Consider the following 60948-nt stretch of genomic DNA (forward strand, 5'->3'; position numbering starts at 1 on the left):
CATTTCCTTATAAATTTATGAGACATGTTAATGTTTCAAGAACATATATTAACTTAATAATAATACAAAATTTAATAATATAAATGCATTGAATAATGTAAATAATATAAAATTAGAAATATAAATATAAATAAATAAATTATATCTCATAATAGGAACCTTGTCCTCAACTAAAGTTCATCATTTATGAGCTAGATTTGTAATGAATTAAGTCCATTCAACTAATAACGGGAGATGCCATTTTATATATAAAATAATAATAATAATAATAATATAAAATAATGTTATAACACCTTTGTTGTTAGGACAACTACAAATTGGCATCTTTGATATGTAAAAAATTACTTTTTCAAATTTTCTTCTTTTAAGGAATTTTACATGTAAATATAAATTTGAGTCAAACTACCTTAAATTTGATAGTCAAATTAGGTATAAAAAATTATCTAATTTAAACTTGAGCTTGAGTTGTGGGAGGACGGACTCAACTCAAGCTTGAATATATTTTTAAAATTTTAAAAATTATGTTTTAAATTTATTTTTAACATTTATATTCTCTAATAAAAGAAAACATTGGAACAAGTTAAATTGTGTCAAAAAAAAAAAGTGAAATTATTTATAATGGATAATCATTTTTATATGTAATTAAAATTCTCTAGTTTTTTACTATCGTTTCTACTCCCTAAGGCATAAAAAATAAGGTTTTACATACCTTGGTCATAGTAATCATTCTAGAACTACTTTTAGCATGCGTAATTCACATTAATTCATCTAAATTGCCATTTCTGAATTTTTAACCTCATAACCAAACAATTACATACAAGTCGTCATGACAATAGTACATATAATTCATGTTCCATATTATTTAAGCATGAGAAACATTTACTAAAAATACAAAATGCAACTTTTGATTTGAGAAAATATTAAATAATGACATAATTTTGCATAGATGAGACATTTATTCATCTCTCAGGTTCTCTATGCTGGAACATTGGTTGGGGAAATACCAACCATTCACTTAGAGAGTATCTTATTGTTTCACAATCGAAAACACCTCATAATCTTCTCTTTCAAACTATATATGTAACAAGTATTATCCATGAATGATAGATGATAAAAATATGTGCCCCACTTCTTTTGCATTGCTCAATCTTGAAGACATTTTGTCGCTAAGGAAAATAGATTCATGTTCATCTTTCAATCAATTCACCTTAACCCATTACATCTTAAACAAATTTATTGTTAACACTTCAAGATGGTAAGTTGTCATAGGAAAATCAACAATCAGTAATTGGTTCTTTGAAGCCACAAACCTCACATACCAAATGTCGTTCAATTGATGTGAGCCTTTCATATTAAGGAGAATCACCTCCCAAGTTTTGATACTTTGAATATCAATTTGACACTCGTTATACAAAAAATTTTGTCACAAAAGTCCATAATAGATCGAGTTTCATATTGTATTTATCTTATTATTACACTTGTGTGTAATTATTTATTTATTTTTTTATTCTAAAAATAACTTAGTTGAAATTTATTAGTAAGAAGTATACCTTCATAAGTAAGATAATTAAGTAAAAAAAATCTTTTTAATACATACTACTTTTAATATAACATCTTTGAATGTAAAAGAAAAGTTTAATTCTCATATTCCTACAGGGTCAATTAATTTGAAACACGCCCAAACTTATGAAAAAAGTATTATATAGCCCAAAACCTAAAATTTTAGAAACTAAAACTCATTTTTATTTTTTATTTTCATATTATAATTATTATTACTACTATTATATATGTAATTAGTCATAGTAGTGTGGATTCCTATCATATAAGGAATATTTAATTTTAAATAAGGAAGTTAATTAATAACTTCCCTAGTTAAAATTAGACATTCCTTACACGGCTAGGAGTCCACACTACTATAGCGATTTACTTTTAACTTATATAATAATAATGATTATAATAATTATTATTATTATAAAATGAAAAAAAATAAATAAATGATGAGTTTTTGTTTCTAAAATAATTTTCTTCTTGCAGTTCTTTCTCCAGTGTATTTTGATGTTCTTTGTCTCTAGAGTGAATACTTGATCTATTATAGACATTGTTGTCTTTAGTGGTAGAATTTTTTGTATATCAAATGGTTATTATATTGGTGTTTTGAGTGTCATTTATGAGGTGATTCTTCTGAATTTAAAAGACTTACCTCGATTGAGCAACATTTGGCATGTGAGATTCGTGGCTTCAAAGAACCAACTATTGATTGTTGATTTCCCTCTGACGATTTACCATCTTGAAGTGTACACAATAAGTTTATGTAAGATGAAAGGGTTAAGGTGAACCAATTGAGAGATAAACATGAAGCTATTTTCCTTGGTGATGGAATGTCTTCAAGATTGAGCAATGTAAAGAAGCGGGGAGGCGAAAGCAATTGTCTTTACCACCTGCCATTCATGGACAATACTTGTTATATATATAGTTTGAAAGGGGAGATTATGGGACATTTTTCAATTGTGAAATAACAGACTACTTCCTGAATAGATGGTTGGTATTACCTCGACCAATGTTTTAGCATACAGAACGTGAAGGATAAATAAATGTCTCACCTATGCAAACTTATTTCATCATATAATATTTTTTTGAAATTAAAAGTTACATTTTGTCTTTCTAGTAATATTTGGTGTTGAATCTAAGTCTAAATTTTGAAATTTTTATTTAGCTAACATATTGAACCTCACTCAACAACTTTTCTTAATCTTTGATGGATAGATTATAGGATAATAATTTTTTCCGCCAGGACAAGTAAAGTTTTTAAGCCACAAGTTACAAGGACGGAGCATGAGTATGAATTAAAACCCATTTCATCAAATTGATTTTAGGAAAGGGATAAAGAATACCCGATCTCTGAAATTTATTAAAGAAACCAAAGATCTCATTAAGATTAATTATTCGTATATTTTTTCGAGGGTTATGTTTTATAAAGCAAAAATGCAAAAAAATAGCAACAAAACTAAAATGAAAAACATGACAAACTTGATCCCATGATCAAGGGTTACTTATACATACAAAAGAAAAGATTAGAAACATTTATACCTACGTTTGATGACTCATTTTCTTCGAATCTACCCCAAATGATAAACACTTCCTTCATAATATATACGGGGTCCCACTCATTCATATATGGGTTATACAACAACAAAATGATATACATACGTTAACCTTTATGATGATAGTGTGAATACAACAATAAATTTGAGAAGGTTTTGAAGAAATTTTCCTTTCAATGAGAGGGAGAGCTGACAAGGCGAGATAAAATTTTATGAACCAAAAGGTTGGATGGCTAGGGTTATGGAATGACATGAATTTATACCATAACCCTAATAATCTTTTTATATAATTCACCTCAACTCTTATGAGTATTTGCATAATTGACCCAAACCCTTTAATAATATTAATTGGGCTTTTTAATTATGTTTTAAATATTTATTTCAAAATATTATAAACATAATTTCAGAGATGTAAATTTACTAACCCAAGGTAATTCACTCTTTGCGTTTTACACCCCAATAATTTAAGTCATAACAAACAACCCCTTATGTGTGTAATACATAGGTTCCCTATAATAACAAATGCAACTATTTAAGGTAGTGAAATAGTTACGTGTCTGTAACATCTCTCTCCAAATACATACTCCAAAAGGAATATGAACAAAAAAAGACGTATTTACTTTTCTATTTAATATGTACAGAAGATATAAATTTTAATTCATAGTATAATATACTAATATTGATATATGTGCAAAAAGATGTGCAAAATGTTAACTGAATAAAACCTTAATCATCACTCAGTTCTTAAGTCATCCACACAATAAGTCTAAAATACAAATCTATAATTGAAACATGCATATAACCAAGTACATAGTCTCAACTGAAACTCCATAACACAAATATAAAATGACACAAATGCCCCTCCTCATGTAAGTTTCTTAGACTTGATCGTTGGCTTCATGCATGCCCTGTTACTCACCTTGTCTACCTGTAGAGCCACAAATAGAGGATTACATGAATGTTACAATACTTAGTAAGTAGGTGACATATCCAACACTTGAAACATAATGACCTTACCTAACGTTCCTAAGTTGAATTGAATTTGTATACTACATGTGGTCTGCCCTTGGGTGTTTTTCAGCATCCCAGATGCCTATTGACTAATCTATGACATAACACATGCCCTAACTCCATAGACACCGTTATCTCAAATGACTAGTCCTAAACTTACTGTATCGATCAAATACCTAACTTCTAATCTTAGGTATCCAAATACCTTGTGAAAACATACTAAACGACATCCTAAATGCATTGTGAAAGCATAATAAACAATATCCCAAATGTCTTGTGAAAGCATACTAAACGACATCTCAAATGTCTACTCTTATTAGTGCCCATAACACAATGTTACCAAACTTTAGGCTATCTAAGCATTGACACCCTGGTTGCATAAGGAATCTGGTAGTTATCTCTTCCTTTTCATGTATGCATAGTTATAGACTGCTAGCTAGAAACTATTCTTAGATGGTCCTCACCACAGGCTCATACATGAAGCATCTCGTTGACCATATGAGAAATAAACTAGTGCGATTCTTGTTACCATGCACACCTGATTATAAATGAACTACTAATATGCCTTGATACTGATTGCATGCTACATCTCATGAATATTTAGCTACAGCCCTATTGCTTTAACATGTCTAATTCAATGTACATCATTTCATTTATACTTTTCTCAACTTTCTTGAATTCAATCTAAATCCACTTCGGTCTATATTTCATTTTCCATATAGTTGGATACCTCTTATTTGTTAATTGCCTTAACTTTCCTTTAGTAAGACCTCTCTATCTATGTCTCTGTTTCAACATATAGTATAGAGGTAAAATTGTCATTTTTTTACTGTGTACGAGCATGACTAACTATGCACACCTATACATAAAAAATGTTATGCACAAGTGTATACACTTTAGAGTCACAATTGTGCTTCCTACTATTTGACTAACGACTGTCTAATGTTGATTAACATTCGTTATCCTTACATTCAACTTGTCATGGACGTACACTCTAACTACTTACGATCGTGCATCCTCTTAGGCTATATACAAGTATGCACCTATAATGCACAACCATACATAACCTTAATACATAATACCAGTGAGTGTACACCTATGCACGAGTTGGTTATTTTCTATCTAAGACATGTACGGTCATGCACCATTGTCATTCCTACTGTTTATACCATTTTTCGGTGATCAAACTCCATTTCTTAATGCATAAATGTAAATCTCTACCCTATTATCACTTTTAACATAACAAAATACATTATGACAACCATTAACATTCAACATGCTTTCAAACCATCATTTATTCATATATTTATGCACATATCTCTAATCATGTTAGCACCATATCTAGTTTACTGTGTCATAACTTCAATATTATCAATCCAATTATCCTTTTTTTTTTTTTATATAAAACCATATCATACAACCAACATAAAAAAATTTCTACTGCTTGCCATCTGGGGTGACCCAAGTCCTCACGTGGCTACTAATTAATTTCAGCGATGCAATTTCTCCTACCTAACAATCTCTGCTCACTCAAACTCTCACTACTCTTTGTCTTATTTCTTTTGCCATGAAAATGTAACAAATGTAAATAACTCCATTGAGACACATACGCCCTTTTTATTTTGGCCATATAATGCCATTTATAGGCGTGCAACCTCTATGAAGTCATACAAATGGTTTACTGGTGAAGATCATGTACTATGACCATCAAAAACATTTTTATCCAAAATTTAAATGTCATGTACAAACATACATTGCAACCAGTTGGCATTGTTTATCCTTTATTGTGTGTACGGGTGTACATCTCCATCATGCACAAAAGTACATTCTTCCATAATTAAACACTTCATGCGTCATACACGAAATGACCATTATGTCTTTCTCATTATATGTATGAGCATGCACTCCTAGTGTGCATAATCGTTCAAGGCCTTTTAACTTATTATATATGCACAATTCAAATCCAAAGTATGAAATGACAACCCTTTGTGCAAACGTGGGTGTGACAATGCCATCATGGTCTTAACATGATAGAAGAGTAATTCTATTTTCATTACGATTGTCGAAACTAAGGAGGATGATTCCTTGATAATGAGAAACAATTTCTCAATGATTGACTAATTATGATAGTCATGCAAGATTGGGTTCCTGTTTCTTCTTTCGTGGCTTTTGGAAGAAAACATGTTCGCCTTAAGGCTTTCCTTACTAATTGTAGGCTTAAACAAAATTGGTTCGTTGTCACTGTTTAAGAATTGTATCTGTGATTGAGGAGGACTTTTGATCACATATCATTAAGATTAAAGCATACCATTAAAACTAAAGATTAAAATGATTTCATCAATGGTATCTATAAATTTAACCCACAAATTCAATATTACTTTATTTTTAAGCATTTGTATATATACTAGTACCAATGAATCTCTACCAACTTACCAAGTAATTTAACCGAATCCTTTAACAACTCCACAGATTAAGAATTTCATTAGAGCTAGGAAATATCTATTGCTAAACCTTATCTTAAATATTTAAACTATGATAAAAATATGAAAAATTAGGGTTTTTAAATGTATGTGTATTTTGAAAGGAATTGATAATGCAATAAATTTTTTTTTTTGGAATATAAATGACAAGGGGTGGTTTTAACGCCATGAACATGCTCTTAGTTACCAAACAAAACTGTCTCTAACTTTTGCATACATTGCAAAAGCTGAGACAATCTGGAACTCTTATATTGTTAGATTTAGAGAAGATTTCATAAAACTCATTAGGAAGATCAACCTATGATCTAACAAAAGAGGTTAACCATAAATTAATCCTACTAATTAATACAAGGAGAACAATTTTACATATATATATACTTGAACAAACAATGTGTGAGTGATTACCTAAGATTCACGATGTTTGCACTTGTGGTTGAAAATGATAACGATCATCGCCGCCTCTCACTCTCATTTGTATTTTTTTCTATCTTTTACACACATTTTACAATTAGGGTTGTAACGCTTATATACACAAAAAATACATCTATTTATTATACCTTTAAATATAAAAAAATATTTTAATTCATATATCCCTATAAAATCAATTAATTTGAAACACACCCATACTAATGAAAAATTATTATATAGCCCAAAACCTAAAATTTTAAAAAATAAAACTCATTATTTATTATTATTATTATTACTATATAAGTCTTAAATAATTAGTTATAATAGTAATGATTTCTAACCATATAAGGAATATTTAATTTTTACAAGGAAAGTTAATCAATAACTTTTATTACCTTATTTGTATTCCATGCCATATATATTTTTCATTAATTTTCTTATAAATTACTTAGTAGTCTTAATATTTCAACCCTAGTTAGTAAACACTGGAATAATTTGTGTTTAATTTACATTTCCGTTTAATTAGAGTACTAAACATGAAGTTTCAAATTTTTTAACCTAAAATATATTAAACACGTATTAAATAGTTGTTTTATTCATTTTTTTTTTTGAATTGTTTAAGAAATCCAAATTAAGGTTGTTTCAATGCCAAATCCAAAGTACAAAAGCGTCCCATTAATTTTTCATTAATTACCATAATGCCAAAAAAATCCTTTTTTTTAATCCCTAACCTCTCTATTCATCATATCAACAACAACAACAATAATAATAATAATAATAATGTTATAACAGCTTTGTTGTTAGGACAACTACAAATTGGCATCTTTAATATGTCAAAAATTACTTTTTCAAATTTTCTTCTTTTAAGGAATTTAACATGTAAATATAAATTTGAGTCAAACTACCTTAAATTTGATAGCCAAATTAGGTATAAAAAAATATTTAATTTAAACTTGAGCTTGAGTTATGGGAGGACGGGCTCAACTCAAGCTTGAATATATTTTTTAAACTTTAAAAATTATGTTTTAAATTTATTTTTAACATTTATATTCTCTAATAACAGAAAACATTGGAACAAGTTAAATTGTGTCAAAAAAAAAAAGTTAGCTTATTTATAATGGATAATCATTTTTATATGTAATTAAAATTCTCAAGTTTTTTACTATCGTTTCTACTCTCTAAGGCATTAAAAATAAGGTTTTATATACCTTGGTCATAGTAATCATTCTAGAACTACTTTTAGCATGCGTAATTCACATTAATTCATCTAAATTGCCATTTCTGAATTTTTAACCTCATAACTAAACAATTACATATAAGTCGTCATGACAATAGTACATATAATTCATGTTCCATATCATTTAAGCATGAGAAACATTTACTAAAAATACAAAATGCAACTTTTGATTTGAGAAAATATTAAATAATGACATAATTTTGCATAGGTGAGACATTTATTCGTCTCTCAGGTTCTCTATGTTGGAACATTGGTTGGGGAAATACCAACCATTCACTCAGAGAGTATCTTGTTGTTTCACAATCGAAAACACCTCATAATCTTCCCTTTCAAACTATATATATAACAAGTATTATCTATGAATGATAGATGATAAAAATATGTGCCCCACTTCTTTTGCATTGCTCAATCTTGAAGACATTTTGTCACTAAGGAAAATAGATTCATGTTCATCTTTCAATCAATTCACCTTAACCCATTACATCTTAAATAAATTAATTGTTTACACTTCAAGATGGTAAGTTGTCATAGGAAAATCAACAATCAGTAATTGGTTCTTTGAAACCACAAACCTCACATACCAAATGCCGTTCAATTGACGTGAGCCTTTTATATTAAGGAGAATCACCTCACAAGTTTTGATACTATGAATATCAATTTGACATTTGTTATACAAAAACTTTTGTCACAAAAGTCCATAATAGATCGAGTTTCATATTGTATTTATCTTATTATTACACTTGTGTGTAGTTATTTAATTTTTTTTCACTCTAAAAATAACTTAGTTAAAACTTATTAGTAAGAAGTATATCTTTATAAGTAAGATAATTAAGTAAAAAAAATCTTTTCAATACATACTACCTTTAATATAACATCTTTAAATATAAAAGAAAAGTTTAATTCTCATATTCCTACGGGATCAATTAATTTGAAACACGCCCAAACTTATGAAAAAAGCATTATGTAGCCCAAAACCTAAAATTTTAGAAACTAAAACTCATTTTTATTTTTTATTTTCATATTATAATTATTATTACTATTATTATATAAGTAATTAGTCATAGTAGTGTGGATTCCTATCATATAAGGAATATTTAATTTTAAATAAGGAAGTTAATTAATAACTTCCCTAGTTAAAATTAGACATTCTTTACACAGCTAGGAGTTCACACTACTATAGTAATTTACTTTTAACTTATATAATAATAATGATAATTATTATTATTATTATTATAAAATGAAAACAAAAATAAATAAATGATGAGTTTTCGCTTCTACAATAATTTTCTTCTTGCAGTTCTTTCTCCAATGTATTTTGATGTTCTTTGTCTCTAGAGTGAATACTTGATCTATTATAGACATTGTTGTTTTTAGTGGTAGAATTTTTTGTATATCAAGTGGTTATCATATTGGTGTTTTGAGTGTCATTTAAGAGGTAATTCTTCTGAATTTAAAAGACTTACCTCGATTGAGCAACATTTGGCATGTGAGATTCGTGGCTTCAAAGAACCAACTATTGATTGTTGATTTCCCTCCAACGATTTACCATCTTGAAGTGTACACAATAAGTTTATGTAAGATGAAATGGGTTAAGGTGAACCAATTGAGAGATAAACATGAAGCTATTTTCCTTGGTGATAGAATGTCTTCAAGATTGAGCAATGTAAAGAAGCGGGGAGGCGAAAGCAATTGTCTTTATCACCTGCCATTCATGGACAATACTTGTTATATATATAGTTTGAAAAGGGAAATTATGGGACATTTTTCAATTGTGAAATAACAGACTACTTCCTCAATGAATGGTTGGTATTACCTCGACCAATGTTTTAGAATACAAAACGTGAGGGATAAATAAATGCCTCACCTATGCAAACTTATTTCATCATATAATATTTTTTGAAATTAAAAGTTACATTTTGTCTTTCTATAAGTCTAAATTTTGAAATTTTTATTTAGCTAACATATTGAACCTCGCTCAACAACTTTTCTTAATCTTTGATGGATAGATTATAGGATAATAATTTTTCCCGCTAAGACAAGTAGAGTTTTTAAGCCACAAGTTACAAGGATGGAGCATGATTATGAATTAAAACCTATTTCATCAAATTGATTTCAGGCAAGGGATAAAGAATACCCGATCTCTGAAATTTATTAAAGAAACTAAAGATCTCATTAAGATTAATTATTTGTATAATTTTTCGAGGGTTATGTATTATAAAGCAAAACTGCAAAAAAATAGCAACAAAACTAAAATGAAGAACATAAGAAACTTGATCCCATGATCAAGGGTTACTTATACATATAAAACAGAATATTAGAAACATTTATACCTACGTTTGGTGACTCATTTTCTTCGAATCTACCCCAAATGATAATCACTTCCTTCATAATATATACGGGGTCCCACTCGTTCATATATGCATTGTACAACAACCAAATGACATACAAACGTTAACCTCTATGATGATTGTGTGAATACAACAATAAATTTGAGAAGTTTTTGAAGAAATTTTCCTTTCAATGAGAGGGAGAGCTAACAAGGTGAGATAAAATTTTACGAACCAAAAGGTTGGGTGGCTAGGGTTATGGAATGACATGAATTTATACCATAACCCTAATAATCTTTCTATATAATTCACCTCAACTCTTATGAGTATTTGCATAATTGACCCAAACCCTTTAATAATATTAATTGGGCTTTTTAATTTTGTTTTAAATATTTATTTCAAAATATTATAAACATAATTTCAGAGATGTAAATTTACTAACCCAAGGTAATTCACTCTTTGCGTTTTACACCCCAATAATTTAAGTCATAACAAACAACCTCTTATGTGTGTAATACATAGGTTCCCTATAATAATATATGCAAGTATTTAAGGTAGTGAAATAGTTACGTGTCTGTAACATCCCTCTCCAAATACATACTTCAAAAGGAATATGAATAAAAAAAGACGTATTTACTTTTCTATTTAATATGTACATAAGATATAAATTTAATTCATAGTATAATATACTAATATTGATATATTTGCAAAAAGATGTGCAAAATGTCAACTGAATAAAACCTTAATCATCACTCAAATCTCAAGTCATCCACACAATAAGTCTAAAATACAAATCTATAATTGAAACATGCATATAACCAAGTACACAGTCTCAACTGAAACTCCATAACACAAATATAAAATGACACAAATGCCCCTCCTCATGTAAGTTTCTTAAACTTGATCGCTAGCTCCATGCATGCCCTGTTACTCACCTTGTCTACCTGTAGAGCCACAAATAGAGGATTACATTAATGTTACAATACTTAGTAAGTAGGTGACCCATCTGACACTTGAAACATAATGATCTTACCTAAGGTTCCTAAGTTGAATTGAATTTGTATATAACATGTGGTCTACCCTTGGGTGTTTTTTAGCATCCCAGATGCCTATTGACTAATCTATAACATAACACATGCCCTAACTCCGTAGGCACCGTTATCTCGAATGACTAGTCCTAAACTTATGGTATCAATCAAATACCTAACTTCTAATCTTAGGTATCCAAATACCTTGTGAAAACATACTAAATGACATCCTAAATGCATTCGGAAAGCATAATAAACAATATCCCAAATGCCTTGTGAAAGCATACTAAATGACATCTCAAATGTCTATTTCTATTGGTGCACATAACACAATGTTACCAACTTTAGGCTAACTAAACATTGACACCCTGGTTACATGAGGAATCTGGTAATTATCTCTTCCTTTTCATGTATGCATAGCTATAGACTGCTAGCTAAAAACCATTCTTAGATGGTCCCTACCATAGACTCATACATGAAACATCTCGTTGACCATATCAGAAATAAACTAGTGCGATTCTTGTTACCATGCACACCTGATTATAAATGAACTACTAATACGCCTTGATACTAATTGTATGGTACATCTCATGAATATTTAGCTACAACCCTATCGCTTTAACATGTCTAATTCCATGTACATCATTTCATTTTTGTTTTTCATAACTTTCTTGAATTCAATCTAAATCCACTTCGGTCTATATGTCATTTTCCATATAGTTGGATTCCTCTTATTTGTTAATTACCTTAACTTTCCTCTAGTAAGGCCTCTCTATCTTTGTCTTTGTTTCAACATATAGTATAGGGGTAAAATTATCATTTTTTTACTGTATATGAGCATGACTAACCATGCACACCTATACATAAAAAATGTTATGCATAAGTGTATACACTTTAGAGTCATAATTATGCTTCCCACTATTTGACTAACGACTGTCTAATGTTGACTAACGCTCGTTACCTTTACATTCAACTTGTCATGGACGTACACTTTAACTACTTACAATCGTGCATCCTCTTAGGCTATATACAAGTATGCACCTATAATGCACAACCATACATAACCTTAATACATAATACCAACGAGTGTACACCTATGCACGAGTTGGTTATTTTCTATCTAAGACATGTACAGTCATGCACCATTGTCGTTCCTACTGTTTCTACTATTTTCCAGTGATCAAACTCCATTTCTTAATGCATAAATGTACATCTCTACCCTATTATCACTTTTAACATAACAAAATACATTATTACAACCATTAACATTCAACATGCTTTCAAACCATCATTTATTCATATATTTATGCACATATCTCTAATCATGTTAGCACCATATCTAGTTTACTATGTCATAACTTCAATATTATCAATCCAATTATCCTTTTTTTTTATATATAAAACCATATCATACAACCAACATAAAAAATTTCATGCTACTTGCCATGTAAGGTGACCCAAGTCCTTACGTGGCTACTAATTAATTTCAGTGATGCTATTTCTCCTACCCAACAACCTCTGCTCACTCAAAGTCTCACTACTCTTTGTCTTATTTCTTTTGCCATGAAAATATAGCAAATGTAAATAACTCCATTGAGACACATGAACCACTTTTATTTTGGCCATATAATGCCATTTATAGGCATGCAACCTCTATGAAGTCATACAAATGGTTTACTGGTGAATATCATGTACTATGATCATCAGAAACATTTTTATCCAAAATTTATATGCCATGTACAAGCATACATTGCAACCAGTTGGCATTGCCTATCCTTTATTGGGTGTACGGGTGTGCATCTCCATCATGCACAGAAGTATATTTTTCCATAATTAAACACTTCATGCATCATGCACGAAATGACCATTATGTCTTTCTCAACATATGTATGAGCATGCACTCCTAGTGTGCATGATCGTACAAGGCCTTTTAACTTATTATATATGCACAATTCAAATCCAAAATATGAAATGATAACCCTTTGTGCAAACGTGGGTGTGACAATGCCATCATGGTCTTAACATGATAGAAGAGTAATTCTATTTTCATTACGATTGTCGAAACTTAGAAGGATGATTCCTTGATAATAAGAAACAATTTCTCAATGCTTGACTAATTATGATAGTCATGGAAGATTGGGTTCCTATTTCTTGTTTCGTGGCTTTTGGAAGAAAACATGTTTGCCTTAAGGCTTTCCTTACTAATTGTAGGCTTAAACAAAATTGGTTCGTTGTCACTGTTTAGGAATTATATCTGTGATTGAGGAGGAATTTTGATCACCTAACATTAAGATTAAAGCATACCATAAAAACTAAAGATTAAAATGATTTCATCAACGGTATCTATAAATTTAACCCACAAATTCAATATTACTTTATTTTTAAGCATTTGTATATATACTAGTACTAATGAATCTCTACCAACTTACCAAGTAATTTAACCAAATCCTTTAACAACTCCATAGATTAAGAATTTCATTAGAGCTAGGAAATATCTATTGCAAAACCTTATCTTAAATATTTAAACTATGATAAGAATATGAAAAATTAGGGTTTTTAAATGTATGTGTATTTTGAAAGGAATTGATAATGCAATAAATTTTTTTTTTTTTTGGAATATAAATGACAAGGGGTGGTTTTAACACCATGAATATGTTCTTAGTTACCAAACAGAACTGTCTTTAACTTTTGCATACATTGCGAAAGCTTAGAAAATCTGGAACTCTTCTATTGTTAGATTTAGAGAAGATTTCATAAAGCTCATTAGGAAGATCAACCTATGATCTAACAAAAGAGGTTAATCATAAATTAATCCTACTAATTAATACAAGGAGAACAATTTTACATATATATATACTTGAACAAACAATGTGTGAGTGATTACCTAAGATTCACGATGTTTGCACTTATGGTTGAAAATGATAACGATCATCGCCGCCTCTCACTCTCATTTGTATTTTTATCTATCTTTTACACACTTTACAATTAGGGTTGTAACGCTTATATACACAAAAAATACATCTATTTATTATACCTTTAAATATAAAAAAATATTTTAATTCATATATCCCTATAAAATCAATTAATTTGAAACACACCCATACTTGTGAAAAATTATTATATAGCCCAAAACCTAAAATTTTAAAAAATAAAACTCATTATTTATTTATTATTATTATTATTACTATATAAGTCTTAAATAATTAGTTATAATAGTAATGATTTCTAACCATATAAGGAATATTTAATTTTTACAAGGAAAGTTAATCAATAACTTTTATTACCTTATTTGTATTCCATGTCTTATATATTTTTCATTAATTTTCTTATAAATTACTTAGTAGTCTTAATATTTCAACCCTAGTTAGTAAACACTGGAATAATTTGTGTTTAATTTACATTTCCGTTTAATTAGCATATTAAACATGAAGTTTCAAAATTTTTAACCTAAAATATATTAAACACGTATTTTACACATTTTTCATATTAAACACGTATTAAATAGCCGTTTTATTCATTTTTTTTTTGAATTGTTAAAGAAATTAAAATTAACGTTGTTTCATTGCCAAATCCAAAGTACAAAAGTGTCCCATTAATTTTTCATTAATTACCATAATGCCAAAAAAATCCCTTTTTTTAATCACTATCCTCTCTATTCATCATATCAAATTCATATTTGTAAAAGTAGCAAAAACTTTTTCCCATAATTTTTTTTTTGCACCGGATCGGTGCTTTTTTTTTTGTTGGGCTCAACCAACTCTTCATCTTCATTATTCTTCAAAAAAGTAAACTTTCATTGTCTTTCCCTTTGTTTGTTTATAACTTTGTCATGCATTATAGGAAAATCTATATCGTACAAGACGTGCCTTCTTTGTATAGAATTTCAAATTAGATAATCGTTGGCACGATCATGCACTCTCAATGAACAAATTTAAGAGGAACCAGTGATCCATCTACTTTTACACCACCTCAGTTCTCTCTCAAAGCTTCTTGCACTGTATATTAGATATATGTGGTGTCCACAGGTTGACTCTACAAGGTTGATCCTAATGCTACTACCTAACTAGCCTCAAATAGGAAGAGAACCTATAGAACATTACCTAATAATCATCTTGATCTCTTCATTCTATAAAACCCATAAAATGTTAACTCAACAAATCATAATTGCAGATGCCCTATATGGGTGTATGCATAAAGCATCTCATAGGTATCATCACAAGATAGCCCTCTAACATATAAACAATAACACATCATGCTAAAAAGCACAAAACAATAGCATGTTATCTCTATCTTATGTCAAAAGTCACACAACATTGACATTTATTTTTATACCACAAATCTTACAATAATAACATATCCACTTAACTTCACACTACAAAACACACAATTATTGTCTGTCACTTTTTATCTTATCTCAAATGTCACACAATATCGGCAAATACTCAATCTTTTCGAGTCAGATTGTACAAACTTACTTTTATTTCTTAACCTTGTGCCACAAATCCCACATTTAGTGGCTTGTAATGTAACATCCCATTTCCTAGTAAAAGATATTTAGATATTAACATCCCATCACCTTGGGATATTTGAAATAAGGTGAATTTAGATATTTAAAAATTGTGTTTTAATATTTAGTAATAAATATTAAGAACATTTAAAAGCCAATTAATATTTATTAAAAGATGGCCCAAAAGTGTAATTAGAATAGCTCATGGGCTCAACTATATAAAGAATTGGATTAAAATTATGATTTGTCTCATATATATTAAAAAAAAATTATCATAATTCATAAAGGTTTTTGAAACCCTAGCCACCCACCCTAGAGAGAATAAATTCTCCCAAAATTTTCACTCTTATCTCATCAATTCTTGGTGATTTAGCAATCACATGTGTCTAAAACAAGCCTTCATATTGTCATATGTATGTGGCTTCCTCCGTATGGATGAGTAAAAACCCTATTACGTTATAAAGAATAGTGGATGTGTTCGAGACAAATTCAAAGCGGACTTTAGTTTAAAAGAGTCATCAAATGCAGGTTTATAATTTAAAACTCTCTTTTTATATATATAACAACTCTTAGATCTTGATGATAGGGTTTAGTCCAAAATTTTTATTTTTCACGTTATTCTATTATCAATATTAATTACAATTTGGATCACAAAAACCTATACAAATTTCATTTTGAACAAAGTTCTCTCTCACAAAACCTTTCAAATTCAGTTTCTTCCTCCGGTTAGCAAAAGTGTAGATTTCTTTTAGAGGTCTTGTGTTTTCAAGGTTCAACTTCATCCATACTAGAAGAATCAAGCAAAAATCAACAAGGGCATAAGTAACTTTTACGCCAACTTATCTATTATATGTTTGTTATTATCATACAATTATACTATATATGTTATGAACATGTATGTAAGTGTTTCAGCTTTTCTCCTTTTAAACCTACAAAAATAACCCGGTTGAAATTTATTATTAATATGCATATCTTTAAAACTCTGATAATCTAAGAAAAAAGGAAATTTTTAATACATAATACATTTATTATAACATCTTTAAATATAAAAGAAAAGTTTAATTGGTATATCCCTATAGAATCAACCAACTGGAAACATGCTCAAACTTGTGAAAAAATATTATATAGCCGAAAACCTAAAATTTTATAAACTAAAACTCATCATTTATTTTTATTTTTACTTTATTATTATTATTTCTCCTATTATATAAGTAATTAGTTGTAGTTGTGTGGATTCCCGACCATATAAGGAATATTTAATTTTCACTAGGGAAGTTAATCAATAACTTCTATTGCCTGAGCAGGTGAAGTGAAGTTAATTTATAGGGTTAGGAATTTACATTACTATAACTAATTATTTTTAACTTATAAAGTAATGGTAATAATAATATTAAATGAAAATTACATAAATGATGAGTTTTAGTTTTTTAAATTTTAGGTTTCCGGCTATAAAATACTTGTGAAAATTTTCGAAAAAACAGGTGTGTTTCAAATTAATTGATCTTACAAGGATATATAAATTATACTTTTCTTTTATATTTAAAAGTGTCATATTAAAGGTATTATGTTTTAAAAGGTTTCGAGCTACGTATATTTATCAATAATAAATTTCAACCAAGTTATTTTTGCAGTAAAAATAAATAAATAATTACATAAAAGTATAATAATAAGATAAATACAATAAATATAAATGTTGTATGATTTTTACATTGACATATTTCAAAACTGGTAGTATTTATCAGAATTTTACAGATGTTAAACATGAGTCAATATAAATAGATGCAGTTTTGTTTATTTAAGTGTTACAACTCTAATTGTAGAGTGTGTGTAAAATTCATACTAGTGTTTATTATAGGGTTTGAACCAATTGTGTAAATATTCATAAGATTTGGAGTAAAGTAAATAAAGAGAGCATTATAGTTATAGATTCGGGGTAAATTGAAAAGGAATGAGCCATTAAACACTAGTATGAAGGTTTTCAACATCTTATTTTATATGCTTAATTAACCCTTGACCATGATATTAGATTTCTCATGTTTCTTATATTATGTATACTACTTTTTTTTTGTATTTTTGTTTTTATAATGCATGAGAAAACCCTATAAAAAATCATACGAATAATTATAATTAGTGAGACCCTTAATTTCTTTAATAAATTTAGGAAATAGGGATGGGATGGGGAATCCTCATTCCCTTCCCTGAAATCAATTCGAAATAGTTTTTCATTCAAATCTATATTCCATCCTAGTAACTTGTGTCTTAAAAACTCTACTTGTTCCAACGAAAAAAATTACTATCCTATGATCTATCTATAAAAGACTAAGAAAAGTTGCTACATTAAATTTATTATGTTAGCTAAATAAAAGTTTTAAAATTCAGATTCACGTTCAACACCAAATATTACAAAAAGGACAATTTAACTTTTAATTTGAGAAAATATTTTGTGATGAAACAAGTTTGCATAGGTGAAAAAATTATTCGTCCGTCACTTTCTCTATGTTTAAACATTGATGATGGAAATACCAATAATTCATTCAAGAAGTAGTTTATTGTTTCACAATCAGAAAACGTCCCTCAAGTTCTTTCGCCTCCCCACTTCTTTGCTCCATCTTGAAAACATTTTGTTATAAAGGAAGATAACTTCATGTTCATCTCTCAATCACTCAATCAGTTCATCTTAACCTATTGTATCTTAGATAAAATTATTATGCACATTTCAAGATGGTAAGCCATGGGAAGGAAATCAATAATTAGTAGCTGGTTTTTTGAAGCCACAAATCTCACATGCCCAATGTTGCTCGATTGAGGTGAGTCTTTCAAATTCAAAAGAATCACCTCATAAGTTTTGATACTAAGAACACCAATATAATACTCAAAATTAATTATTAATAGGAATATCTTTATAAGTATGAAAAAAGATAAAAAGAAACATTTTAATATATAATACCTTTAATATAACATCTTTAAATATAAAATTAAAGTTTAATTCATATATGGTAGGATAAATTAATTTTAATCACACCCGCACTTTGTGAAAACATAATATATAGCCCAAACCTAAAATTTTAAAAGCTAAAACTCATTATTTATTTATTTTCACTTTCATTTTATTATTGCTATTATTAATATTATATAAGATTAAGGTAATTAATTATAGTAGTGAAGATTCTTAACCATATAAGGAATATTTAATTTTAATTTGGTAAGTTAATCAATAGCTTCTATTACCTTTTTTGTCATACATATCATATATATCTTCACATTTCCTTATAAATTTATGAGACATGTTAATGTTTCAAGAACATATATTAACTTTAAAATGATACAAAATTTAATAATATAAATGCATTGAATAATGTAAATAATATACAGTTAGAAATATAAATATAAATAAATTATATCTCATAATAGGAACCTTGTCCTCAACTAAAGTTCATCATTTATGTGCTAGATTTGTAATGAATTAAGTCCATACAACTGATAACAGGAGATACAATTTTATATATAAAATAACAACAACAACAATAATAATAATAATAATAATGTTATAACAGCTTTGTTGTTAGGACAACTACAAATTGGCATCTTTGATATGTCAAAAATTACTTTTTCAAATTTTCTTCTTTTAAGGAATTTAACATGTAAATATAAATTTGATAGCCAAATTAGGTATAAAAAAATATTTAATTTAAACTTGAGCTTGAGTTATGGGAGGACGAGCTCAACTCAAGCTTGAATATATTTTTTAAACTTTAAAAATTATGTTTTAAATTTATTTTTAACATTTATATTCTCTAATAAAAGAAAACATTGGAACAAGTTAAATTGTGTCAAAAAAAAAAGTAAATTTATTTATAATGGATAATCATTTTTATATGTAATTAAAATTCTCAAGTTTTTTACTATCGTTTCTACTCCCTAAGGCATTAAAAATAAGGTTTTATATACCTTGGTTATAGTAATCATTCTAGAACTACTTTTAGCATGCGTAATTCACATTAATTCATCTAAATTGCCATTTCTGAATTTTTAACCTCATAACTAAACAATTACATACAAGTCGTCATGACAATAGTACATATAATTCATGTTCCATATCATTTAAGCATGAGAAACATTTACTAAAAATACAAAATGCAACTTTTGATTTGAGAAAATATTAAATAATGACATAATTTTGCATAGGTGAGACATTTATTCGTCTCTCAGGTTCTCTATGCTGGAACATTGGTTGGGGAAACACCAACCATTCACTCAGAGAGTATCTTGTTGTTTCACAATCGAAAACACCTCATAATCTTCCCTTTCAAACTATATATATAACAAGTATTATCTATGAATGATAGATGATAAAAATATGTGCCCCACTTCTTTTGCATTGCTCAATCTTGAAGACATTTTGTCACTAAGGAAAATAGATTCATGTTCATCTTTCAATCAATTCACCTTAACCCATTACATGTTAAATAAATTTATTGTTTACACTTCAAGATGGTAAGTTGTCATAGGAAAATCAACAATCAGTAATTGGTTCTTTGAAACCACAAACCTCACATACCAAATGTCGTTCAATTGACGTGAGCCTTTTATATTAAGGAGAATCACCTCACAAGTTTTAATACTCTGAATATCAATTTGACACTTGTTATACAAAAACTTTTGTCACAAAAGTCCATAATAGATCGAGTTTCATATTGTATTTATCTTATTATTACACTTGTGTGTAGTTATTTAATTTTTTTTCACACTAAAAATAACTTGGTTGAAATTTATTAGTAAGAAGTATATCTTCATAAATAAGATAATTAAGTAAAAAAAAATCTTTTTAATACATACTACCTTTAATATAACATCTTTAAATATAAAAGAAAAGTTTAATTCTCATATTCCTACAGGATCAATTAATTTGAAACACGCCCAAACTTATGAAAAAAGCATTATGTAGCCCAAAACCTAAAATTTTAGAAACTAAAACTCATTTTTATTTTTTATTTTCATATTATAATTATTATTACTACTATTATATAAGTAATTAGTCATAGTAGTGTGGATTCCTATCATATAAGGAATATTTAATTTTAAATAAGGAAGTTAATTAATAACTTCCCTAGTTAAAATTAGACATCTTTACACAGCTAAGAGTCCACACTACTATATTGATTTACTTTTAACTTATATAATAATAATGATAATTATTATTATTATTATTATAAAATGAAAACAAAAATAAATAAATGATGAGTTTTTGCTTCTAAAATAATTTTCTTCTTGCAGTTCTTTCTCCAATGTATTTTGATGTTCTTTGTCTCTAGAGTGAATACTTGATCTATTATAGACATTGTTGTTTTTAGTGGTAGAATTTTTTATATATCAAATGGTTATCATATTAGTGTTTTGAGTGTCATTTAAGAGGTGATTCTTCTGAATTTAAAAGACTTACCTCGATTGAGCAACATTTGGCATGTGAGATTCGTGGCTTCAAAGAACCAACTATTGATTGTTGATTTCCCTCCAACGATTTACCATCTTGAAGTGTACACAATAAGTTTATGTAAGATGAAATGGGTTAAGGTGAACCAATTGAGAGATAAACATGAAGCTATTTTCCTTGGTGATAGAATGTCTTCAAGATTGAGCAATGTAAAGAAGCGGGGAGGCGAAAGCAATTGTCTTTATCACCTGCCATTCATAGACAATACTTGTTATATATATAGTTTGAAAAGGGAAATTATGAGACATTTTTCAATTGTGAAATAACAGACTACTTCCTAAATGAATGGTTGGTATTACCTCGACCAATGTTTTAGAATACAAAACGTGAGGGATAAATAAATGCCTCACCTATGCAAACTTATTTCATCATATAATATTTTTTGAAATTAAAAGTTACATTTTGTCTTTCTAGTAATATTTGGTGTTGAATATAAGTCTAAATTTTGAAATTTTTATTTAGCTAACATATTGAACCTCACTCAACAACTTTTCTTAATCTTTGATGGATAGATTATAGGATAATAATTTTTCCCGCTAGGACAAATAGAGTTTTTAAGCCACAAGTTACAAGGATAGAGCATGAGTATGAATTAAAACCTATTTCATCAAATTGATTTCAGGCAAGGGATAAAGAATACCCGATCTCTGAAATTTATTAAAGAAACCAAAGATCTCATTAAGATTAATTATTTGTATAATTTTTCGAGGGTTATGTATTATAAAGCAAAACTGCAAAAAAATAACAACAAAACTAAAATGAAGAACATAAGAAACTTGATCCCATGATCAAAGGGTTACTTATACATATAAAAGAGAATATTAGAAACATTTATACCTGCGTTTGATGACTCATTTTCTTTGAATCTACCCCAAATGATAATCACTTCCTTCATAATATATTCGGGGTCCCACTCGTTCATATATGCATTGTACAACAACCAAATGACATACAAACGTTAACCTATATGATGATAGTGTGAATACAACAATAAATTTGAGAAGTTTTTGAAGAAATTTTCCTTTCAATGAGAGGGAGAGCTGACAAGGCGAGATAAAATTTTATGAACCAAAAGGTTGGGTGGCTAGGGTTATGGAATGACATGAATTTATACCATAACCCTAATAATCTTTCTATATAATTCACCTCAACTCTTATGAGTATTTGCATAATTGACCCAAACCCTTTAATAATATTAATTAGGCTTTTTAATTATGTTTTAAATATTTATTTCAAAATATTATAAACATAATTTCAGAGATGTAAATTTACTAACCCAAGGTAATTCACTCTTTGCGTTTTGCACCCCATTAATTTAAGTCATAACAAACAACCTCTTATGTGTGTAATACATAGGTTCCCTATAATAATATATGCAAGTATTTAAGGTAGTGAAATAGTTACGTGTCTGTAACATCCCTTTCCAAATACATACTTCAAAAGGAATATGAATAAAAAAAGACGTATTTACTTTTCTATTTAATATGTACAGAAGATATAAATTTAATTCATAGTATAATATACTAATATTGATATATATGCAAAAAGATGTGCAAAATGTCAACTGAATAAAACCTTAATCATCACTCAAATCTCAAGTCATCCACACAATAAGTCTAAAATACAAATCTATAATTGAAACATGCATATAACCAAGTACACAGTCTCAACTGAAACTCCATAACACAAATATAAAATGACACAAATGCCCCTGCTCATGTAAGTTTCTTAAACTTGATCGCTGGCTCCATGCATGCCCTGTTACTCACCTTGTCTACCTGTAGAACCACAAATAGAGGATTACATTAATGTTACAATACTTAGTAAGTAGGTGACCCATCCGACACTTAAAACATAATGATCTTACCTAAGGTTCCTAAGTTGAATTGAATTTGTATATAACATGTGGTCTGCCCTTGGGTGTTTTTCAGCATCCCAGATGCCTATTGACTAATCTATAACATAACATGCCCTAACTCCGTAGGCACCGTTATCTTGAATGACTAGTCCTAAACTTATGATATCGATCAAATACCTAACTTCTAATCTTAGGTATCCAAATACCTTGTGAAAACATACTAAACGACATCCTAAATGCATTGTGAAAGCATAATAAACAATATCCCAAATGCCTTGTGAAAACATACTAAATGACATCTCAAATGTCTATTTCTATTGGTGCACATAACACAATGTTAGCAACTTTAGGCTAACTAAACATTGACACCCTGGTTACATGAGGAATCTGGTAGTTATCTCTTCCTTTTCATGTATGCATAGTTATAGACTGCTAGCTAAAAACAATTCTTAGATGGTCTCTACCATAGGCTCATATATGAAACATCTCGTTGACCATATGAGAAATAAACTAGTGCGATTCTTGTTACCAGGCACACCTGATTATAAATGAACTACTAATACGCCTTGATACCAATTGCATGGTACATCTCATGAATATTTAGTTACAACCCTATTGCTTTAACATGTCTAATTCCATGTACATCATTTCATTTTTTTTTTTCTTAACTTTCTTGAATTCAATCTAAATCCACTTCGGTCTATATGTCAGTTTCCATATAGTTGGATTCCTCTTATTTGTTAATTGCCTTAACTTTCCTCTAGTAAGGCCTCGCTATCTCTCTATCTTTGTCATTGTTTCAACATATAGTATATGGGTAAAATTATCATTTTTTTACTGTATACGAGCATGACTAACCATGCACACCTATACATAAAAAATGTTATGCACAAGTGTATACACTTTAGAGTCATAATTGTGCTTCCCACTATTTGACTAACGATTATCTAATGTTGACTAACGCTCGTTATCTTTACATTCAACTTGTCATGGATGTACATTCTAACTACTTACAATCGTGCATCCTCTTAGGCTATATACAAGTATGCACCTATAATGCACAACCATACATAACCTTAATACATAATACCAACGAGTGTACACCTATGCACAAGTTGGTTATTTTCTATCTAAGACATGTACGGTCATGCACCATTGTCGTTCCTACTGTTTCTACTATTTTCCAGTGATCAAACTCCATTTCTTAATGCATAAATGTAAATCTCTACCCTATTATCACTTTTAACATAACAAAATACATTATTACAACCATTAACATTCAACATGCTTTCAAACCATCATTTATTCATATATTTATGCACATATCTCTAATCATGTTAGCACCATATCTAGTTTACTATGTCATAACTTCAATATTATCAATCCAATTATCCATTTTTTTTTTATATAAAACCATATCATACAACCAACATAAAAAATTTCATGCTATTTGCCATCTGAGGTGACCCAAGTCCTTACGTGGCTACTAATTAATTTCAGTGATGCTATTTCTCCTACCCAACAACCTCTGCTCACTCAAAGTCTCACTACTCTTTGTCTTATTTCTTTTGCCATGAAAATGTAGCAAATGTAAATAACTCCATTGAGACACATAAACCCTTTTATTTTGGCCATATAATGCCATTTATAGGCATGCAACCTCTATGAAGTCATACAAATGGTTTACTGGTGAAGATCATGTACTATGATCATCAGAAACATTTTTATCCAAAATTTATATGTCATGTACAAGCATACATTGCAACCAGTTGGCATTGCTTATCCTTTATTGGGTGTACAGGTGTACATCTCCATCATGCACAGAAGTACATTTTTCCATAATTAAACACTTCATGCATCATGCACAAAATGACCATTATGTCTTTCTCAACATATGTATGAGCATGCAGTCCTAGTGTGCATGATCGTACAAGGCCTTTTAACTTATTATATATGCACAATTCAAATCCAAAATATGAAATGATAACCCTTTGTGCAAACGTGGGTGTGACAATGCCATCATGGTCTTAACATGATAGAAGAGTAATTCTATTTTCATTACGATTGTCGAAACTAAGGAGGATGATTCCTTGATAATGAGAAACAATTTCTCAATGCTTGACTAATTATGATAGTCATGCAAGATTGGGTTCCTATTTCTTGTTTCGTGGCTTTTGGAAGAAAACTTGTTCGCCTTAAGGCTTTCCTTACTAATTGTAGACTTAAACAAAATTGGTTCGTTGTCACTGTTTAGGAATTGTATCTGTGATTGAGGAGGAATTTTAATCACATAACATTAAGATTAAAGCATACCATAAAAACTAAAGATTAAAATGATTTCATCAACGGTATCTATAAATTTAACCCACAAATTCAATATTACTTTATTTTTAAGCATTTGTATATATACTAGTACTAATGAATCTCTACCAACTTACCAAGTAATTTAACCAAATCCTTTAACAACTCCATAGATTAAGAATTTCATTAGAGCTAGGAAATATCTATTGCAAAACCTTATCTTAAATATTTAAACTATGATAAGAATATGAAAAATTAGGGTTTTTAAATGTATGTGTATTTTGAAAGGAATTGATAATGCAATAAATTTTTTTTTTTTTTTGGAATATAAATGACAAGGGGTGGTTTTAACACCATGAATATGTTCTTAGTTATCAAACATAACTGTCTTTAACTTTTGCATACATTGCGAAAGCTGAGAAAATCTAGAACTCTTATATTGTTAGATTTAGAGAAGATTTCATAAAGCTCATTAGGAAGATCAACCTATGATCTAACAAAAGAGGTTAATCATAAATTAATCCTACTAATTAATACAAGGAGAACAATTTTACATATATATATACTTGAACAAACAATGTGTGAGTGATTACCTAAGATTCACGATGTTTGCACTTGTGGTTGAAAATGATAACGATCATCGCCGCCTCTCACTTTCATTTGTATTTTTATCTATCTTTTACACACTTTACAATTAGGGTTGTAACGCTTATATACACAAAAAATACATCTATTTATTATACCTTTAAATATAAAAAAATATTTTAATTCATATATCCCTATAAAATCAATTAATTTGAAACACACCCATACTTGTGAAAAATTATTATATAGCCCAAAACCTAAAATTTTAAAAAATAAAACTCATTATTTATTTATTATTATTATTATTACTATATAAGTCTTAAATAATTAGTTATAATAGTAATGATTTCTAACCATATAAGGAATATATAATTTTTACAAGGAAAGTTAATCAATAACTTTTATTACCTTATTTGTATTTCATGCCTTATATATTTTTCATTAATTTTCTTATAAATTACTTAATAGTCTTAATATTTCAACCCTAGTTAGTAAACACTGGAATAATTTGTGTTTAATTTATATTTCCGTTTAATTAGCATATTAAACATGAAGTTTCTAATTTTTTAACCTAAAATATATTAAACACGTATTTTACACATTTTTCATGTTAAACGCGTATTAAATAGCCGTTTTATTCTTTTTTTTTTTTAATTGTTAAAGAAATTCAAATTAACGTTGTTTCAATGCCAAATCCAAAGTACAAAAGTGTTCCATTAATTTTTCATTAATTACCATAATGCCAAAAAAATCCCTTTTTTTAATCTCTAACCTCTCTATTCATCATATCAAATTCATATTTATAAAAGTAGCAAAAACTTTTTCCCATAATTTTTTTTTTGCACCGAATCGGTGCTTTTTTTTTTGTTGGGCTCAACCAACTCTTCATCTTCATTATTCTTCAAAAAAGTAAACTTTCATTGTCTTTCCCTTTGTTTGTTTATAACTTTGTCATGCATTATAGGAAAATCTATATCGTACAAGACGTGCCTTCTTTGTATAGAATTTCAAATTAGATAATCGTTGGCACGATCATGCACTCTCAATGAACAAATTTAAGAGGAACTAGTGATCCGTCTACTTTTACACCACCTCAGTTCTCTCTCAAAGCTTCTTGCATTGTATATTAGATATATGTGGTGTCCACAGGTTGACTCTACAAGGTTGATCCTAATACTACTACCTAACTAGCCTTAGTAGGATGAGAACCTATAGAACATTACCTAATAATCATCTTGATCTCCTCATTCTATAAAACCCATAAAACGTTAACTCAACAAATCATAATTGTAGATGCCCTATATGGGTGTATGCATAAAGCATCTCATAGGTATCATCACAAGATAGCCCTCATGCTTTCACATCGGGTTCTTATGACAAAGATCACATAGTATTGACTTGTGAAATTGTGTCAAAGATCACATAACAATAACACATCATGCTAAAGAGCACAAAACAATAGCATGTTATCTCTATCTTATGTCAAAAGTCACACAACATTGACATTTATTTTTATACCACAAATCTTACAATAATAACAAATCCACTTAACTTCACACTACAAAGCACACAATTATTGTCTATCACTTTCTATCTTATCTCAAATGTCACACAATATTGGCAAATACTCAATCTTTTCGAGTCAGATTGTACAAACTTACTTTTATTTCTTAACCTTGTGCCACAAATCCCACATTTAGTGGCTCGTAATGTAACATCCCATTTCCTAGTAAAAGACATTTAGATATTAACATCCCATCACCTTGGGATATTTGAAATAAGGTGAATTTAGATATTTAAAAATTGTGTTTTAATATTTAGTAATAAATATTAAGAACATTTAAAAGCCAATTAATATTTATTAAAAGATGGCCCAAAAGTGTAATTAGAATAGCTCATGGGCTCAACTATATAAAGAATTGGATTAAAATTATGATTTGTCTCATATATATTAAAAAATATATATCATAATTCATAAAGGTTTTTGAAACCCTAGCCACCCACCCTAGAGAGAATAAATTCTCTTAAAATTTTCACTCTTATCTCATCAATTCTTGGTGATTTAGCAATCACATGTGTCTAAACCAAGCCTTCATATTGTCATATGTATGTGGCTTCCTCCGTATGGATGAGTAAAAACCCTATTACGTTATAAAGAATAGTGGATGTGTTCGAGACAAATTCAAAGCGGACTTTAGTTTAAAAGAGTCATCAAATGCAGGTTTATAATTTAAAACTCTCTTCTTATATATATAACAACTCTTAGATCTTGATGATAGGGTTTAGTTCAAAATTTTTATTTTTCACATTATTCTATTATCAATATTAATTACAATTTGGATCACAAAAACCTATACAAATTTCATTTTGAACAAAGTTCTCTCTCACGAAACCTTTCAAATTCAGTTTCTTCCTCCGGTTAGCAAAAGTGTAGATTTCTTTTAGAGGTCTTGTGTTTTCAAGGTTCAACTTCATCCATACTAGAAGAATCAAACAAAAATCAACAAGGGCATAAGTAACTTTTATGCCAACTTATCTATTATATGTTTGTTATTATCATACAATTATACCATGTATGTTATGAACATGTATGTAAGTCTTTCAGCTTTTCTCCTTTTAAACCTACAAAAATAACCCGGTTGAAATTTATTATTAATATGCATGTCTTTAAAACTCTGATAATCTAAGAAAAAAGGAAATTTTTAATACATAATACATTTATTATAGCATCTTTAAATATAAAAGAAAAGTTTAATTGGTATATCCCTATAGAATCAACCAACTGGAAACATGCTCAAACTTGTGAAAAAATATTATATAGCCGAAAACCTAAAATTTTATAAACTAAAACTCATCATTTATTTTTATTTTTACTTTATTATTATTATTTCTACTATTATATAAGTAATTAGTTGTAGTTGTGTGGATTCCCGACCATATAAGGAATATTTAATTTTCACTAGGGAAGTTAATCAATTACTTCTATTGCCTGAGCAGGTGAAGTGAAGTTAATTTATAGGGTTAGGAATTTACACTACTATAACTAATTATTTTTAACTTATAAAGTAATGATAATAATAATATTAAATGAAAATTAAATAAATGACGAGTTTTAGTTTTTTAAATTTTAGGTTTCCAGCTATATAATATTTGTGAAAATTTTTACAAAAACGGGTGTGTTTCAAATTAATTGATTGGGTGTTTGATTTTCATAAGTTTATATAATAAGTTATATAAACTTATTCAGATAATTTAAGGTACTAGCATTTGACTGGATGTTTTAAAATGAGAGAAAAAATAAACAATCGTATCACTTAATCACAAAGCTATTATCATAATTTGTACAGATAAGTTTATATAATTTTATTCTAATCCTTATCATCTTTGATCCCAAGTGCAAGCATTGTCAATGTTAGGTAATCATTCACACAGTCTTTATTCAAGTAAATACATTTTAAATTGTTCTTGGTGTATTAATTGGTTGGGTTAATTTATGATTAGTCATTTTAATGAGTTTTTTTTTTCATTCGGTGAGATTTTGATTAATTAATTTATAATTTGATTACATGATTTATATAGACTTTAAATTTCAAATCTATAAGAAAATATATAAATTAATAAATCAAAAGTTCACTATTTAAAAAAACTCTTTAAAATGCTTAGTTATAAATTAACCCCTAGCAATTAATACAAAGAGAACAATTTCAAATATATTTATTTGAATAAAGAGTGTGTGAGTGGTTATCGAAGGTTGACAATACTTGCAATTGTAGTTGAAGATGATAACAATTATCGTCACCTTTTGCTCTTATTTTTATTTTTATATTGATTTATCTTTTTTACACAGTTTACAAATAAAATTTGTAACATTAATGTATATGGAAAATACATCTATTCAAATGACCCATGTTTAAGATTCGACAAATTCTAATAGGTATTATCAATTTTGAAATATGTATAAAAAAATAATAGTACATTTATATCTATGGTATTTCTCTTATTATTACACTTTTGTGTAGTTATTTAACCTTTTACCCAAAAAATAGCTTGATAAATATATCTTTATAGATCTAATAACTAAGAAAGAAAGTAACTTCTTAATACATAATGCCTTTAAATTTATATAAAAAAGAAAGTCATATATTCCTATAAGATCAATTAATTTGAAACACACCCATAGCTACAAAAAAAGGTATATATAGACCCAAACCAAATTTTTTTTAATATATTCATTTTATAATTTTCAATAATTTTCTCTTCAAATACATAAGTATTATGTGAGGAAACGAAAATTTAACTTAAATTATAAAAATATTTACTATAGATATAAAGAATTTTAGCTTTGAACACATAATGAATATTATAACAAAATGTTTAATGTTCATATTCTTTAAATTTATTTTTGACACAACAAATTCTTTCATCTTATAGTGGATTTGAATTCATTAGATGTCAAAAAAAAGGAAGAATATGTGAAATTTGTGTTAGGTGTATTGCAAGTTTGATGTTGAAGAGAAAGAAGATGATGAATAAAAACAGCCAAATGACTATTTCCCACCCAAAGTATCCTCTAACTTGAAGTTTCTATCCCTTAACTTTGAAAATCTTATTTACCTAACTATAGATGGTTAAAATTGATGGAACTTTAAACCTTTAAAATTTCATCTCCCCTCCCCCGCTCAAACCCTAAAAACTAATCATTTTCCCTATAAACCAAATTTTAAAAAATGACATTTCCCTCCCCCCCCCCCCCCCAAAGGGTTTAGTTTTTAAACTCTGAAACCATCTTGGTACCATTGCTAACAACCTCTCCCTCTAGTAATCTCTCTCCACTCAATTGGATGTTTGATCGATGTCAAATAAAGCTTAAAAAACGAAGACAAGATCTTTGTCTTTACAGACGAGATTTTCATCAACTGACATTTCTAAGAAGGGGAGAGAGACCGTCGAAGCATGATGATATATCGAAGAATCTTCGTTGCTAGCGAAGACACCGAATTTGGCATCGAGGATTGAAACTAAACCCTAGAGGGAAATATCATTTTTTAAACTTGACTTAAAGGACAAGCTTTTAGTTTTTAAGGTTTTAAGGGATAAAAAAAATTAAATTTTAATTTATTTTTAATATTAAAAATAAAATAACGATTTTATCTTTAAAATTAAACTAATATATGTGACCTCTTATAAGTGGGTATTTAAAATTTTCATAATTAAAAAGTAAAAATTTGATATCAAAGAATATTTTTTATCAGAATAAACCCTTTGGCCAATAAAAAAACTAATAGGTGACTTGTGGGTATCCACAAAAATTCATTAATGAGACACGTTTTAATTGATAATATAATGAAAAGTCATTTAAAGTCATCTCACACGTATATAAAATATTATATTTAATTTGAATTTAAAATAAATTCTTTATTATTTTATGAGGCACGTTTTAATGAATAATATAAAGAAAAGTCATTTAAAGAAGAATAATATTTGATTGAAGCAGATAATAATTATAATAGGATTGTCGTACTGTGATGATATAAAAAATATCTTTGTATGTCGTGTTTAATTTTAATAATTGTCAATTTAAAAAAATATTTAAATCAATTTAAATTAATTTCATATCCATCAGAATAACCTTACTCAATTTAAGTTGACTTGAACACATCCAACTATATTTCTTATAATCAAATTTAATCATAATTTAATTTATATATAGTATAAATAATTACAACTCTAGTTACAAATTTGTCCAGATGGACAAATAAATCAATAATTTATTTTAAAAGTGTCAATTCGGTCGGATTGGCTTGTGTTAGGGAAAAAAAAGCCTTACATCAAAAAAACTTGTCCTATTATTGTAGCAAACCAGACCCATTTATAGGCAATCTAAGTTGGACCGATATAGTTTATTACTGTTGACGATTTAAAAAACATAATTTAAAAAGATTTTAATTAAAAAATAAATTTTAAAAAATTAATGAGTCATCCTCAATCTTATATATATATATATATATAAAATCAAATAGTAAGTCTCACTTGATCCAAAAAAATTGTTACTACTACTAGACCTTTGACCCGGCCCCCACACTGCCACGTCAAGTTCACTTCATGGTTTTCACCCGAAGGATCATATTTCCTTCGGCGTTTGTTATTTTTATAACAAAATATGTCTCACTAGAAAAAGAAATTATATTAAATACCCATTTTATCTTTTTATTAAGTAAACATGTTTATTTCTCTTATTTTTAAGTAAAAATACTTATTTTTTCTATTCCTAAATAAAAATACCTTAATTTTTTTTTAAATATCAAAATTATTTTTCACCACATCTATATAAACCCACTCATTTTCACTCTCACTTTCACTCTCATTACATACACTTTTTATATCACTTAAACACTCACTATTACTCTTATTTTTACTTAATATCAATTATTACGGATTCGTTCAGAAGGAAGAAATTCGTATTTCTAAATTCGAATAGAAAAAAATTAATTTGTGAAAAAAAATACTTATATGAATCTTAACTCAAAACTTAATTTTATTTATTAAATCTAGTTTATATGTCATGTAAAGGGAGTATTTGGATATTTGATAATAATTTAAGGGTTAAATGAAAATGTTAAAAAAATATGGAGGGCATTTTGATATTACATAATATATAAAAGATTTAAATAACATGTTAAGAATAAATAGATATCTTGAAATACCCTAGAATATCAACAATAAAAAAATCACTCGAAAATCTGAAAAATAGATCTGAATTTTGAAAACTACATGTTCGAATAGCTTAGAAACAAAAAAACCAAAAAATCGATCTAAAATTTCATAATTACATCATAAAACATGCCTCAAAAAGCACAAAACTAAAGAGAGTGATGCCAAATTTGAAAACTACATATAAAAAAAACCTACCTTAGTCACAAACAAGTTCAAAATCATAAAAACTGAAAATTTTAAATTTGGTAAAACAAAAAAATTGTATAATACATACTGAAACAGTTTTATTTGGGCCTCCAAATTGGACACAACTAGCAAAGCTGGTTGTTGTTATAGAGCTTGAAACGAGCTTCGCGTTGATATATTATAGACCCATTAACTCCTCCTGGATCAAAAGTTATGAAAGTTTAAAGTCTACAGACCTATAGTTTAAAAAAAAGTCAATTTCCACCGAACCCACGATTTTCACTGTTCATGTAAAATTTCCCATGGATCCCCGTGGATCTCCCCCTCTTCCCCGTCCCCCTAAAATTTTGAAAACGCTAAATTTCCCCCTACACCACAGGCGCCCGTGGGAGATTAACGTAGTGTTGACAAATCTAATCGATTTTTTTCAAAACTCGTCATTTCAGTCTCTAATTTCAACACAAATTAAATTTACACATCCAATAATACAAAACCCCTTAAGAAATTTAAGCAAAACAATCAAGAATCAAAATATTTTATGTATTATTCAAAATCAAAACCCTAAACATTCAAACCTTAAAATCTCCTTCAAATTTTAATACTCCGAACAATAAATTAATTTAAATAAGAAATGAGATGATGTACTATCTTTATTTGTCATTTTCAGTTGACAAAAAATATGAAAAATTGATGAAAAATACCAAAACCTGTTGCGTATGTGGAAGACCCGTGACAAATCTGAATTTTTTTCTGAATTTAAACTGTAAATCCGTGAAAAATATAGATTTTATATATAAGGGCAGTTTAATTATTTTCTAGATTGAGGGTATTTTTACTTGATTCTTAAAGTTTTAAATAATTTTGTTTAACACCTTTTAATTTTTAGTGTTTATTATAATTTGTCCACTAGAAAATTAATATAAAAATAGCACAAAGCGGGGGAGTGGGGGCACGAGCCAAAAAGGGCGAGTGGGAAAGTAAATAAACAAAATGTAAAAGTGAACAGTTGATCACATTCAAACACGCATCCACTTTCTTTGACACACCCCTAAAACAAAGCAAAGTCTACTTCACTGGGAACAACACCATTATTTATGAAGCCCACGTGTCTGTCTAGAATCTTTAAACAATTACTATTCACATACCTTTTTTGTCATTTGCTCTCCCATTCCTCCAATTACCCCTCCCCTTCGACTCAAGCATCTTCCCCTACTATTTCCCCTTTCACCCCCACATTCATTCAAATGTGCAATGCTAGCACCCAATTTTATGCATTTACTTTAATATATAAATAATATATTATTATATAGAATAATATTATATATATCATTATATGATTAAATTTATAAATCATTATCATCATTATCCTTTTCTTCTTTTTCATCCTTACTCTTGTTATCATTTATTCGAGTATTTAAATAAAAACTTTCTATATCTTGTTCTAAACTTTTTTCTTTAAAAAATTATGAATTTTTGTTCAATGTTTGGAGCTTTTGTGTTTGTATTATAATAATTTTATTCTCTTTGAAATTTAAATCAAGTTTACACTTTGAAGATAATGTGAGTTATTCCAAGTCTTTGGTTTCTACTGTTGAAACTCTTTAACATCTCTTGCATTGTGTCTAATTGCACCCTTATTTTTTTTTTGATGAAATTGATTTTAATGGTTGTGAATCTTGTCATCACCAAACTCACAACTGAAAGTGGTGACACCAAACTCATGGTTGGAGGTTGATGAAGAGGGGAAGGGAAGGGAAATGGTTCTCTAAAGCAGATTCCATCACGGTTAAAGAGTTGCCCTGGATTGGTGCTCCTAAAAACGGTCACCTGCCCACCTGCCCAGCACGTTGCTGATATGATTATTGGTAGTACTTCATCTTCGAGGGATAACACATAGAAAGCTGAGAAATCGTCCGATCGTCTCCCAGATTAATAAAAAAGAGTTCTACAGTTCTTCATATACGTGGATGAACATGAATGACTTTACAATCAGGACCCACCCATGTGCCTTATCATATATAGGTGATTGAGACTGACCGTGATACATGAAAGGCCAAAGGACTGCTTTCCGCCCGAAGAAGGTTGCTTTTCTAAAATCCTTCCATTAACTTTAAAAATCTTATTTATTTATTTATAATAATTAAAATTAATAAAACTCTAATTTTTAAAAATTAAATCTAATTTTTTTTATAAATTTAAAAACTAATATTTTATCCCTTAAATCAAATTTTAAAAAATAGTATTTTCTTATAGGGTTTAGTTTCAAAATCTTATCACTTTTTTTGACGCCATCGTCGACCCTCTCTCTCTCCCCACGGTTTTCCTTCTTCTAACGGTCTACCTCAACATCATCTCAACCCCTCTAACACTCAAGAGATATCATCTGAGAAGAAAAATCATTTTTTCAAATAAAGACAAGACAACTTATCTTTTTTTTGAAAGATGATTTCTCTTCTCAAATGACATCTTTTGACATTAGAGGGGTTGGGTTGAAGTTGAGATGAGCCGTTAGAGGAAAAAAAACCGTTAAAAGAGAGAGATAACCGACGATAGAACTGAAGAAAGTGACAAGATTTTAAAACTAAACCATAGGGGGGCAATATGATTTTTAAACTTTGTTTAGAGGAGAAAAATTAATTTTTCAAATTTAGAAGAGAAAAATAAAATCATATTTAAGTTTATTTTTAATATTAAATATAAAAAAATATTTTTGTCCTTAAAATTAATATATTTTAACAGTTAATAAATAAATAAAAATTTTAAAGTTAACAGAAAAAACTTTAAAAAATTAGCATACTTTATGTTAGAAATAGCCGTTTAGCCTACATGAAATAATGCATAGAGACTCTTAAGGAAGAAAATAAGATAATTGCGAGGCGGCCTACGACGGGCTGAAGATTTCAGGGTTACTCTTCAGCTAATCAGAGTTTCCTCTCCGATCTAGGTTGTTAAAGAAGAAGTTAATATTAGATATATTAATACCAAATAATTTTCCTATGCATTTAACCTAAAATTTTAATAAATGATGAGAATTTGCGTTGTGGATTTTACCTCAAGGAATCAATGATGTCCCAAGCTTCTAAATCTTCAAGAGTGTATTTGTAATTTAATTATTATTTTTAACCATTATGAAAGTTATAATAAATTGGGTGGTTCTGAGTGCGATGTGTAATAAATATTTTCGAAACCCATCTCTCCAAAACAAAACCAGATGACGTACAAATCTTGCCAGATCCACGTTTCCATCTGACCATCCACGCGTCCTCATCATATCCCTTTCTATGATTTAAAGTTATTACACCCACTCTCGATCGACAGCCGTGGCGAAAAAACAGACACGTAATGAGAATAGAGATATAGATGTGTTGTGACGATCAAGGGACCGCGTGGAGAGGGAAAAGTGTCTCTACTGTTGAAACCAAACTTCATGTTAAGTGCTAATAGGAAAGAACCACGTATGCATTTTCTCGAACCTGCCTAAAAATCTTTATGTCCCTTTTCCGTTTGATTCCCAGAAATAGGCCACGTGTGAGTTTCTTTCGGCAGTGCTCAACACATTGTAGTTCGCGATTGGTTGGGTGGTGGGCCTTCCAGAAGGTCAATTACGCAGGGGTACACTACTTTAGCAATGGGGCCCATGAGAAAAAATAGACCAATCAGGATCCATCTTATTCCAAGTTTGCCATAGACACGTGTTGCTTTTGCACCCTATGACCTGTTACTGCTGTTTTGATTACCGCCTGAACGAACCATCTCGGAGTAAGAGAGAGAGAGAAAGAAAGAAAAGTAAAAGAGAGAGTGCGAGCTCAAAGAAGAAGTTGGTGGTGGCGGAGGAGGAGGAGGAGATCATGGAAGGAAAAGCCAAGGAAACGTGGTGCATGCTAAGATGCAAAGGTTTTTCGCAGAATAATAACAACGAGCTAATCAATCGTACAATGCTCAGATTCAGGCCGATAGCACCGAAACCAGCCAGCAACGGCACTGTATCAGGTGGCTTAGGAGTGGATAACAATAAATCGCTGGTAAGTAGCAAAAGATCTAAAAGAAAGTACGTTGGGGTTCGCAAGAACAAGGGATATAAGAGAAAGAATCGAATCTCTCCTCATGAAGGAGTAAACAAGACAGTTGTGACGCTACAGTTTTTCCCTGAGAAAACTGATTCGGAGAAATCAGATTCAAACACCAAAACCCAAGAGCCATGGTGCAATATTGATGATAATAATAATAATATTGTTGATCCCATGGTTTCTTCAAAGGGTGGTGGTGTGGTTGAAGTTTATGATCACGAGCTAAATCATCAAATAGAAAAAAAGGGATTTGGATTGTCGGTTCAGACGATGGTGGTGGAGTCATGGGTGACGGTGGAGAGCGTGACGGAGACAAGCATGGACGGGAGAGGGTTACCGGGGAGTACAGACTTTGAGAGAATGAATAATCTAAAGGAGGACACGTGTCCAGGGTTTATATCAGACGGTTTAAACAGGGTTCAGTGGGTTAATGGAGCGTACAAAAGGATGGTGATGGGAAGAAATAACAGTAATAATGGATATAAGGAAGGAGGAGAATCACCGGAAATAATGGTGGAGTTGATAATGAAAGAAAAGCTTCCGGTGTGTGTTTACTCATCGTTTACGACCAGGGTGAGGGTGCAGTACACGTGGCAGAAGGAAAATTACTCGAAAATGGTTCCATGTGATGTGTTCAGAATGGACTGTGGAGGGTTTGCATGGAGGCTGGACATTGAAGCCGCCCTCAGTTTGGGTCGTTAATGAGGAAGATGATCATCAAAATCAAGTTCAACAACTGAAATAATCCGGTAATGTGAGTACTCTATATATATATATACATAAATATAAAATCTAATATTTACATAAATAGATTATATATCATGAAGTAATTTGTGCCCTGGAAAACTGAGACAAGTATTCTGAAATATTATGTCATATGTTTTTCTAGAGGAGTGGTAGCATGGCAAGCTGGTATTTGCTGCCAAATGAAAGCAAAAACAAAAACATAAAGAAAGTGAAAACAGGGAAGCAGAAGATGGGGGAGGGGGATAAGATTTAAGGACAGGTGGAGGGTGCTCTACTAATCGCAAATAAAAGTAAGGAAATAACAAAATAACATAACACGTAACACGAAACCCTAGCTCGTTGTGTATGGCCAGTACTATAAGTGTACGTTTAAACAAAGGAATAAGAGATGTCAAATGGGAAACGGAAACAATAGTCAGTTTGTGTTAAAAAAATATTCAATTTAGGTGAAGCTTAAAGGGGATTCTTATTCCATTCTTGGAAAAAAAAATAATTTCATACAAGAATCTAAATCAAATAGAAAAAAACAAATGAAGAAGAACATAAAAATGTAGGTTGCATTTATTTTGAGGTATTTTTTAATTAGTTGGTTAGGCAAAAAAATTTCAGAGAATTATTGACCAAGTACTTTTACATATTAAAATTTTATGAGATAAATATTCTTATATTTAATTAAAATAAGTAGTAAATCTAAACCTTCATTGGCACTAATTTACCTAACCGGTCAGTCACACCATCATAGGCCACCACCACCCATCATCACATATTAACACCATCACTACCACCACCACTACCACTACTAGACTTGGCAAGTCGATGAGTTAGATTGGGTGTGGGTCATATTGATATGGGTACAAATTGAAAACAAGTCGCGTTATATAGATAATAATTTTTAAAATCCGTATCATTTCTTATAGATACGAATTGATTCAGGGATTACTTGTTAATATTAATTTTTTATTATTTCTTTTTGGTTTTTATTATTTTAATGTATTTATTTCATAATATTTAATATTTTTCTCTTCAAGAACATAAATATTTCATGAAAGAACAAAAATTTATCTCAAATTATAAAATGTTTTATACAAATTTAAATATGGAAAGAATATCTATAACAAAGTATTTATTGTTCATATTCTTTAAAATTATTTTCAACGTAACAAATTCTTTAATTTTAAGGTGAATTTAAGTTTATTTTATGTCAAAAAAATGTTGTTAAATTGTGCTAAGTGTATTGTAAGTTTATTGTTGAAGAGAAAGAAAGACATGAGTAGGAAAAAAATAATTGGTGACACGCAGACATACTCGACCTGCCTGCAGGAACTCATTACCTATGGGTACGGATAAAAAAATCTAAAACTTATACGCATTTTTTAATGGGTAACCCACGGGTCCTATAAATAACTCGCCTGTTTTGTCCAGTCTAGCGAGGGATGGCAATTTGGGTCCAACTTTAGGGGGCTCCGACCCTCCTCGACCTTAACGGGGAGAAGATTCTCCGATAAAAACGGGGAAAGGGGCGGGGATGGGGATAAAAAAAATCTTCGTAATCGAGGACGGGGATACATATGTCCCTGCCTCTCCCTACCTGCCCCGTCCCCTTCCCCTTTCGTCCCCTCCGCACCCCCTAAATCTAATATATTAATATAATAATTTCTAGTATATTTTAATTAGTTTAATAATTTTAATTACAAATTCGTTAGTATTTCCTATGTAAGTTGCTTTTAAATTAATTTTGCTTTTAAAATTGATTATTGTAGGTTAGTTTTTAAAATGTTGTTTTGTATCAACATAAAGAATTAATAATGATATTAACATGAAGAGCTACTAATGAAGAGATTGATTATTGTATATTATTAAATTTTGTGAAAACTTTGTATATGAACTAAAATAACAATGAATATTTTGTAGCTCTTGTAGCAAGTGATATTTTAAAAAAGTATGATTTATTTTATTTATTGAAATATAAGAAGGAATTAAAATTTATATTTACAGGTATGAGGAGGGAATTTTTCCTCGCGGGGACGGAGAGAGAATTTTTTCCCACGAGGACAGGAAGGGGATTTTCCTTCGCGAGAAAGGGATGGGGATTCTTTGTTATCCCCGTAACGGGGACGGGGACAGGGATTGATATCCCCTCCTCGCCCCTCCCCATTGCCATCCCTAAGTCTAGCTACCACCACCCACCTTCACTTGTTAGTGCAAAGAAGGAGAAGAAAGTTAGAGCTTGTCATTGTGTGAAAAAGGCAAAGAGTATTTTGAATCCCATCATGATGTTAAAAAGGTAAAAAGGTAAAGAAGGGAATGAGTTTGGGCTGGATCTCCAGATTAGTTGGCTCCCCCACGGCGTTGCTCCTACAATGTCGATCAATGGTGGGGGAGGAAGCCATAGCCACTGCCACACACATTAGTCTTCAAGTACCAATTGTTGAACTATTCTTATTCAACTCCCACCTTTTGCTTTACTGTAGTTTTTCCCCAACCATTTCCCTCTACACCTTTGATTTAATTTAACATTGATTATTTATGCATTCTAATTTAACCAAACACAATAATAATAATAATAATTTATACTTAAAAATTCTTATGATAATCTATTTTTATGATTGTTTTTTTTATATTTTTGGTTATTAAAGAATACTTAAACCAAATGCACCCATAACGTAATATGTAAACCTAGAAAATGATTCAATTAAATTATGATAAAATATTAATTGTCCCTTTCCACCGAAAGTTCAAAGACATCTATCTTATCAGTTCATTCATAGATATGGTATCAAAATATAGTAAATAAAAATTTTACAGGTAAAAAATGCATGGAAAATCATACAAAAAATTATATGGTAACAAGACAAATTTAAACAAGTGACATAAAGACTCAAAATTGGCGAACTCAAGTACACATAAAATTAAGGCCAAATGACTATATCCCATCTAGCATATGCTGTTTTTTTAAGTTTTTTCTTTTTAATTTTGAAAATCTCAAATACTTACCCATGATTGGTTAAAATTAATGGTAATAAGAGTAAAATCATAATTTTATCTATAATATTAAAAATAAACTAAAATATAATCTTTTTTTCCTCTCTTAAACTTTGAAAACTATAAGTTTTTTCCCAACTAAAATTTTAAAAAATGACAATTTTCCCCTAGGGTTAGTTTCCAGATCTCCAACGCTAAATTAGGTAACATTGCTGGTCTCTCTCCTTTTATTTGGACGCTCGTTTGACGTCGAGCTTCGTCTAAAAGACGAAGAGCTTTGTCTTCCCCAATGAAGCTCTATGTCTCTTGTCGTCTCCCAAACCTCATTCGACATCAATCAGACATATAAATAGGTGAAGAGAGACCGTCGGAGAGAGATGAAGCTTCGACAGAGATAGGCGTCGGCAATGGCCTCGGATTTGGCATCTGTTACAATCCAACAAGTTAAAAAGTGGTTAAATTGATGAAAACATAATTAATTTTAATTACCTTTTTAATATTGTTGGATTAGAATGGATCAATTATAAAATATATTAATGTTAAAACTGTACATAAAAAAAATAATATTATATGTATTCATTTTAGGTACATAAATATATATATTTTTATATGTGTCATCACATATTTAGGTATTACTTTATCATTAATTTCAAATCACTTAATTATATTTTTAATTACATATATATATATTATATATATATATATATATTTTTTTTTTCCATGGATCTACACGTAACATATTACTATTGGAAATATTTTATAAAACATATTAGGTATTTAGATGCATGGTATATTTGTCTTGTCTCACTCAAAAACTATTTATGTAATCGACGTATTGGTTGGATTTGAAATCACATTCAAACTTAATATTATAATTAAAAGTAACCTAATTTAAAATAAATGAATGAATTTTGAATTAATAAATAAATATAACTTTAAATGATGTAATGTTCATTACTGTTCCAATTGTCCTGGTAGGGTACCGAAGAAGATGGACCACGTGTACTAATTAATTTATATATGTTGTATTATTTGCTTTTATAAGAATGGTATCCTGCTTTAACCAACAAGATTCTTAATGTTAATAGAATAATTATATATGATTCTCACTTACTATGACAATCACTTTTAAGGACAAGTGACCGAATCTAATGCTTTCTTATGTCATAAATTAAGATTGAATACGAATTAAATTAAGTTTAAATAATATGAAATTCGTCTTTAAGTAGGTTTGGTTGAGACTCACTGAACATGAAGAAACATCAATTCATATTCGACTCATTTTGCGATTTAAAAGTTTGTGTAAACATGTCAAGTTCAACTTGGGTTCGCATGAGATGTTTGGTTAGACTTCCCAAACGATGTTATTATTTTATTTTATTTTTTAATAATGTGAGCCGTGTTCAGGTAAATTTTTCCTATTATTCTCTAGTTTATATTCGAATTCGTGTCCATTTATGTTATGTTTGTATTGGGCTTGTTCAAAGAAAAACTCGTTTGGAGTTTGAATAAACTCACTTCAAATCCAATTCTACCATAAATATAATATCAATGGTAATCACAAACTAAATTCTTAAATAAGCAATTAAAAATATTTTGAAGAAAATATTAAAACTCACTGATGTAAATTCTTAATTTATTGACTCTATTATATTTATAATCGTCCTGTATACTATTTATTTTAAATTTAACATGTAAATTGTAGTGCAAGAAATTTAGCGGGTTTGATTTGTGACATAAAAATAATTATTAAAAATTAAAATATGATTCCAATTTTAAGTTGTATTGTAATATTTGTTATTGACATAAATTTACAAAATTGTGCTATAAAAAATATGAATACGACTTTTAATTGTTTTTCTTAATTTTATTATAAATTTTAGGGTTGTATACAGCATTCAAATTCTATATCTAACAGGTAAGTTATTTTGGTTTAGTAAGGTAGTATATTAGGGCAATTATTGTTGAGTAGCACATATTCTAGACATTTATTTATTGTCTAACGTTATGTAAAGAATGGTATTATTTACATGAATATCGAATCCAACGGTGATAATTTTCTTAATAAGAATTTTGATTTAACTTGATTTCTTAATTTTTTTTCTTACCGGGTAATTTGCTCCGTTTTGTCCATAAATATAAGGGCTGGACATTTGAAGGTGACCAACTTCCAAGTTCGGTGAACTAGAAAGAAGAAGAAGCCTATCCGCTAGATTAGTACAATGGAATCCCTATTCATCCAAATTCAAAAGTGCGTGCTTAATTGAACTATGTTTTCTATGCCGGAAAACCACCAAAGAGGGAGATTGTGGGAAGGCTAGCCAACAAACGAAATGGAGTGGTTTTTAGAAAGTGGTGATTGGAAAAATCAAACTTTCGAGGAAAAATTGTTAATTTTTTTTTTTTTAAATTAAGAGAGAAGACGAGATAAAATTTTAGTTTTTTTTTAATTTTTATTAAATGATGATTTTATCTTTGACTCTAATAAAAAATTTTAATAAAATACTAAATATTTAAATTTTAAAACTTTTCAAACGAGAGTTTAGAAATACACTAAACCTTAGGTGGGAATAAGTCTTTTAACCTAATATTTAATTATTTTTTCAATTTCTAACTATAATTATATGCATGATAATTTGGCTGATTAGGAGAACAATCATAGAAGGCCATGGGTGATCTTGGTGTAGCGTTGGATTGAACTTCAATAGGTGAGTGAAATCTCAAAAAAGTAGTGATATGTGTATAATTTTTGTGTATAAATTAAAAATAAAATAATATTAAAAAATTATAACCATTGGTTTATATAAATTTAAAAGGTAATAATATAGAAGAGCTTTAAAGTTGCTTAAAAATATTATATTTTTTCCATTTTATAAAAAAATAAAGAGAGAATAATTATGGAACTCAACATTAGGCTATATCAGAGAGAGTAATTTTTATTTTCCCACCTAAAATTTGGTTTAAAAGCATTTTTTATTTCTTAGATTATATAAATAATACTTTTTCTAAAAAATAAAACACTGTTAATGAAAAAAAGGTTGATATAATATAAAAAATTAAGATTATCATTTTATTTTTATTATTTTAATATTTTAATTTATCATATAATCTCATGTAAACAAAAATTAAAATAGTAACTAATAATTTTCAAAAATATTTGTTGTGTTAATGAATTTTTTAGAAGTTTTAGAATTTTAAAAAAATTAATATATTTTTAAAAATTTTAAATATTAATAGTTTAAAAAAAATCAATTACGCAATATTTGGGGCATAATAAATTGAGATTAAACAATTCACAAACTACGATCCGTGTCACTCCTCTTCGAGAACATCTAACCGTCGATCTACTCACAAATCCACGGTCAAAATCCAGCCTAATTGAAACCAATCTAATTGGCAATCTTTTTCACGCGGATTGCCAAGTCAGCATGCACACTTAACTAGGGGCGTCGATTATCCTCTAATCTACGGTTCGCATTCACTCATTCAAATTTCTGGAAATAAGGGGAAAGTTTCAAAGTTCCCTCCTTGTCCACATTCCCTCTATTAATACCGCCAATATCCACTCCCTCTGCATTACTTTTGCTTCAAAGTTTCTCTACAAATTCTCCAGAATCAAATACTCCTTTAATTTCCAATCTAAGAAATGGCTCGCACAAAGCAAACTGCTAGGAAGTCCACCGGAGGCAAGGCGCCACGTAAGCAGCTAGCCACCAAGGCGGCTCGCAAATCAGCTCCGGCAACCGGTGGAGTTAAGAAACCTCACCGTTTCAGGCCAGGAACTGTAGCCTTGAGAGAGATCAGAAAGTATCAGAAGAGTACAGAACTCCTCATCCGCAAGCTTCCATTCCAGAGGCTCGTGAGAGAAATTGCTCAAGATTTCAAGACTGATTTAAGGTTCCAAAGCAGCGCTGTGGCCGCTCTTCAGGAAGCTGCTGAGGCTTATCTCGTGGGTCTCTTTGAGGACACTAATCTCTGTGCAATTCACGCCAAGAGAGTTACCATCATGCCAAAAGATATCCAACTTGCTAGGAGGATTAGAGGCGAGAGGGCTTAGAATAACTGATTTCTGTTGCTTGGATGAAGTATTATGTACTAGTTTTTGGATAATTAATTGTGTTTTGTGTAAAACTGAGTATGGTTTTAGGTTAATCTTTCTCTGGATCTATGTCTCTTTAGATCTTTATCTATCGCTTCATAATTATTGTGTAAATCTATGCTCTGTAATGCTGAATCTTAAATTTGTTCACTTTCAATCAAATGGAAATCGATTCTGTTAGTCTCTGGTTTTGCTTTTACATTCGCACTCAGATCTTTGTTAGTTGGGCCGAGCCGAGACTGATGTTGGCCGGTCCATGGGATCTGCTCAATTTCTATTGGACTGTGAGCGTCATGATCAAGTTGACAGGGTTCAAAATGGCAACCTTCTAGATGGCGCCAGAAGTGCCACAAAATTGAAGGAATTATCATTCTGCTAAAATGGCGAGTTATTTGGTTCCGTAGAAGACTCCTGTAAACCCTAAAAAGTTCAGCATAAGGTAAATCATTTGATTTGCTTCCTAAGTGCTTGCCATATCAGTCCTTTTGAATTAGATGTGTTCTTAAAGGAATCGATGGAAGAGAAGTGCAAATTTTATTGCTATGAACTTCTAATAGCTGTTTCGTTTTTCGATTTTGTGAATTCTTTGTTCTTTGATTTTAAGACAAATTGATTTTGATTTGATAGATTGGAAATTTTCTGCATATGTATCATTTTAACTCAGTACAGCATTCGAATATTTGCTTTGTTAATGGGCTTTGTACAGTTGCGTTTTTTCAAAGCTTGTCATCTTGACGCAATTCTGTTGAATGATTTGCTATGCCTACACTTTTGTTTAGTAGAATTTTTGATCTTTTACAGATAGTAATGTTGATATCAGAAATGGTTCTGCTGTCTATTTCCACGGACTACCAAGAAAGTATTTCGGTTTTTTATGTTGTTTGGTTCATGATTCTGTAAGGGTTTTGCAATTATAAGAGATTCGTCATTAATATTTACTTTTTTTTTTTCTTTGGTTGAATCAGACAAGGCATCTCTGCACTGGATTTCGATACCAAGGTGAGTCCAGAAATCTGTTACTTATAAATCTTGTTACTTTCCCAGTAAATTAGTTTGGGAGAATTGCACACTGTTGAAACCTTTTTTTTTTTTTTTCCATGCTCTCAATTATGCTTTTTGTTTCCTGTTTGTTTTTCTGAGGCTGATCAATTCTCTCTTGTTTTTTCTACCTTGAAACTTTTAGCAGATATTTGTTACTGTTCAAAGGATTTACTTTGGCATTGGTGATGAGACTGGGTTGCTTAACAGTGCACAACTATAAAGCTCTATATTGTCTTCCTGATGAAATTTTGCCTTGTAAGGTTCTCCGTTTAATCTTATTACATGATAGTTATATTGGTTCTACTTCCTGGATAACTTGCTGATCATTTGGGACTCCATTGAAGATCCTTCATTTGTTTCATGAGTAAATACAATATCATGTATGGGAAGAATAAGCTACTGGTCAGGGTTTTTGTCTTATTTGGTTTCTAAGAAATATGATGATCTGTATTTCCTTTTAACATAAGTAAATCAATAAAACTATGTGTACCCACTTTGGGTACACAAATATATACACATTTATATGTGTCATTATGTGATTGGATGATTTTAAATTAAGAATAAAACAATAACCAATCATATGATGACACATATGAGTGTGTATACATTTGTGTACTCAAAGTGGGTACACATAGTATTGCTCTAAGTAAATATTTTACCCTTGGTCTGTCAAAATTATTATGCATGTGATTATAGATCATGGCTTGTCTCCTTGTGCTTTGGCCAAACTTTTGTTTGTTACCTACACTGAATATAAATAATGTTTAACATGCAAAATTTCAACATTTCTTTTGCTCTTATAGAATTGAATATTAATTTTTCACATTTTAAATTCTAGATAAGCACTTGCCTTTACTAATATATGGCCTCCATATTATTCAGTTTTTACCAGGTTCCATTTTTATGTTTTGTGGTCTAATTTAAGTTATAATCTCATTTGGAGTGGGCTAGAGGGAAGATGAAAATAACCACTTACTGCACATTTCTTTGCATCAATAACTCAAAGCTGTTTGATGGAATTTGGTTATCAAGATGAGATTTGGATATGTTAAGAAGTTCTTATATGTCAGGTCTTACTAAAGCTTTAAATAGACTTATTTTATCTTGTTGACTTCAGGGAGCATCTTCTTCAGTGAAAATGTGAAACATAAAGGTCCTTGGCTTCCATAGTGTTTTCTAATAAATTGTCTTTCTGAGGAGAATTTTAATATGGATTTTTCTCTGGCTATAACCTGTATTGGTTTATAATATTTCCCTATCCTTTCTTTCTTTTTTATTGGCATAAGTTAGATGAGTATGTATTAACTGCTTTATGTGTTTAATCATGTCTGCCTTTAATGCAAAGAATTGTGGTATGCAGCCATGATCATGTGTTTGATCATGTATGCTTTTAAAGAATTGTGGCATGCAGACACGATCATGTCTGCTTTTAAAAAATTGTGGTATACCACATTTATGTGTTTGCAGAATTGTATACCACATGATCATGTCTGCGAACCACAATTCATTGCATAACCTGTGCCAACTGCTTTTTGTTTTTAGTTGAAAGTGGTGCCATATAATTAAAATACTTCTTTCAAGTATTATCTCCTTTCATTTTGGGATTCTAGTTTTAAATGTAATGTTTGCAATGACTTGGGTACTACAATCAGTGACCAAAAATGAGGCAAGGCCGTCAGATATATCTGATCAAAATAAGCATTCAGCATTTTTGTTAATTTTTGCTACGATTTTTCAGCTTTCACATTACAAAGCTGATTGTTATTATAAATTTTGATTATAATGTTGACAATCATACTTTTGTTTTGACTTGTTTAATTTTTACTGGAGGTTTCATGTGTGTAAAATTGTCTCTGCTCATTTTGTTATGGATATGTAGTTTGTATGGATTAGCTAGTTGCTAATTGAATTTCCTTGTTGATGGTCCATTTTGATAGGCCAATTGCTTCTGATACACATGGAGTACTTAATCTATGGGATAGACAAATGAGTGATCTTCCATGTCTTCAGCTTCCAGCAAATTCTCGTAGCACTCTTAATAGCATCCAATATCATGCAGATGACCAGGTTAATAACTGCCTCAAAAACAGTCTTCTATATTATTGCATGGTTTAGTGGGTGCAGCCATGAAGTTTGAGTGTGTTTCTTTTATTGGTCCCATAGGGACAGATGAGGTAAACTCTACTCTTCTTCATGTTTGAAGTGATTATTTATAGAGGAGTTGCATGTTGTCAAAGATTTTAAATTTAGAAATTATACTATCTTGTAACTGTATTAATAGAATCCAATGGGTTGTTATGAGTGCAAAGAATTAAATAATAATATAAAAATACAGGCTATTCTAATTTGACAGATGCAGTAAAGATATTTGTCAAATTATTTTACTCTGACAGCCTTTCATACATATCATACCTATTAGAATTTGACAAGTGATGATCATGAGTTAAAGTAGAATGAATAGATGCATTTCTTGTTTATATAAGCAGTATTATTAACCATAGTTTAAAAAATATGTATATAAAAGATAAACGGAGATGAAAGTGAGAGAGAGAGGCAAGAATGATCTTTATCATCATCGATCACCAATGTAAGTATTGTCAATCTTAAGTATTTATATATAATTCTTTGTTTAGTTAGAATTAATTAATTTTATCTATTTTCTTATATGATTATTAAAGATTTGATATTTTAGAAATAATTATTTGAAATTTAAGCTTCTTGCGATACTCGATAGTCTTATGTGTTTACTTTTATAAAAATGATCTGAATTAGTTATTACTTTTTATTTATATACATTTATAAAGAACATTATGAAATAATATCTACTATGTTGTTGATGTATATTTTTCTAAGTCTTTATTTTGGTAGATTGGATTTGGTTGATCATACCCTCTATGGAAAAAGAAAGATAAAAATTATTACAGATGGTGGTAAAAAAAAAATGTTAATATTTTTGTATTTTTATAATTGAATATGTTTTCATGTTATTTTCTACCCTTTTCTTTAAACTTATTATTATTATTATTTTATTTATATAAATTAATATAGAAACAGTCTTAATTTTTCTATATTATTGTGATTGCTTGTATCTTAATTAAAAAAACATTTAATACATTATCTTAAAATTACATGTTCAATAATTTAAAATAATCACTTCATATATTCTGACATTAAATGGTGAAAAGTTTTTGCTTTATTGTTCTTTTTATTTGGGTTAAATACAGACACAATACATGAAATAGAGAAAAAAAGAAAGCTCGATAGATGCAGGAAGAAACAATAGATCTCTCTTGTCAACCTGGCGGAATCAAGACCATGGGCAAATCTTCTTAAGAAACTTCTTGAAATCATCTCTAAATCTAACAATCTTAGTATTGCAGATTTTCTTAGTTTTGGTAAAGTTTGCAGGAGCTGGAGATTGTCTTATTTGGAAACCAAGAATGCATTCATGGCTTCAAGACCACTTGTCATTTGCATTTCAACTTGAGCTAAGAGATCTTATTATTTCTATGACATAAAACCTTCCCTAAACACATATAAAACTAACCTCCCTTTGCTCGCAACTTTTGTATTGGTCTTTCAAATAGATGCTTAATCATGGAAGATATTTTCACCAATATTTGGGTCATCAATCTTGTCACAGGCCATGAGCTCAAATACCCTCATTTGTTTGAAGCACCTAATTTTTTGCATTGTTTTGATCGTGCTGTGTTTGTTTCAATGGGAGGTGCTAATGATAACTTTTTCTTGCGGTTCTTGCTCCAGCATATAAAGTATTGATGTTCTTTGTTCCAAAGTGAACAAACGGCAACAGATCTCTTATATAAGGAAGAATTGGTCTATTATAGACACTATTGCTTTCGATGGCACGATTTTTTATATAACAAGTGAGAATCAGATTGGTGTTTTGAGTGTTAGAGGTGATTCTTTTGAATCTAAAAAGCACACTTCAATTGAGAAACATTTTGCCTGTGAGGCTCGTGGCTTCAAAAAACCAGCTATTGATAGTTGATTTTCCTCGGGAGGGTTACCATCTTGAAGTGTACACAATAGATTTATTGAAGGTGGAATGGGTTAAGGTGAACCAATTGAGAGATAAAGAGTGAAGCTATTTTCACTTGTTATGTATACAGCTTAAGAGGAGAGAGTGTGGGTAGTTTTCCCATTATGAAGCAAAAAGCTGCTCCAAGAATGAATGGTTGATTTTTCCCTGGTGAATGTTTTAGCCTTGAGAATGTCAGGGATGAATAGTCTGGGTTTATCGAATTTAGAGCCCTTTTTTTTGGTTCGATTATGTAACGTGGAAAATGTCGCATCTTTGCAATGTTTAATTGGATTGGTGTAGATTTCATAATATAACATTTTCATCAAGTTTTTTACATTAAAAGTTACATTTTGTTTTCTTGTAATAACTGTCGTGAGACTAATATATAAAAAATTTTAATTTTCCTAACATGGTGAACCTAATGCACGTTTCCTAAAATACAATAGATAGATTGATACAATTCTCTATCTAATTCAAGAAAGAGATTAAATGTAAAGTTTTAGGGACAAGCCAAGAATGGGATGAAAACCCATCTTGAATTCATTTCGGGGAGAAGATGAGGATTGGAATCTCCACCTCTGCCCATCCCTAATATCCGAAATTTATACAGGTAGCACATAAAGAATTATTTTTTGAAGTAAAGAATGGGTGTTCCCAATGAGCAAGCATTCCAGATCTTATCAAAAAATCAAGGCAGAACATCTAATGACACGAGGAGCCATCATATTCTTCTATTTAGGTCGATATTTAACCAAAGACAAATGATCAAAAGAAAGCTGAATTTTGGATTACTCATCCCGCAATCATGATTGAAATACATGATAGGAAATAGCAAAATTCTAAAAAATCAATCTGTTTAAGAATATTTTGGTTGATACAAAAATCATTTTTTACTACGAGATATATGGATAATGCACCCACTGAATACAAGTTACATGGCCATAACTTTACCTCTTGAATGACTTTCCCTGCAATAGATTTTGCTTTTGTAATATCATCTAGTCCAATATAGATCATAATTGAATCTGTATCATGATAGATTACCTGCCAGATACAAGATAAATACATCCTTCAACAGCTGTATAAGTTGATAAATCAGCAATAAAATTGCATGCCTATGACTAAGCAACAACTTATGAATAAGAATGTACAAAATAATGACCTCTGAGTTCAAACAAGATGAACAGTGCTCTAAAGAATCTCTTTTCCCTGCACCATTATGTGACTTGCTCAATGATAAGAAAAATTTCATATTAAAAGCCAGTGCCTTAGTACATATAATTCTTTTACTTCTTGTGTTATAAACTCAGCAAGAGGCTTTGCATAAAATCTTGAGTTGGAAAACCCAAGATATACTACATGGTGAACATATCACCAAGGTATTGTGAGGACAAAATACCTTGTATTGAAAAAAAAAAAACTGGTGCTTTAAGTAAAACTAACAAATCACGGAAACCAACTAAAACACAAACCTATTTGCAGTGAGCTTTCATGCTTGCTGTTGAATATCAAGCTACTGGACCTTCAGACAAGATGCATTCCTTATCCATGACTTAACCATTTTATTCCTCTGAACCAAATTTTTAAACAAGTACAAATTAGTCTCACACTAATTAACAATCTCCAAATCTGAAGTGAAAATCATCATTATAATGTTAAAACTAGGGGTGAACATGTCCAGGTACCTTATTAGAAACAAGGAACTGAAACCAGCTGGTTCCAAGAAATAGGAACCAAAACTAAAACTGACTAGGGCTGGCTCCTACTCACAACCAACATGTCGATTCCAGTTTCAGGTCTGGTTCCTACCCAAAACCGTCACTGTTCACTCATTTTGCTATTTCCCAGATCTTAGTCTTTTTACAATATGAAAAATCAGCGAGTCACTTTGGGCAGGAACATCACATGCAACATAAAAGGAAGGAGAGCAAATGGCATAAATTTTCTAGTCATAAATTTATTCATTCTCAATAGAATTAATATGTTTCTTTTTTACCATAGTTTTTTCGTCCACCTAAAGTCTTTATTCTTTTAATCTCTTTATTGTAAATGAATGCAATCCTAGATAAACTACTGCACAAAATTTCCTTTTCTTTAATGAAATTTCAAACCAATTGTTTAAAAAAGTGCACATTAGAGTAAGATTAGATTTAAATTGACTTAAAAATAAGTTTAACCAACTCAAATGAACTTGAGTTTGAATTTAAGCTCAAGCTTTAAAGTTAACCATTTTTTAGTTTGAGCTTGAGTTTTAGAGGTGTTCGATTCATTAAGTTCGTAAGCTCAAAAATTTTCAATACGAATATATTAAAATAATATTATTTTGACTTATATACATCAAAGCGATGTTGTGTTAGTTATTTTTTGCTCAACTATAATACTGAATTGAGCTCCAAAACTTGATTAAAGCCCAAACTCAAACTCGACTCCTTGTAAGCGAGTTGAGATCAAACAATTTTTTGACAAGCTTCAACCTTATGTTGTAAGATTTATGACTTACATGACATATTAAAAGTTTATTTTATCAAGTTTAAAAGTATTTATTTGATAAAATAATCATTATTTACCAAGATTTTCTGTACTTAAATTTTGTTCACTAATATAAAGATATGTTTCCTTATGATGAAAAGAGGTAGCTCTTTGTTGATGAAAAGATATAATTTTTTGCTAATGAAAAGAGATGACTCTTTATTGATAAAAAGATGTGATTCTTAATGATTAAAAAAATGACTTTTAATGATAAAAAGATGTCTCTTTTATAAGTATATGACTTTTCATAAAAAGTCACAATTAACTAACTCTATAAATAAGAGTTTGTCATCTCTCTATCTTTTACACTTACAAATTTACATAATACAATACACAATACAGTAACAATTTACATAGGAGTCAAATAAGAGAAATTAATATTTCCTAAATTTTTCATCTTTTTATGTTTAGTACGCTTCAAAATACAATGAATCAAGGTATGTTTTCTACCTTCAATCTATATGAAAAACATAAAGTTTAAGATGTATAAGCTTGATAGTTTTGATATTTAATTGTTTCTTCCTATATAAATGTTATTATAACCTTACATACGTAGGAAGCTCGAGTTGAAAAACTCCGCACCATTATAATTTTTGAGTATTTTATGTCTTTTTCAACTTTTATATTCATATTTATAATTGTCTTGATTAACATTTTTAAATTGTAATATTTGTTTATAGTTTTTGTAATAAATTTTAGAGTTTATTATTATTACTATTTTAAAACTTCAAATTTAATAATATTTAATTTGATAAAAAATAAAATTAGGGAGGATTTAATTTAATTTAATTGATTGTTTAGTGGATCGAGTTTCTTTATTTCTTTCATAATTAATGAATTTCTAAAGGTATTTTTTTTTCCTTTATAGAAAAGTTGCATGTTGTCAAAGAGTTTTCATATAGAAATTTCACTTCTTTTTTTTAAGGGAATTAATAAATTCCAGAAAGTTCTTTAGAGTGCAAGGAATTAAGTAATTATATAAAAATACAGTCTATTATAATTTGACAAATGCATTAAGAATATAGGTTATATGAGTTTACTCTGACACATTTCCATACATATCATACCTATTAGGATTCGACAAGAGTCAATCATGAGTTAAAACAGAGAGAATAGATGCATTTTTTATTTATATAAACGTTATCAACCCTAGTCTGAAAAACATGTATGTAAAAGAAAAAAGAAGATGGAAGTGAGAGAGAGAGGCGAGAATGATCTTTATCATCGTGAGTCATCACTGCAAATATTGCCGACATTAGGTATTCGCTTATATATATTTTTTTTAGTTAGAATTAATTAATTAATTTTATCTATTTTCTTATGTGATTCTTAAAGATTTGATATTTTATAAATAATTATTTGAAGTTTAAGGTTTTTGTGATAATCGAGTCTCATAAATTTATTATTTTTATAAAAATGTTATAAATTAAAGTAATTTTTTATTTATATACGTTTATAAAGAATATTTTGAAATAATATCGATTGTGTTGTTGATGTATATTTTTCTAAAACTTTGTTTGGGTAGATTAGATTTGGTTGATCATACTTTAGTTTGGAAAAAGAAAAATAAAAATTATTAAAGTTGTTGGTTGAAAATAAATATAATGTTAATATTTTGTATATTTATAATTTAATATGTTTTTCATGCTATTTTCTACCCTTTTTCTTTGAACTGTGCATAGTTATATTTATATAAATTAATATTTATCTTGAAATAACTTGTTTAATAATTTAAAATAAAATCTTGGAAAATTATTGCTTTATTATTCTTCTTATTTGAGTCAAATGCAGGCACAACACCTGAAATTGAGAAGAAAAGAAAACTCGACAGATGCAGAAAGAAACAATTGATGACCCCTGCTGAGTCAAGACCATGGGCTGCTCTTCCTAAGGAACTTCTTGAAATTTTCTCTAAATCTAACAGCCTTAGTATTGCAGATTTTCTCAGCTTTGGCAAAGTTTGCAGGAATTGGAGATTGTCTTATTTGGAGACGAAAAGCGCATTCATGGCTTCAAGACCACCACTTGTCATTTACATTTCAACTCGAGCTAAGAGATCTTGTTATTTCTATGAAATAAAAACTTCCCCAAACACATATAAAACTAAACTCCCTAACTTTGCTCGCAACTTCTGTATCGGTCTTTCCAATGGATATTTAATCATGGAAGATATTTTCACCAACGTTTGGGTCATTAATCCTATCACAGGCCACAAGCTTAAATTCCCTCGTTTGTTTGAAACACCTAATTTTTTGAATTGCTCTGATCGTGCTGTGTTTGCTTCAATAGGAGACGACGCTAAAGATAACTTTCTACTTGCAGTTCTTGCTCCAACATACAAAACATTGATGTTCTTTGTCTCCCGAGTAAACCAATGGCAACAGTTCTCTTATATAAGAAAGAATTGGTCGATTATTGACATCGTTGTTTTTGGTGGCAGGGTTTTTTGTATAACAAGTGAAAATCAGATTGGAGTTCTAAGTGTTAAAACTTGTGAGGTAATTCTTCTGAATTTGAAAAATACACCTCAATTGAGAAGCATTTGGCCTGTGAGATTCGTGGCGTCAAAAAACCAGCTACTGATTGTTGATTTTCCTCGGGAGGGTAACGTTCTTGAAGTCTACACAATCGATTTGTTGAAGATGGAGTGGGTTAAGGTCAACCAATTGAGAGATAAGGATGAAGCTATTTTCCTTGGTGAGAAAATGTCTTCGAGATTGAGCAACGCAACAAATTGGGGAGGCCAAAGCAACTGTATTTACTACCTGCCATTCAAGCACAACACTTGTTATATATACAGCATAAGAGGGGAGAGTTTGGGAAGTTTTCCTATCATGAAGCAAAAAGCTGCTCCGAAAATGAATGGCTGGTTTTTCCCTGGCGAATGTTTTACCCTTGAAAATGTAAGAGATGAATAGTTTAGGTTTATCGAATTTGGAGGGCTTTTTTTTTTTTAAATTTTATCGATTATGTAATGTGGAAAACGTCTCACTTGTGGAATGTTTATTTGGATTGGTGTTGTGTATAAGATTTTGATCAAGTTTATCAAGGCAACAAGTTTGACCCAATTAAGAACAGACTATGAGGTAGAAAATTTCCCATGGAACAATGATTTTGGTTCATAGAAAATGAAAATTAGAGCCGATTTAGTCAGTGAGAGACATGCTGCAAACACAAGGTCTTGGGCTAAGGTTCTGTGATCATTGCATAAATGAAAAATGAAGACGGTAAAATGTCATGGTAGAATATAATTTACTGCATAAAATAATTAAATATGATGACACTCAGTGATGGAGCTCGGTTTATTGAAAAGAAGACTGTCAGTTTAAGACAGGGAAAATGGGGCAATAATTAACTGCAACACTGTCACCATGTGCTGACTGAATGCCTACTCGCGTGCTCGATGGACGGGGGAATTGCGTAAATGGCGAGACCGGCCTAACCTAAAGTCAAGGCTCTTCCCTCTGGAGAATCTTGATTGACTGACACTAAGAACCGATTCGGAGAAAGAAGCAGCATGGCATGAGATAGGCGGCGGACAAATTTCCGATAGCGAATTACTCAACTCGTAGAGTCAACAATCATCGAGAGGGGCACCAAGAAGCGAGATCGAGACCAGCACCTTGCATGGTTCCAAACCCGCGCTTCTTCATGCTATGGATTGCTCATTATATCAATATTGTTATTAACTTCTTAATAAAATATTTTGCAGAGATGAGGATCTCCGCCATCCACAAAAACTGATTGATATAAATTCAATGTCGGAGCAATGATAGAACAAAGACTTTAATTAGATTTCAAATCGATTTACATTTCTTTTTCCAGATCATGAACCCTAGAAAACAACAAAGATCCAGAAATTCTACTTATAATACTTCTCTAAGCCCTCTCACCTCTAATCCTCCTAGCAAGTTGAATATCTTTAGGCATGATGGTAACCCTCTTAGCATGAATTGCACAAAGATTGGTGTCCTCAAAGAGGCCGACGAGATAAGCCTCAGCAGCTTCTTGAAGAGCCGCGACTGCGCTGCTCTGGAACCTCAAATCGGTCTTGAAATCCTGAGCGATTTCTCTCACCAGCCTCTGAAATGGAAGCTTCCTGATCAGAAGCTCAGTGCTCTTCTGATACTTTCTAATCTCTCTTAAGGCCACAGTTCCTGGCCTAAAACGGTGAGGCTTCTTAACTCCACCAGTCGCCGGAGCTGACTTACGAGCGGCCTTGGTAGCCAGCTGCTTCCGGGGCGCCTTACCTCCGGTGGACTTTCTAGCTGTTTGTTTAGTACGAGCCATTTCAAACGATAAGGATTGAAAAAGCGTCTCTGCACTTATTTCTCGAGATTATAGAGAAGGTGTTTGAATGGAAAATGGAATTGGGGTTAATTATAGGAGAAGATGTAGAGCTTTTGTGTTTGTTTTGAAAGCTCGTGAGACAATTTGGACCGTAGATTTATTTCTAATCTACGGTTTGGAAACATGTAAGGAAGAATGACGCAGATCGTGATCCGAGACCAGCGTAAATAGAAGAGATGATTGGTTTACTTGCGCGGGAGGTTGTGGTTGGTGAAAATTTCAAAAAGTTTTGGAGAGAGTGAATCTGGACCGTGGAACAGTTAGTTTTCTACGGCTACGATTCTTTATTGGAGTGTATGCACGGATGTGATCCGCGTCAAGCTGAATCAGCCAATAGCGTGTTTTTGAAATGTAATGGGTAATATTAAATATTCAATCTGAAATAATTTTAAGATTTTGATAAAATGGGGTAAATATTTTGCATCAAATCAAAGTATTACAAAAATTTTCCATTTTATCATTTAAGCAAATTTTGTGTGTATATAGACATTACACTTTTTAAAATATGATTAAGTAAATTAGTATAAAAAATAAAGTTATGGATTAAAATAATTTGTATTATCTGATCATCTCTTTCAATCAATTTACACCAAATCAATATAATCAAACAAGATTTCTTCTCATTTCCGACTTGCACGCCTCTCATTTCATTCTCCAATTGATTCAATTACATCTTGACCAAATCTTACTCGGGCAGCAATTAAATAAACTTATTATCAGCATCAAAGCTAGGTTGGCCTCATTGGTGGGCTCTCACTTTTTACCTTGAAAGAGGCAAACAATATCCACAATGTCGAGTCAGTGTGACAGTACAGAAGCAACGTTGTTAACCTCTGATGCCACCATAACAACTCTGTTGCCAAAAACCTCTACCATTATCTCTTCCAATTTGATCATTTACTTGACCTAAAGCCTACCACTGACTCACATTCAACTGCTTAAAAATCCACGACAGGGACATTAAATCCAAATGCTAGCATTCGACACTAAGAAATCTCAGAGTCTGCTTTTGGATTATTTCTACCATCTTCCTCCATTTCTCATAATTTACCTGATCAAAAAGACAAAAGAGGAGTGTGAGCGTGTCATGAGAGAGCCACGGACTTGGAATATGGGGGATAATTGTAATGCACATGACTAAGACAAATGCTTGCATACTATGATTGATCGTTGTTAGCACCTGTAACATTTCCCACGTTGGAACTCTCCCCGCCTACCAACTCTTTGTCTAGCATATGCCCTTGAAAGACGCAACGCAAACATCATCAGTATTGTTGATAAAATTGTTGTGATCGAAGTACCTCTGTTCACCTCCGACACTGCCACAACCTTCGCCATTATCTATTGCAATTCGGTCACCTAGTTGACCTAAAACCTTCCTCTAGCACATCCAAGTGCTTCAAGACACAAACTGACGGCAAAATCAAGATATACGGGATGTCAATATGAGATATGATACCCCTTCACGAGATATTTTGGATATCCAAATGATGATATGAATATATAAATGATATCAAAAGTCAAAGATTAGTCATTCGAAATAATAACATCCTTTAAGAAAAATACATATGTATTGATTTTATATGATATAATTTAATTAAAATTATATTAAGATATAAAATTTGGATTAAATTTCACCATATTGGGTGTAATTTGACTAGAAAATTATAGAATGGTACCAATGTGTTTCTTCAAAATTGTAGTCGAAAAGGAAATGGGAAAATAATTATTTAGACAAAGGAAAAAACATGAGAAAAAGTGAAGTTAATAAATTTGTTTCTAATAACGTGAGGAGGGAAGGAAACTAAAGCCTTCACCAACTCCGCTGTCATATATCATAAATCCAACAAATTTCAAATATTAAAAATAAGAGAAGATAAAGTCATGTGTCTATGTTTATTATTCACTAGTTGATATTTTAGAAATTATTTTAAAATTTTTATTTCTGTAAATTGAAAAAAAAAAAAAACCTTCCAATTATTAAAACTAAGATGACTTAACCACATATATAAAAAAAATTAATTTTTCAAATTAATAATTCATGAAAGTTTGGGGTGGAAAAAGTGATTTATCCTAATTTAATTTTCGTCATTATATATATATCTACTTTGCTTCTTACCAACAAATTGATTTAATTCTTGTATTTAAGACAAGCAAATGCAGACAGATTATGCTGCAAGTCCTCACATGGGAATCTTCAATTTGTATGGGCAAGTGATGAGGGCAGAAATTGCTAGCGCCTCTCTATTAAATGTAGGTGTTACGTCTCATTATCAAGAGACAAAAGTACATAAATAAAATTGTGGGGCTAGTAAGCTTACACCAATTTTTATTTTTTGTTTTCACAATATAAAAAATATATTTATTAAATAGATATTATTGAATTTTGAGTCCAAATTTGTATTTTAAAATTATATAAATATCTTTTTTATTATTATATAATGATATATTATTTTTATTTTTATTACAAATTTATTGATGAAGTCTGTCTCCTTCAGCCTAAGCCCATTTTGTTCAGCCCAAATTTCTTGAACAAAATCTGGCTTCCGCTCCACAACCCAAAGGCACACGAATTTGCATTTAGGATTTTCACGTTCACCCAAAATGTATCAACTAGATTATGTTTGTGTATGATAGTTTTGACAACATTCTTCTAGGGCTCAATGAAGAACCAATTAACTAATAAATAAATATAACAACTTAATTAATTTAAGTCTCTTCCCTTGAAGAAACCAAAAATTTAATGCATGGCTGGAAAAGAATGTCTCTATTTTCGTGATGTAGAAACACTATGAGCTGATTTTATGGCATTAATTCTTTCAAACTTCCATTGGAAATTTCAAAAATCTTAGTGCTGAATTGGGTATTTTAGTTTTTCGTTATGAGTGCGAATATATACAGAATCCTTGGAGATTTACTGAAGAATCTATGTTTCATTATTATTATTATTATTATTATAATAAAGTCGATTTAATTGAGAAATGATTTTTGGTTGATGTGATGATACATATAATAAGAGGATAAATTTATTCTGTCTAAATAATACAAGCTTTAATTGTGGGGTACATCTCACTTAACACTTGCATAATTAGGGAATTATAATTAAGGAGGCGGGTTAAAGTCAAATGAAAAGGATATCACTCAATTAATTACCCGTGGATGAGATTAATTTATGACTCACGAGAATAATACTATTAATCTTGGATTAGTGCAAAACCCATCTCTTAACTAGAAATGTTCTAGTCCTTTCATAGTTTCCATGTGGGACACTATGACATGTGAGACTGATTACGATTAAAAGTAAAATTTGAAGAAAGTTTACTAGTTAATATAGACATAATAAATTACTTACAAGGTTAAGACACTTAATTAAAATTTTTAAGGTTGTTAAAGCATATTATAATGGCCAAACCACTTATTCTCACTCGAGATTTCCTGCATCCTTAAATTGGTATTCTTTAATTATTAAAAATTTATCAATGAGTTGTTAAAATTAATAAAAATAATTAAATTTTAAGGATAAATCGTTATTTGATTAGTAATATATTAAAAATAATACAATATTATCTATTTCTCTCCTAAATTTAGAAAATTAATCATTTTTCTCCATAATTAAACTTTAAAATATTATATTTTCTTTCTAAAGTTTTTTTTTTAACCCTTTTTTTCTAAAGAGGATATTAGAAAGGGATAGAGAAAAAAAAAAGAAAAAACCCTAAGAAAAAATATAATATTTTAAATTTTAATCCTAAAAAAATTATCAATTTTTTAAATTTAAGAAAAAAATAAATAACATTAATTAATTCTGTTAATTTTAATAATATACAAATAAGTGTTTGAGATTTAATATTAAA

The 60948-nt window shown here is 29.8% G+C and overlaps 4 protein-coding genes and 2 long non-coding RNA genes across 9 annotated transcripts; 3 read left to right on the top strand and 3 right to left on the bottom strand.

Annotated features, from left to right (window-relative positions):
- Nucleotides 1–11281: 11281 nt before the first annotated feature.
- Nucleotides 11282–14560, bottom strand: LOC123206411. Its single transcript, XR_006500016.1, has 2 exons — nt 14477–14560; nt 11282–11508 (listed from the first exon to the last, which is right to left on the bottom strand). It is a non-coding gene; the product is annotated as an uncharacterized LOC123206411 (long non-coding RNA).
- An 8581-nt stretch (nt 14561–23141) lies between these two features.
- On the bottom strand, nt 23142–26420 carry LOC123206406. The gene is made up of 2 exons (XR_006500015.1): nt 26343–26420; nt 23142–23368 (listed from the first exon to the last, which is right to left on the bottom strand). It is a non-coding gene; the product is annotated as an uncharacterized LOC123206406 (long non-coding RNA).
- A 10384-nt stretch (nt 26421–36804) lies between these two features.
- LOC123206354 lies at nt 36805–40641 on the top strand. 4 transcript variants are annotated; one of them, XM_044623552.1, is made up of 2 exons: nt 36805–38050; nt 40044–40641. In XM_044623552.1, exon 1 carries the CDS (start codon nt 36945–36947, stop codon nt 38001–38003), a length of 1059 nt encoding a protein of 352 aa, XP_044479487.1. In that variant the 5' UTR covers nt 36805–36944; the 3' UTR covers nt 38004–38050; nt 40044–40641. The 4 variants fall into 4 exon arrangements, 2 of the variants coding, with proteins under 2 accessions (XP_044479487.1, XP_044479478.1); XM_044623543.1 differs by lacking the exon at nt 40044–40641 and adding an exon at nt 38191–38486; XR_006499999.1 differs by having other exon boundaries at nt 36805–38055.
- A 3942-nt stretch (nt 40642–44583) lies between these two features.
- On the top strand, nt 44584–45309 carry LOC123206371 (histone H3.2). Its single transcript, XM_044623563.1, has one exon. It carries the CDS (start codon nt 44677–44679, stop codon nt 45085–45087), a length of 411 nt encoding a protein of 136 aa, XP_044479498.1. The 5' UTR covers nt 44584–44676; the 3' UTR covers nt 45088–45309.
- An 8621-nt stretch (nt 45310–53930) lies between these two features.
- LOC123208590 lies at nt 53931–55662 on the top strand. The gene is made up of 2 exons (XM_044626126.1): nt 53931–54003; nt 54536–55662. The coding sequence occupies exons 1-2, from the start codon at nt 53931–53933 to the stop codon at nt 55660–55662; spliced, it is 1200 nt and encodes a 399-aa protein (XP_044482061.1).
- An 852-nt stretch (nt 55663–56514) lies between these two features.
- On the bottom strand, nt 56515–57129 carry LOC123206013 (histone H3.2). The gene has a single exon (XM_044623106.1). It carries the CDS (start codon nt 57032–57034, stop codon nt 56624–56626), a length of 411 nt encoding a protein of 136 aa, XP_044479041.1. The 5' UTR covers nt 57035–57129; the 3' UTR covers nt 56515–56623.
- Between the last annotated feature and the right edge of the window lie 3819 nt (nt 57130–60948).

Source organism: Mangifera indica, chromosome 2 (assembly GCF_011075055.1).
Source record: "Mangifera indica cultivar Alphonso chromosome 2, CATAS_Mindica_2.1, whole genome shotgun sequence".
NCBI classification, from domain to species: Eukaryota; Viridiplantae; Streptophyta; class Magnoliopsida; order Sapindales; family Anacardiaceae; genus Mangifera; species Mangifera indica.

What these genes read in the sequence shown, in the direction of transcription:
- LOC123206354 (XM_044623552.1), top strand. Translation starts at nt 36,945, where the DNA reads ATGACCTGTTACTGCTGTTTTGATTACCGCCTGAACGAACCATCTCGG.
- LOC123206371 (XM_044623563.1), top strand. Translation starts at nt 44,677, where the DNA reads ATGGCTCGCACAAAGCAAACTGCTAGGAAGTCCACCGGAGGCAAGGCG.
- LOC123208590 (XM_044626126.1), top strand. Translation starts at nt 53,931, where the DNA reads ATGGAAGTGAGAGAGAGAGGCGAGAATGATCTTTATCATCGTGAGTCA. An exon ending in GCAAATATTGCCGACATTAG is followed by an intron (nt 54,004 to 54,535) that starts GTATTCGCTTAT and finishes AGTCAAATGCAG; the next exon opens with GCACAACACCTGAAATTGAG.
- LOC123206013 (XM_044623106.1), bottom strand. Translation starts at nt 57,034, where the DNA reads ATGGCTCGTACTAAACAAACAGCTAGAAAGTCCACCGGAGGTAAGGCG.